Source organism: Dasypus novemcinctus, chromosome 17, assembly GCF_030445035.2.
Source record: "Dasypus novemcinctus isolate mDasNov1 chromosome 17, mDasNov1.1.hap2, whole genome shotgun sequence".
In the NCBI taxonomy this organism is placed as follows: domain Eukaryota; kingdom Metazoa; phylum Chordata; class Mammalia; order Cingulata; family Dasypodidae; genus Dasypus; species Dasypus novemcinctus.
Genome location: NC_080689.1, coordinates 9,441,702 through 9,513,790, shown reverse-complemented (window position 1 = coordinate 9,513,790; position 72,089 = coordinate 9,441,702).

Sequence of the window (72,089 nt, the reverse complement as noted above, 5' to 3'; positions counted from 1 at the left end):
TTTGAAATTATCCTCTGCTTCTGCATTGCCATCCTTTTCATCCTATTTCACCCTTTTAATTTTTTGTATTATCATCCATATAGAAGGGATTTTCTCAAATTTCAAAGAATCATAACTTAAATAAGATGTACTAAAAAAATGATCGGAAGCTTTAGGTATGTGGATGGGATTTTCATAAGATGATTGTGGTCAGCTGAATAATGTTCCCTGCAGCATCCCTGGCATGATAAAGGGGGACATTGCAGATGGGTTTAAGTTAAAGTTCTCTAGATGGGGAGATGATTTTGATTATCAGGATGAGCCCAATTTAATGACAAGGGTACTTGTAAGAGGAAGGCAGGTGGTCAGGGAGAAGATGGAAGAAGAGGCCATGAGTAAAAGAATGGAGGCAGCCTGTAGATGCTGGAAAAAGCAAGAAACAGATTCTGTCCTGGAGTCTCCAGAAAGGTTGCAGCCCTACAGACTCATTTTCAACTTGTAACTAACAGAACTTCAAGATAATCCATCTGCGTTGTTTTAAGTCATCCAATGTAGCAGTTTGATATGGTTATGAATTCCAAAAATAGATACTGAATTATGTTTATAATCCGGTCTGTACCTGGGCATGATTAAGTTATGATTAGGGCTTTGATTGGGCCACGTCATTAGGGCATGGCCCCACCAAGGGGTGGGGACTCACAGATAAAAGGCAAAACAAAAGACAGAGTTGAGAATTTTTAATGTTGGAGTTTTGATGTTGGAGTTTGATGCTGAAGCCTTAAGCTGGCCCCAGGAATTAAGCTCACAGAGGAAAGAGAAGCCAGAACCAGAAAAGGAGGAACACAGGAAGCCTAAACCCTCACAGATGTCAGCAGTCATCTTGCTCCAACACATGAAAATAGACTTCGGTGAGGGAACTAACTTATGTTTTATGGCCTGATATCTCTAAGTTCCTACCCCAAATAATTACCTTTTATAATGGCCAGCAGATTCTGGTATTTTGCATCAACACCCCTTTGGCTGACTAATATAGAATTTGGTACCAAGAGTGGGGTAGTGCTTTTGCAATTATCAAAATGCTGAAAACAGTTTTATGAATGGCTAAGAGGTATTTTTTGGAGGAATTGTGAGATGCTTGGAAAAAAAGACCTACAGTGTTTTGAAGAGGCTGTTGACAACAATATGGATGCTCAAGAGACTTTTTATGATGCCTTAGAAGTAAATGAAACTATTATTGGAAACAGGAGGAAAGGTGATCCGTGTTTTAAAATTGCAGAGAACTTAGCAATATTAACTCCTGGTGTTTTATGGAAGGCAGAATTTGATACAAAGTACCGCAAATCTGTTGACTTTTATAAAGGGTATTTATTTGGGGGTAGAAGTTTACAGTTATCAGGTCCTAAAGAGTCCAACTTAGGGCTGCTTTCTCACCAAAGTCAGCTGCCATGTGTTGAAGCTTCCTATATCAGTCTTTGGCAAAAGGCTCATTTCTTTCTGGGCCTTTTCAGATGCTCAGCTGCTCTGTTCTCTTCAGCTGCAAACTAACAGGTGAATGGCTCATCTCTCCCTGGGGCCCCAGGATCAAACATGACAGAGCTCTCTCCTCTTCTGTGTGTCTTGTTGAGTGAGTATCCATTTGTATCAGCCCATCAAGGGGGCAGGGACTCAATCTGAGCCAAGACCTACTGACAGGGTTAAATCAAAACCCTAATCTTATATAGGTAATTTAATTTCATCTGAATCGAATGCATTCAAAGGGTATCACACCCAGACGAATAGATTAGTTTCCAAACAGAATCTTTCTTTTTGGGGATTCATAAATAATCTCAAACTGCCACTGTGTGATTTATACATGTAGTATATATGAACCTGTTGTGTCTAGACAAATTATTTTCAAGTCTCAGATCTATAAAAGTAGGTATAATCCTGCTTATACTAATGCAAGAGAATGGAAGAAAAAAGAGAAAAAAGAGATTGCTGAATAGAGAAAGGAAAATGTCAAGCTGTGTCAAGTAATCTGAGAAAGTGAGTGTTCAGACTATTTTTGGTAAATTTTTATTTTGATATAAATGGAAATTCACAGAATATTTGTGAGAATAGTACCTATAGCCTTTACTCAATTCACAAATTCATTTTAAGTTTTTCCCATTTGCTTCGTTGATACCTCTCTATTTACCTCATTCTGTGTGTGGCCATGTGTGTGGCACACAGATATATTTAATACATTTATATAGAACAGGTGGAAACATAATGCCTCTTATCTTTAAATGTTTTGCATTATATTTCCATATAATCACAATAAGTGAAATCATGAAATAAATCATTAAAACAATCTTATTTTCTAATCCAGTTGTTTCCAAACTTTTCTTAACAAGAGAATCTCCTGGGGGACTTTAAAAAATCTCTCAATGCCCAGGCCACATATATATCAATTACATCAGAATTAGATTATTCAGTATTTTTTCAAAAGACCATCCAGATGATTCCAATGTACAATAAAGGAACAACTATCATAATTCAGTCCCTAATAAAAATTTGTCACTTATTCTAACAATGTCCTTAATATCTACTAATTTTATCATCCAGGATCCAATCTAAGACCCCACATTTCATTTAAATGTAATGTCTTGTTTGTGTTCTTTAATCTGGAATATTTCCTCAGCCTTTCTTTGTGTTTTCTTTTTTTAAAAGATTTATTTAATTTATTTATTTGCCCCCCATCATTGTTTGTGCTTGCTGTCTTCTCTCTGTGTCCATTCATTGTTTGCTCATCTTTTTAGGAGGCACTGGGAACTGAACCAGGGAACTCACATGTGGTAGGGAGGCACCTATTGGCTTGAGCCACCTCTACTTCCTGCTTGTTGTGTCTCATTGTGTTTCCTTATTGTGTCTCTTCATTGCATCAGCTCTCTCTGCCAACCAGTCATGTCAGCTCTCTGTCTTGCTCATCTTCTTTAGGATGCACTGGGAATCAAACCTGGGACCTCCCATGTGGTAAGCAGGTACCCAACTGCTTGAGCCACATCTGTTTCCCTTTTTGTGTTTTCTATGATTTTTTTGGATGAGTGGGGGTGTTATTTGAAGAATATCTCTCGATTTTTGCATGTTTTCTGTTTCCTCATGGTTGGATTCAGGTTTTACATCTTTGGCAGGAGTATCCCTAAAGTGAAGTGATGTCTTCAACGCACATACTTAGGAGATACATGAGCTTGCTTTGTCCCAATGTTAGGGCTATTAAGTTTGATGACATAGTCTGGTGACTTGACAGTGTAAAAGTTTTATTTTCCCTTTGTAATTATTACCTAATTTGGAGGAAAATACTTTGAGACTATGTCAATACTCTATTCTTCCTCAAACTCTCACCCATTATTTTAGCATCCATTGATAATTTTTAACTCCCTTATAACTTCTATATTTACTAGCTGACAGTCCATTTTATAAAAGAGTTTTCCCTTTGTAGTTCATTTGTTCACATATTTATATCAGTATAGACTTATGGCCTCTTTCTTTTTAAAATGATTATAATGATTTGCCATCATTCTTCATTTTAACACTAAACTTGTGCACAGTTTTTTAGTGGAAGACCCTTCAAACCTTCAAACTAGCTTTGGTTTCCTTTTGATATATCTCCAAGATTCTCTGAGCATTTTCCTTTTTTCAGCCTAAAAAGGATGATCTAGGCTCATCTTACACTATTTCAGCACTCTTCCCTGGAATTAACCATTTCTCCAAGGAGCTCTGGACTCTTGATAGAAAAAATATTATTTCAAAACCAAGACTAGGAACTAGGATGCTCATGCTTATAGGTGATTGTTCCTAAGTCATGCATGTATTTGTGTATAGATATATTTATTTGCATAACTCCATCTATAAGAGGCGAGCAGACAGATAGATAAATAAAGCTATGAGTTCATATTGATAGTTCCAATTCTAATCCATCATGATGGTGCATTCTCACTTTCTTCCTGTCAATATTTGTAACTCTCTCAACCCATGGTGAGTACCAGACTCCTATTATCTTCAATATATTTATTCATTTGTTCAAATCTGCAGTGCACAGAAGTAGTTTAAGAATTGCTAACCCATGTAGCAAGAGTAAACCTATGAATCATAGTTCATATTTATTTACAATTCATGTTTAATTTTAAGGTAAAATTTAGATGCATTGAAATGCACGTCTTACAGGTGTAATTCAATGAGTTCAGCGCCCCCACCACCACCACCACACACTACCCCTGTTATGAATTTTTCACCACAAATTAGATTTTCTTGTTCTGGAGGTGGAATCAAATCTCAACATAAACCCACCTTCTCTTGAATAATTCCTGTTTATCCTTTGGGTCTTACCTTAAGCTTCCCTTCTTCAGAAGAATCTCTCTCTCTCTTTCTCTCTCTCTCTCATATATATATACTTGCATAGTCCACTGTTTTATCATTCTTTGTTCAATGCATTTTTCTCATGATGAGTTTTGAGCTACACGAGAGCCGTCTCTGTGTTTATGTTTTTCAGTCTCACCTCCATTCAAAGTGCTCAGCCTGGCTTGTAATAGAAACTCAACAAATATTTGTTGAATGGATGAAAAGAATATTACAAAATAGCAAGACTATATGCTTGTTTTAAACCTACAGATTTAAGTTATACACCTAACAAAAGTTTAACATTTTTACAATAGGCACCTCATTACCTTGTTCAGATTTAAATGTCTGTGACTTTTCCAAAACTGAAACACTATTTGATGACTATTTGCCAATATTGCTAATATTTAAGAAAATGTTATACATACCTAAAAATTGATGACAAATGAAAAAATTTTTGAAGACACTAAAAATGCCTTATTCATTTTATTAATTTTTGTTATGCTGGATATATACATACATTTATATATATATATATATATATATATATATATATATATCCCTAATTAATGAATGAGTAAAATAAGTAAAAAACTGACTAAATGCATCCAGTACTAACTGAAAAGAATCCACATGCACCTAGTTATAAAAATTAAGGCAATAGATCAGGTATAGGTTATTTAGCAAATTTAATTAAATCAATCACTCCAGAAATTTCCAGAAGAATAAAAATGGCATAAAACAGTAGGAACAGGCACTTGAATTTCACTGCATCATCACATAACATAATACAGGTCTCTTCTTTCTTTTCATTTCAAAACCAAATAATTTTTCCCTAAAAACAGAAAAAATAAAATTTAAGCAATTTTTTAAAATTCCTGTACTGCTTTGAAATACTGAGTCACTTGGACTGTTGCCCACCACACACTGGGTACTTGACCAAAGCAATCCTTGTTCATGGATTTTGTCAGATGTGTTCTACCTTTCGTGTAGAGGCTATGCCTGTGATTGTAGAAAATGAGGCCCGCCAGAGAGGGTTTCTGGGAAAATGGGTGGAGGAGGGTGGGGGCAGGATGCAGGGAGGAGGGCGGAGAGAAGGGAAATGGAAAAACCGATGCACTTCCAGGAAGAAAGTGGTTTGGACACAGCCCACGTAAGTTTTGTCTGACCATGTCACTTGAAAAATATTGAAGCAAAATGTGAACATACAGTTTTTGTCTTTGTTAATGAAAGGGTCACTGCTTTTCAACAATTTATTTGTTTATTCAGTGAAAAAGTCCTCTGATAGTTTTTCTTCTTTGCCTGCATATTAGGTTACTTCGTTTTTATGGTCTGGGTAGAGATCATGATGCTATTTTTGTTTACCAACACAGGACATAGTCAGAAGAGTAACTGAGTGTCTGAGCATTAATAATACACTCTGGATTCAAGTCCTTCCTCGCCCACATCAGTGTTTTCCTTTTCACTTGCTGTACTTTCTGTTTCTAGTAGACACCAATGACATATTGGAGACAATTGGACCGTGGTGTCATTATTTCAAGATCCAATGTCTAGCAATAGTTTTGAGTTTAATTAGGCATTTATGTTTCTTTGCCCTAGCAATCAAAAAGATTCTTCGATTTCTTACATAACATATAAAATGCAATGCCTAGTGTTTCTTCCTATTTTAATGCAACAAGTACAGTAGGACCTCATTTTCTATGACCAATATGATCCAAGACCCTTTCCACAAGGTGAAAATTGTACATAATAGTGAAACCCATTATTCAATAAATATTTCTTATACAAACATACTTATCACATATTTTTTGTAAATAAGGCAAAATACTCTGCTAACAATAAGTAACAATAACTAAACAAAATTATTAGAAATACTTTTTTTAAAGTATGGAAATGGATAGGGTTGACGGTAACACATTATCTCTAGTGGGAAGAGTTAGATCTGTATTCATAGGGGAAATGCATTTATCAGAGGGGCACATGTTTGTCAAACTCCAAATTACCTCTAGAGGAAGTGGCACCACTAGAAGAGGTTATGCAAGTATTGCAGGGTGTTAGTGGCCCTCTCACTGCTGTAGTAAATGACAAGGAGTCTCGTACATCTTGCTCAGGGTGTTGAAAGCACAGCCGATGCTCTCTAGCAAAAAGAAATCCAGTCTCTATGTTTATGATCACCCTGCTCAGCTGCAAAACTCCCTAACTTCTCACTGCACTTTAAGGCTATTCAATGTTGTTTTTAGCTGTTTAATGTTATTTACAGGCTGCTTCCTATATAACAGGAACTTTAATTTGTTCCTTAATGAAGTACTGCAACTTACCAATTTAGGATACAGATGGCAGTTAAGTATCAATATTGAGAGTTTTTCCCTAAGTTGTGTGAAATCCATAATAAAACTTTTAAAAGCAGGTTAAGCACACACCACCACCAAAAGTTGGAAACTAAAACCTTTGTTCTAGGCATATTACTCTAAAAAAGTGTGGCTGTACAGGTGATAAATTAGGGTGTGGTTAAAATATTAAAATATCTATTTATATTTATGTTCACCTCACCCTTTTCTTTATTTTCCCAAACTTTTATTTAAAAATGTTTAAACCTTCAGCAGAAAAGTCATAATAGTAATATGAGCACATATCCCTTTACATAGATTCACTAATAGTTAACATTTTTCTCATCAGGTTGAGTATGTCAACCCACACTTTATGGTATGCATGATTTCTGATGCATAATATACTATTAAACTTACAGAGGATCCCTTGTATGTGATAAGTTGCTTCTCTCTTGCTCCTTTCATTTCACTCCGCATTTATTGGCAATTTGATTATCATACATCTAGGTATTTAACAGTTTTGGAGTTCGTTGAAATTCTTAGATGTATAGACTATTTCTTTTATAAATATTGGAAGATTATGGCAATTATTTCTTCCAATATGTTTATGTCCCCTTCTCTCCTCTCTTTTTCCAATTCCCATTATGTTAATGTCCATAGGTATCTAAGGTTCTATCAGTTTTTCTCCATTTTTCTTTCTACTCTGACTTTCTTCTTTTTTTCAGAATAGAAAAGCTCAGTTGACTTATCTTCAAATTTGTTCATTCTTTCTTAGCCAAGTTAAAGCTGCTGCTGAGTTCCTTTCATGAATTTTTAATTTAGTTATTGAACTTTTATGTTCCTGGATTTCTACTTAATTTTTTAAAATATCTATCTTTTTATGGATAGTCTATTTCGTGTGGCATCACTCTCATACTTTCCTTTAGTATTTTAAACATGGTTTCCTTTTATTCTTTAGACATATGTAAATAATGATAGTCTTTCTCTAATAAGTCAAACATCTGCTCTTCCTCAGAGGTTTGACTGCTTTTCATATATTGTAAGATTTTGTTCTACCTCAAAGTTATAATAATAAAATGTGGCAACTCTGGAAATAATTCCTGACCCCAAGATTTGTTGTTGTTGTATGTGTTGTAGTTCTTGTTGCTTCTGTTTTTCTGTTTGTTCATTTAGTGGCTTTCATGAACTAAATCTATAAAATTTGCATTATTTGTTGAGTTTGACAGCTGAAGTTTCAGTCAGCTTAGTGGTCAGCAAAGAATTGGAGAGAAAAAAATTTCCTTAAATGCCAGGAACTAGTATATTTCCCAGCCTTTGCCAAGGGAGCCTGTGTGCATGTTGGTGAACACCCTCAATACCCAGATAATCAGTTTACAGCTCTGCCTAAGCCTTCACTTCCTGCTTGCACAGGGACGAGATTAGGCAATGGTGAAAGCCCAGGGCCTTCTTAGGTCTCTCTGAGCATTTTCCCAGCCCTGAGCCGTGCACACCTCTGAACACGTGCTTGGCCTACTGGAGTCATAGGAATAGGTTGAAGCTTTTCAAAGATCCCCTTGGGCATGTCATTCCCTAGTTTACTCTTTAACATTTTTGGCTAGCTTCTTGTTTCTCAAATGTTTATTACCTCCTTGGATTGCTGGGTGTTAAACAACAGCCACTGATTGGGGAGGTAAAACTTGCACTGAGCAAGTTCTGAGTCATGTTAAATAAAAACAATCCTGAAGATTGGGGTTTCCAATGAGCTACCAGATAGGTCAAACAATGGCAATTCTTTTATAATGATATTTTAGAATGTTTCAAACCTGCTCTGCTAATATTTGCTAGACTGCAGGTGTTCACCATGATGGCTGTTGGATTTCAAGGCTACCGAGGAGCCAAGGAGCATGGAAAAAGCCTGGATGAGAAAAGGACAAAGTCAAATCGCCACAAGGCTCACTGTTTTTACTGGAGATTCAGCCGTGTTTTTCGACATATTAGTTTTTTATTTATTTTTATTGGAGAAGTTGTGAGCTTACAAAGCAATCATACATCATGTGCAGGATTCCCATAAATCACCCCTCCATCAACAGCTTGCATTATTGTGGAACATTTGTTACAGATTCTGAAAGATCATGATTAGACTATTAACACTATGGTCCATAGCATACAGTTGGTATATTTTTTCATACACCCCCTATTATTAACACTATGTATTAATATTGTTCATTTATTATAATTCCTGAGAGAACACTCTCATATTTGCAGTGTAAACCAAAGTTCACCTTCCATCATCACGGGGTAGACGTGCATTTGTTCTAGTTCATAGCAGTAAACCCTTATATTTGTATTATTAAACACAATCCTCATCCATCTCCAGGTTCACTATGTTATTCAGTCCCAAGTTCATGTTCTAGCTTTATGAAATTGACATTTACATCCTTAGTCTACCTATTTCAGCTACAATCCTTTTATAAACCAGCTGAATTAGTTATACTCACTATAATGTATTATTACCAACTCTATCCTTTCCCGCATATTTACAGTCAAGCTGATTGGAAATATTCTACATACATTTAGCATTAGTAGCCCCTCTTAATCCTTATCCTACCTCCTAGCAACCTATAGTCAAGGTTTTTATTCCCTCTGTTTATTCTTCATATTTAGTTCTTATTAGTGAGATCATAAAATATTGGTCCTCTTGTTAGACTTATTTCACATAACATAATTTCCTTAAGATTCATCTATGTTAATATATGCATTCCAATTTCATTTCTTCTTACAGCAGCATAGTATTCATTGTGAATAATGTTGCTATGAATATCAGTGGGCAAATGTCTGTTAATGTCATTGATTTCAGTTCTTCTGGAGATATTCCTAGTAGAGGGATTGCTGGATCATAGGGCAGTAGTATATTTAGCTTCCTGAGAAACTGCCAAACTGTCTTCCACAGAGGCTGCACCATTGTACATTCCCATCAACAGTAAAGGAATGTTCCTATTTCTCTACATCCTTCCAGCACTTGTTGTTTTCTGTTTTGTTTTTTGTTTTGTTTTGTTTTGTTTATAATGCTGATCTGTGAGGAGTGAGGTGACATCTCACTGTAGTTTTGATTTGCCTTTCCCTAACAGGTAGTGATACTGAATATTTTTTTATGTGCTTTTTGGCTAGTTGTATTTCCTCTTTGGAGAAATGGCTATTTAAGCCTTTCGCCCATATTTAAAGTGAATTGCTTGCTCTTTTATTGTTGAGATGTATGATTGCTTTATATAGCATGGAAAGCAAACCCTTATCAGATATGTGGTTTCCAAATTTTCTTCCATTGAGTGGGTTGCCTTTTTACCTTCTTGACAAAATGCTTTGAAGCACAAAAGTGTTTAAGTTTGATGATGCCCCATTTATCCATTTTTTTCTTTCACTGCTCATGCTTTCAGTGTAAGGTTTAAGAAACCACCACCTATCACCATGTCTTGAAGATGTTTCCCTGTATTCTCTTCTAGGAGTTTTGTGGTTCTTGCTTTTATATTTAGGTCTTTGATCCATTTTGAGTTAATTTTTGTATGAGTTATGAGGTTCCTCAGGAAGCTAAATATAGAACTGCCCTATAATCTAGCAATTTCTCTACCAGGAATATAACCAGAAGAACTGAAAACTGTGACAAGAACAGACATTGGCACACAGTAATTTTGGCTTTATTCACAATTGCCAAAAGATGGAAACAACCTATCATCAGCCAGTGAATTGGATAACCAAAACGTGGTATATATATATGATGAAATACTATGCTACAGTAAGAAGAAATGAAAACGGGACACATATGATAACATGGATGAATTGAAGACATTATGTTAATTTAAGTAAGTCAAACACAAAAGGACAAATATTGCATGGTCTCATTAATATGAACTAAATACAAAGAATAAATGCATGGAATTAAAACCCAGAGTATAGTTTATTAGGAGATCAGAGGGGGGTTGGGAAGGATAGTGCTGCTTAATATATGTAGAAGTTTTAATTAACTTAACTATAAAAGTACGGAAATGGATAGGGTTGATGGTAACACATTATAATGAGTAACAGTTGGTTTATAAATGGGATAGTGACTGAAAAGAGTAGTTTAGGGATGTAAATGTCGATTGAAAGAAAGCTAGAGAATAATCTAGGGACTGAATAACAAGTGAACACAGAGGTAGATGAGAATTGTGGTTGATGGGTTGTAATACAAGAGTGTCCTGTGGCTAGAGAGGGTGTACATCACTATTGTAGGGTGGTAGGAGCATGGAGAAGCATGGAATAAATAAAATTGGTGTGACCTATGGACTGTTGTGAACAGCAATATTGTAATATTCTTGCACCAATGCCAAAGATGCACTGTGTTAATAATAGGGGGATATGGAAAAAGTGTGCCAAATGGGGAAACGGACTTTGGCCCAGTGGTTAGGGCGTCCATCTACCACATGGGAGGTCCGCGGTTCAAACCCCGGGCCTCCTTGACCCGTGTGGAGCTGGCCATGCGCAGCGCTGATGCGCGCAAGGAGTGCCCTGCCACGCAGGGGTGTCCCCCGCGTGGGGGAGCCCCACGCGCAAGGAGTGCGCCCATGAGGAAAGCCGCCCAGCGTGAAAAGAAAGAGCAGCCTGCCCAGGAATGGCGCCGCCCACACTTCCCGTGCTGCTGACGACAACAGAAGCGGACAAAGAAACAAGACGCAGCAAATAGACACCAAGAACAGACAACCAGGGGAGGGGGGAAATTAAATAAATTAATTAATTAAAAAAAAAAAAGTGTGCCAAATGTATGCTATGAACCATGGTTGGTGGTAGGAGTCAGATGATTTTATCTCATAATCTGTAACAAATATTCCAATATGATCAGGTGTGTTGGTGAAGTGATGTTGTATGGGAATTCTACCCATGTGAAAGATTGTTTTGTAAATTCACAACTTCCATAATAAAAATACATTAAAAAATAATAATAGGGTAGGTTGGGGGGAAATACACCAAATGTAAGATATGGATTATAGTTAGTAATATTTTCATGATATTCTTTCAAAATTTGTAGCAAATGTTTCACAACAATGCAAGGTGTTGGTAGTGGGATGATGTATGGGACCCCTGTATGATGTTATGCATGTTTGTTTTGTAAGTTCACAACTTTTGCTATACACTTATTGTATATATATTCATGTATGAATGATATACTTCGATACAATTTTTAAAATAAAAAAAAAGCCTGTTGGAATTTTAATCAGGATTGCATTGAATTTGTACATCAATTTAGGTAGAAATGATATCTTAACAATATTTACTCTTCCCATCCAGGAACGTGAAATGTTTTTCCATTTATTCAGGTCTTCTTTGATTTATTTTAGCAAGGTATTGTAGTCTTCTGAATAAAAGTGCTTTTTTTCTTGGTTAAGTTATTCCTAAATATTTAATTTTTTGCTGCTATTGTAAATGGATTTTTTTCTGACTTCCTCCTCAGATTGCTCATTATTAGTGTATAGAAACATTACTGATGTTTGCATATTAATCTTGTATCCTGCCACTCTGCTCAATTGGTTTAGTAGCTCTGATAGCTTTGTTTTACATTTTGGGGGGTTTTCTATGCATAGGACCATATCATCTATGAATAGTGAAAGTTTTACTTCTTCCTTTTCAATTTGGACACCTTTTATTTCTTTTGCTTGCCTGATTGCTCTAGCTGGAATCTCTAGCATTATATTGAACAACAATAGTGACAATGGACATCCTCTTCTTTTTCTCTGATCTCAATGATAAACCTTCAGTCCTTCACCATTGAGTACAATGTTAGCTGTGGGTTTCTCATACATGCTCTTTTTTGATTTAGAGAAAGTGTCCTTTGATTCCTATCTTTTGGTGTGTTTTTATCAAGAAAAGATGCTGGATTATGTCAAATGCCTTTTCTGCATCAATCAAGATGATATGAAATTTTTCTTCTTTGATTTATTACTGTGGTGCATTACACTGATTGATTTTCTTGTGTTGAACCACCCTTGCATGGGATAAAACCCACTTGATTATGATGAATAATTCTTTTAACGTGTTGTTGGAGTTGATTAGTGAATATTTTGTTAAGGATTTTTGCATCTGTATTCATTAGGGAAATGGGTTTTTATTTCTTTTTATATATATCTTTATCTGGCTTTGGTATTAGGGTGATATTGGCTTCATAGAATGAGCTTGGTAGCATTCCTTCTTGTTCAGTATTTTTGGAAGAGTTTGAGTGAGATTGGTATTAAATCTTCTTTGAATGCTTGGTAGAATTCACCTGTGAAGCCATCTGACCTTGGATTTTTCCTTTTGGGGAGTACTGTTTATTCTCCATGTATTGTGAATTTTCCCTTTTTCTGCCTGGTATTGATTTTCAACTTTATTTCATTACAGTCAGAGAAAGTGCTTATATAATTTTGATCTTTTAAAATTTATTGAGTTCTGCTTTGTGACCCAACATATAACTAGCCTAGAGAAGGACCCATGAGCACTTGAGACGAATGTATATCCTGCTGTTTTGCAGTGCAATGTTCTGTATATATCTATTATGTTTTGTTCATTTATCATATTATTCAAGCTCTCTATTTCTTTATTGATCCTCTGCCCAGATATTCTATCCAATATTGAGAGTGGTGTATGGAAGGCTCAGCTATTATTCTAGAGACATCTGTTTTTCCCTTCAGTTTTGCCAGGGTTTGCCTCATGTAATTTGGAGCATCCTGGTTAAGTGCATATACATTTATGATTGTTATTTCCTACTGGTGAATTGCTTCTTTTATTAGTATATAATGACCTCCTTTATCTCTAGTTAACAGCTTTACTTTTAAAGTCTGTTTTATCTGATATAGGTACAACTACTCCAGGGTGTTTTGTTTTGGTTTGTTTACTCCATGTGTGGATTGTCTTTTTCCACCATTTCACTTTCAGTCTATTGGTCTCCTTGGCAATCGGGTGAGTCTCTTATACAGCATATAGATGGCTTATGTTTTCTTATCTGTTACATCAGTCTGTCTTTTGCTTGGGATGTTTAATATATGTAGAAGTTTTAATTAACTTGACTATTAAAGTTTGGAAATGGATAGAGTTGATGGTAACACATTATAGCAAGTAGAAGCTGGTTTATAAATGTGATTGTGGCAGAAAAGGGTAGTGTAGGGATGTAAATGTCAACAGGAAGAAAGCTGGAGAATAATATAGGGACTGAATAACACTGCCACTGGTTCACTCCGAGTGAACCCAGAGGTGGATGTGTCTTTTGCTTAAGGAGTTTAACTCATTAACATTCAGTATTATTACTGTATAGGCAATTTTTACTTCACTCATTTTAATATTTGGATTTTATCTGCCACGTCTTGTCTTCACCTCTCTTTTTGTACTTTTAATGACAAAATCTTCATTTCTAGACTCTTTTCTAAGCCTCTCTCTCCTGACTTTTCTGGCCATAGCACACCCTTTATTATTTTCTGCAAAGCCAGCGACTTCGTTACAAACTCTCTCAGTTTGTTTATCTGTGAATATTCTTAACTCACCCTCATTTTTGAATGAAAACTTGACAGATAAAAGGCTCTTGGCTGGCAGTTTTTCTCTTTCAGTATTTTAAATATATTATACTCCTGCCTTCTTGCCTCCATGGTTTCTGATGAGAAATTAGCACTTAATCTTATTGGGCATTCCTCATATAGGATGAATATCTTTTCTCTTGCTGCTCTCAGGATTCTCTTTTTTTATCTTTGGTATTTGACATTCTGATTAGTTGTGTCTTGGAGTCCGTCTATTCAGATGTATTCCAATGGGCTTCTTGGACATGGATATCTATGTCCTAAATAGGGTTGGGAAATTTTCTACCATTATTTCCCTCAAATATTCCTTCTGCCCCCTTTCTCTTCTCTTCTGTATCTAGGACATCCATGACACTTATGTTTGCACATCTCTTTCCATTGTTTAGTTCCCTGAGACCCTGTCCAAAATTTTCCATTCTTCTCTTTATCTGTTCTTTTGCATTTCACTTTCAATCTTATTGACCCTTTCTTCTGCCTCTTTAAATCTGCTGTTATATGCCTCTAGTATATTTTTAATTTCATTTATTGTGCCTTTCATTCCCAAAAGAGCTGCTATTTTTCAAAGTATGCCTTCAAATTCTTCCTTGTGCTCACCCAGTTTCTTCTTGGTGCCTTTAATTTCTTCAGTCATCTCATTAAATGTATTAAGGAGATTTGTTTGAACATCTATGATTAGTTGTCCCAAGTCCTTTATGGTCATCTGAAGGCTTAGTTTGTTCCTTTGACTCGGCCATCTCATCCTGTTTCTTGACATGGATTTTAAATTTGTGTTGGTGTCTTGGCATCTTATTTACTGGAAGCATTTAATATTCTTGGTCTCTTTTCACTCTTTAGTCTCAGGCTTTCTATTTGACTGGCTTTGTGCTACAACCCCTCTTTGATACTTGGTTCAACTTAATTTGGAAATTTACAGTGGCTCATGTTTAGCCAATCTGATTTTTTTAGCCCTATTTCATCTGTTTCTTGCCCTTTCTTCCTTGCTGGCTGTAGAATATGAGCCAAGGACGTGGTAGAGGCTGAAGCTGCCAGCCTTGCCCCGGGAACCAATGAAGCTTCTCCCACTTTCCTCCCCTGCCAGTGGTAAAGACTGAGTTGCCACATGTGTAGTAATCCAAGCTGTGTAGGCTAACACTGTCTATAGCTGCCTAGAGAGACTGATGAAGTCCCATGCCCCTTCCTCCCCTGCCAGTGGTAGAAATGGAACCTCCGGTATGCCCAGGAATTTGGCCCATGAAGGCCAAAAGCTACTATACTTGCCAGAGAGTTTGAAGGAGCACTGTCCCTCCTTCTGTTCTGTCATGGGTGGGGAGGAGCCACAGGCATGTCCACTAATGTAGTTTGTGCAGGCAAAAAGTGGCTACAATTGGCTGGAGAGGCTAGTGGAGCATATCCCCCCTGATGCACTATCAAGTGTGGGGATGGAGTCAGAGATGTCTTCAACAATCTAGTCCAGGCAGGCTGAAAGTGTCTGCAATTGCTCTGAGAGGCTGAGGGAACACTGTCCCTTTTTTCCTGTCTGGGATGGGAATGGATCCACAAAAGTGCTCAACATTCTAGTCCAGGCAGGCTGAAAGTGTCTGCAGTCGCCCAGAGAGATTGAGGAAACACTGACGCCTCCTATCTTATTGGGGGCAGAGAGGTTTGCCCACCAAGGTAGTCCAAGCAGACCAACAGCACCTGCAGTTGCCTAGAGTGACTGGTACAGGTTCCTCCACCTTCCGCCCTGCTGGAGGTTGGACAGGAGCCTAAGCTAAGGCTGCAATCCCACCTGGGTGGAAAGATGCTGGCCCCCAACTTCACTGTGATTTTCCATCAGCCCCGCTTCCCCTCACGCTGGGGGTGGAATTAAAATGGAGGCTGCTGGCCTCTTTCTGACTTGTACAGGCTCAAACTTAAGCTGTTCTTAGGATAGACTTTAGCAAGCCAAACTTTTAAATCAGTAGCTGAATAGGTGCCTGACCATCTGTTCCTCCCCCATTTTTGCGAAATGGAGCTTCCAACTCCAGTCAGGGAATAGCCCCTAAGGTGGCTTGCACCGCCAGCACGGGACGGTCACCAGGCTCTGCAGCAAGGACTGTTCTATCAACAAATCTTCACTGCAGATGGGCAATCTCCTCCTTCCTTTCTTCCAGGGATGTTTCATGATGCTATTCTGGTCTCCTGGGTCCCCCAAACAGGTACTTTAGATAGCTCACCGTAGGTTAGTGGGTTGAGCTGACTTCTCAGAGCTACTTACTCTGCCATCATCTTGTACCTCCTCTTTTTACCATTTTTCTGAATAAATTCTTCTGTTGGGTCAAATCTTTTGATTGATTTCCAGAGTTCTGAAAAAAATTGCTTTGGCAATTTTTGCCAGTGTTCTTGTTCCTCTTATAGATGAGTGGTCTTTTGGAGATTATTACTCCTCCAATCCCACTGAAGTCACTTTCCTCAATTTGTGTTTGTTTATTTCCTCATGATTAGAGTTACTGACATGACGTAAAGTGATGCGATGCAGTTCTCCGTGCATCTCAGCAGGAGAAACAATGGTGGTTTGTCCCATTTTTTATGATGTTCAACATTTGGTTGAGTTGTTGTCCAGCAGATTTCTACACTACAAATGTCCCTCTCCCGAATATTCCCTTCCAAATCTAAATAAATTTTTGGGAGAGTCTTGGAGAGAGTGCATGCCATTATTTTAGATATCCAGTTGTGCAAATTTTAAGTGCATACAGTATATAACTAGCTCAAGGATATAATGTAAAAAATATATATGTTTATTTATTTTGGAAGTGCATCTTCCAAATATTTTATTGCTAAAATTGTGCAAGCAAAGATGCTTGGATGCCAGTATTTTACAGATACTACTTTCTCCTTCCCCTTCATTATTTAATTTGTTTTGCTTGAATTTTTCCTCATCCCCTAGGCCATGTGCTCTTGGTTTTGTACTCCAAACTCCCCAGTTCTCCCAGCATCTTTGAGTTTCAGAATGCTGCAGATTCCCCTCCAGGTTTTGTGGAAATCAGTCTCTCTCTTGCAAGGATTTATATGTCCCTGGCCTGGTCATTTTTAACACAGTCCATTGCCTCATGCATATCGCCCCCCTCCATCCCCCGTACATACATACACACAAAGGAGTCCTCCTTTCTCCCATTCCTGGACTTCAGTAAAGAGCAGCTCTAGCACCCAGTTTGCTTCTTTCCTCAAGTAGAACTATATACGTTGATCATATCGGAGCCACAATAGCTTTTGTTAATCTGAACAAGTTTCTCTGGATCAATAATGTGCTTTCATACCATCATATGTAGTACAAATATAAAACAAGTCACACTCTTTTTCATTCACTAATTTTTGAGCAAACTTATTCATATATGTACATATATGTACACATACATACACACACACACATTGTAATTCTCCTCAGGTTAATTTAAGGGATGCTCATGTTTTTCAAGCAAATGTTCGGTAAATTTCTCTCAGTGTGATAATGAAGGCTACAGTTCAGGAAACACAATTTAACACAGAACTAAGGCATAAGCTCTTAGGATACTCTAATGCTGTAATGCTTAGGGGAAATAAAAAGAAAGCAAACCCATCCATTCATTTACTCATTCAAGTTTTACTGAGGCCCCTTTAAATGCCAAACACTAGCAAAGGCAAAATGATAGGAAGTGAAAGATAGCCCCTCCTCTTTCTGTGAAACCAACAGATAGAATGTAAATTGGACTCATAGACTGCATGGCATGTGGCATGTAAGCACAGCCGGTGCCCCATATTCCAACTTAGAGAACAAGGCCATTGTCCAGGACATAATGAACTGTGAACTTGGTCTAAATGATGGGTACTACATGGCAACTGGAAGGGTGTGGGTGAGGAGGAAACAGCCTATACAAAGCTTAAGGTCATGGGGTGGTGAAGGAAGAGAGTAATGAGAATGAATACTAGAGAAATAGGCAAGTAGCAGGACGGCTTTGGGCCAAGCCAAGGAGTTGACATTTTACCCCCCAGGGAGGACGGCCATGGAGGACTGTGCCTTCACTGATTAGCAATGCACTGCTGAGAAATGTGCTGAAGCTGCATTAGAACTAGAATTTATCTTTGCTTTATTGAACACCTGCGATAGACATTCTTAAGTGTTCCAAAGATAGAAAAGACAAAATCCCTAAAATTCTAATATTAAAAATCTGCTTACAGATTTACATTGAGCAAAAAAAAAAGAGAACAGTAGAGCGGTACAGTTTCAAGTGTTAATTTGAACACAGCTGTAGTATTAGAAATATTGGCATTCAAGCCCTCGGAAATGAATGTGGACTGTCATTAACTCTGACAGGTTTGTGGGGGTGAGGACCTGGGTGGAAATCCCTCGTAAGTCAAATCACATTCTTCCACAGGCATTCAGGTTTGGTTTTTTTGAGCAAACAGCTTCAAATTTTTGCACTTATCCTATATTTTCCACCTTTGTGTTTGATATAGCTTTATTGTAATATTAGTCTTTATGCGCAAGTAACACTTTTTCTTTTAAAGTGCCATGTTGACAACAATGATTGTTTACACATTCTGATAAGTTGCCTAAAAAGACATATTTGGTGGTGTGAGTGGAGAGAGGGTGGAGCCCTGCCGAGGTGGTTGACTGTGAGGGCAGGTCTGTGTCTGGGAAGAAAATAATGTTCTTGGCAGAAGCATAGGTTGTGGTACCAAGGTGGAAATAAAATAATATCGTGACCAATTTATATTTTTCCTAGTGCGTAATGGTGTTTAAATTCTGTTCTGAAAATGTTTATTTCAATCCTTTTCTCAGGAAAAACATGTCCAGAAATATATCTTCTTCCAAAAACAGAAATATAAATGCACATATATTTATATATACACGTGTATATTACACATAGGCATATTTATATGCACATACATATTTCTATTTATATGTATACACATATTTATATTGTATATGTATAGATATATATACTTTTAGTACATATGTTACGAAAATTGTGCATCAGTCCTTGGGCAAATAAAGCAGGAGTTCATGAGTAAAGATCATGGTTGCACTTTGCAGCATTAGGAAAGAATTCTGCTGCTTTGTTAGGTAGTCGATTATTGGGGTCAGGTTCAAGGCGAGTGGTCTCTCATGTTCTACTCATAGAACCTTGTCATAGAGCTGCCTTGGGTAATAATTCTTATTAAAATAATTTACTAATGAAGCCATTTCTGAGAATTTTACAAATTATTTTGTTATTTTTAGCTCTAGATGCTATCTTTTTCAAGGAGCTGCTTCATTCATCCTATCCCTTTGTTACAATGAAGAGAATGATAAAAACACTTGCTCTACTGGATGAATGTATATGTATATTATTACATGCATGTATTTTCTGTTCTTCATTGCATCCTGATTGTGATATTGATATCCTGGGTAACTCATTTCCTATGTTTTCATCAATTTAAAGCATCGCAACATTTTTCTTTCATGCAGAATATCACATTTTTTAAAGCTTTGAAATTGTGAAAGTATCACTTGTTTGAATATTTTAATTTCCCTTACCCCAGTGTTACAACTCAGAATTCTATCCTATTTAAAGCTAATCTCAAATTTGCCATTTGTGCTTCTCACTAAACGGCGACCTTAAACCACCTTGTTTATACCTACTACTTCTCAACTTTGGTGTTTGCACTAACTTTTGCATACAGAACACCTTCAGAAGCCCTGAAGCCTACTCTTTCTGGACAGGGAATTACCTCTGAAAGGAAATAAGGTGATATTCCTCCTTTTGGTTCTCACAATCTTTCTGAAGCATTGACGAGGAGACAAATGGTGATTATAAAATATATATTAACACTATTTTATCATTTCTTAACACCATAGTTCACTAATGATTTATAGATCCAAATATAGCCAGCAATGCTTCCCAGTTAGTGCTAGGAGATACAGGGATTTTTTGCTCATTTTAGTTTTGTCATCACTTTACCATGATTTATGGATAGATTGCCAGTTCTGTTCAGTTTATTCTCTGGTGATTTTGGAGTGTTCCAGATTAAGGCTAATTACTTTTTAAATTAATCGCACTTGTTATATGTAAAGTCTAATGACAGTTTGTATCTTCAAACAACTTTACCTATACCTCTATGCTTACAGTAACTCCATGAAAAATATGATTTTGTCCTTTTTTTTTTGCAAATGATAGATTAAATAATTACCCACTAACAGAGTTTGGTAGTGCTAGAGCAGGTATTAGATACCACAACATCTAGAGAATAAACTATTTTAAGGTAATAAATGCAATGGGACTTTTCTTGGTAAAGTCCACTGAGTAAATCCTTGTTCCTGGGACCTAGGAGAAATTCAGTGTGTAATAGTTGAATTTATTTGAATAACAATTTAAGTGTAGAACATTTAAGATTTTGGATGCTGAAATGTCACTTTCTTTCTAACAGCATATCTGACTCTCTATTTTCCCAATTTGAGATTAGTAACATTGTATTACATCTTATGTGGAATTTGTTACATTGCCTATAAGTGTTGGAAATACATGTTTACCCACTAGACTGAAATTCTAGGGAGCTTCAACTGTGTTAATTTTTTTGTGTATTTTTAGCACCAACATTATAGGGAGACCTTTCAGTTTATATTTTCCTGAAGCAAGCTAGATGCTATTTGGTCTATTGATTTCAATATAAATTTGCATTGCCTGGGCCATAGTGGTTAAATCCCTTTGGGAGCAAGAAGAAATCTGGGAATGATTCCCTGAACTATTCCTACTGTTCTGTTTGAGTAGGTTTATTCCCCTGATCATATCAATGGGTGATAAAGGTGATAAAAAAATATGCTAAAAAGATCCTTGCTCCTGATTAGAATAATGGTTTTAGGAAAAGATAAGCTATTATTCTTGACTTTAAGAAACTGCTGTCAAATGGTGGATTTTCTCAATGATATTTTTAGGTATTAAAAGAACATCCTTATAGCTACAGAGATACTTTCATTATTTGAATTTCTTATTAAATATTTTACCAGAAGCCTGAGGGGAGGAAAAAAAAAATGGAAACAGCTCATTGATAATTACCAAATTCTCAGGAATATGACAATCATTTTAGAAGAAAACAGGCCTTATCGCCATTGATATTTGTGACAAATGAGTGAAAAAATGAGTAAATAGTAAATTTTAGGTCTGAGAATTTCCCTGGCCTGCCCAATGATCTTTTGAATGGGAAGGTAAACAGAAAGTGGTATTTTTAAGATCCATTGAATGACTCCTATATATATAGACACCGGTTTTCTGAGTAGTCACTTGAGATTTGCTAGGAACATTTTATATACATAAAGGAAATTTTATTACAAAGCATATGTATTGGCCAATTCTAAAACATAGATTGTGACTAAAAATAGAGAATCTGACTTATTTTATTCTGTAGAATAGCACACGTTCATTCTGCGGGAAAGAGCATGTTCCAGCCACTGTCCAATCTAACATCCCAAAGAGGAGGAGTCTGGGGGCTGGGCTGTGCTTGGGGTGGAATCTCAAATAGTTCAGTTGGGCATAGCAGCAACACAAGCAGTCAAAGGAATTGCCTGAGAGGCAGTGCTTGGAGAGCTACTACCCCAAACATTGGGTGAGCTGGTGGGGGCTGGAGAGAGAGGAAAGAGAGGAGAGCGAGCTTAGATGGATTTCTAGGATGGGATTTCTCACCTTGGCACTAGTGGCATTTGGGCTAGGTAACTTTGTAGTGGAAGGTTGTCCTTGTGTTGCATGTTTAGCAGCATCCCTGGCCATTTATGTACAAGAAATAGCACCTTCCCCCAAGTTGTGACAACCGAAAATGTCTCCAGATATTGTCAAATATCTCCTTGGGGACAAATTACTTTCCCTTGAGAAAGACTGCTCTAGCAGAAAGCGGAAAGCAAACTAAAAAACCAGCTGAGATGATACTCACTCACATAGGATGCGAGATGGAGCCTGGAGCTATTGCTTCACCTAACAGGAGTGAAACCATAGTGGTTTTTTGTGTGCTGTCTGTGGCCCCAGGTGTGAAAGGGAAGACAACTCTCACACAAGGCACTTGCATATATCAGGAACATGTTTATAGTTTCATATGTTAATAATAATTGCTAAATGTTAAAGTACAAAATTTATAGGGTGTATTCTATATTTATCTATGAAATGTTTTTAGGTTGTACCTGATGAAAGTGTTCTGTGCACAAAATGGGTGTGAAAATCCTTGCTTGAGCAGTGTAATTGTTGATGGCTGTAGCAATTTGATACAGTTATGAATTCCAAAAATAGGTATTGGATTATGTGTGTAAACTGGTCTATACCTGGGCATGATTAAATTATGATTAGGGCTTTGATTGGGTCCTGTCAGTAGGGTGAGGACTCACAGATAAAAGACATGCAAAGGACAGAGTTGGAGATTTTGATGTTGGAGTTTTGATGCTGGAGTCTTGAGGTGGAGTCCCAGGAAGTAAGCACACAGGAGAAGAACACAGAGGAGGAGAGACAGCTCCTTAGACACCATGGCAGAAACCCTGGGAAGAGAGACAGAGCCATTTGCCTGATAGTCTACAGCTAACCTTGTGGAGAAAACAGAGGAGCTGAGCCCAGAGAGAAATGAACCCTGGGAAGAAAAGAACCCAGGAAGCCTGAACCCTGGCAGACGTCGGCAGCCATCTTGCTCCAAAACGTGGCAAAAGGTTTTGATGAGGGAAGTAACTTATACTTTATGGCCTGGTAACTGTAAGCTTCTACCCCAAATAATTACTCTTTATAAAAGCCAGCAGGCTTCTGGTATTTTGCATCAGCACCCTTTTGGCTGACTAATACAGTGGACTTCTCAGAGCAATTAATATGCCAGTGAGCACTGTGGGTCTCTAAATATGTAAACTTACTTGACCACACTTTAAGAATAAATACTATATTATTAAGTGTAATGACATCAGTTAACTTTTATTGTTTTTATCCTTTACCTAGTAATGATACTTTACTAAGCAATTCTGCACATACTCTCTTATTTTATACTCCCAGAAGACATGTAATATCATTAAGAAAATATCATCCTTACTAATGTACAGATGAAAATACTCAGATTGAAAAATACAGTGTAATATGGAGATCAAAAATCAAATCTTTCTGATTATATGCCCATAGCTCCTTTAAGGCAACAGACTTCATGCAGAATAATAATCAATATTTAGCTATTTAGTTATACATTTTATTTGTCTTTGTTCCAATGCTGCTTTCACAAGCCATATAAATATTTTAAGTGCCAAATAAGGTCAAGTCAGTGTAGATGAAATATAGGCAGGTTATTGTTGTTGCTATCATTATTGTCAATATCCTTTTGGTAAACTTCTTGTGATGTCCAGGTGGATACACAAACATACTCAGGACGGTTATGAGGAAACAAATTTTAAAAATACCAAATGTTCTCAGAATCGTATGGCATGGGAGTGTACACCTGTATTTTTTAATTGTAACGTAGAAGCTGCTCTGAGGTAAACAGATTTTTCAGCTTCATGGTCTTCTGTATGTTATTTTTCCCCCTGAAAAAGTAAATGTTGCTTCTCACTGAATTAGTTTTAATATATTTGCAGTATATGTGAGTTCTGTGTATTTCAAGAGAAAATGTAAATCCCATCTGAAATCACATTTGGTTATAATTTGAAAGAATATTTTCTACCAAACTAACAAACAAATAAACAAATCAGTTTGATTTGCAGGGCAGATAATATTGAGAGGGAAGGTGTTTTTATGAAACAAAAATTCATTTTTCGGTGTGGAAGCTCTTCTCGCGGAAGGAGTACACGGTGAATTTCTGTGTCCTGAAAGGGCTCTGAGCCTCTTTCATGTAGCACGTTTCCCTGGCTGAGAGCTAAAAGAGGGTAGAGTGAATCTCAGTGGATCAATTAACAGAGGGACCTGTCCTTCAGCAGCAGAAGATCTATTTCAGGATTTGCATATCACTGAAAAAAATTACAAAGCTGAGATAAATACAAGCCCGATAATAACTCACTGCAGACTTGGCTCCAGTCCTAGATTTCCTTGGCTGTTTGTCCTAATAAAGTGTCTCCATGGCACTTAGGGCAGGAAGGTTATTAATAGCTGTCAATCAAGGGAGGGAGGAGGCCCCGGCAGGAGGAGGAAGAGAAGAGAGGTGACATTCATCGTCTCTTCTCACTGATATTGGGGAGAAAAGTCATTCAGAGCAAGTGGTTAAAAAGGGACAGGTCTCTCTTCATCCCCACGGAAAAAAAAGGAAAGCTGCCTTGGTTACCAACAATTTAATAATAAAACGAAATACATCAATCATTTTTTTTCTACCTTATTGAAGCCTGAACGTCCATTAATTCTAAGGAAATGAAGGACATATGAAAGAGATCTTCATGGGGGACTCTTGACTTAATATTGTTTTCTTATGTTTTCACACAACGCATACATATTGAGGCTTAAAATTAAAAAAGAAAGAATTCACCATTATCAGACATCTTTCTTTTTTTTTTTTCAATGTTGAAGTTTTTCTTACAACACATCAAATGGATGCCTTGAGGGGAAAAAAATCATGTAGCAAAACTAGAACATATTTTCTTAGTTCATTAAATCAGGCCGAGTGATTCTGACTTTACCAAGTTGGTACTCAGAACCTACCGATATGGCAATTAATTGATACTTTAAAGGTCTTTAATTTACTGTACCTTTTTTTTTTAATTAAAGTATATCTACTGCTCGAGCACATTGTCTCTCTATATGCCTATTTTCATAAGTAACAGAGTCCATAGAGTGCTAATTGATATCCTGGTCTCCAGACAATACTTTACTAAATGAAATGACAATTATAACCAATTAAAATTCACTTTACATAGTACTTCACCTATTTGGTATGTATTATGCATGAAGACCGAGAGCACATTGCCTCACTGCTCAGGATTTCTGCGTGTCTCAGAAATTGACGGACAGCTCCAAGATCTTCCTTTTAGTGTGTTCTTTTCCCTAAACCAGGGGTCATTTGGGGGCTTATCAGGAACCCTATATTTTGGTGTTACTTCGATTAAAGAGCTAATGAGAACTGTTATTTGTTGCAGATGGAGGCTTTCTCCTATTTACCTAACACACATCTAGAGCATTTCTCTGGTTACTCTTGTGATGAGAGGATATTTTCTATTCAATATGAAACCTTATTATTACATATCCAATCCTCCAGCTCCTAGCTGTGTAATATCTACATAAATACTATTCATGCCTACGGTTCATGATAACAATTATATATTAACCTGTTGCACTTCCCAGGACTGAACTTGGAGTTTTTAGACAAGCCCAGTTGACCTTGACCCAATATCAAACGGCACAATACGTAGCCGAACAAGGAGGAGAACGTTTTGAATATTTGTCTGCTTATTGCATAAAAGGGGTCTCCATTCCTTTCATTTATTTATTTAAAAATTTTTTTGCAAACTAGAAAGAATCTGGAAAAAAAAAAAAAGAACTCATTCAAAAGCAGGAAAACTGAGATATAGGAATTCTGGTAGAACAATATCTTGAAATTAAAAATGGATTTCTCTTTTTTTGAGTAATGTTCATTATAAATAAGCTATCCATTCTCTCTAGAGAACATGCATTTGTCTGTGCTTCTGTGCCCGCCAATTTTTATCTGCCTTATTATGAATAAAGGTTGCTTTCCAATTGGAGGATAAAATCCTTTAAAAAATATTTTTCCACTAGAGAATATTCGGATATGCTGAGGAATGGAAGGTGCTCCTGTGAGTAATGTTGACTCCCATTATTCATTCTCACCATAAGCCCGAATCATGGTCATTTCATGAATTTGCTTTTTATTCATCTATTTGCATGGCTCTTGCCTTGGGCAGACTAATTTCTGAGCAACAAGTGTGCAAGCAATTTTGAGGAAATTTTAGGCTTTTAGGGGTTGGAGCTGTAAACTGTTTATGTATGAACTATTTTGCAAAAGCATAAACAATGGAAAAGTCAATCTAGTTGTAGTTTCCTTATAGATTTTGGAAGTTTAACTGCTTCTGCTATAGTTATATTTTTATTTGCTTGTATATTTGTTTGGTTTTAATGGAAGATCAGACTAATTATCCAAGAAATAAACACTTGAGAATTTGACATCAGTCTATAGAAGATTTGCCTTGGAAAATAGATCTATATAATTAAATAATCTAATTTTAGTCAGCATCTTCTATCAGTATTAAATTTTATTTTGGTAGAATTTAAGAGTAAGACAGCATTCTTAATTACAACTCTTATAACCCAATATGTTAGATTTCAGTAGTATTAACAAGATGTCAATATCAAATATACCATAGAAAAATAACTTCAATTAGCCTTTTCCAAACCTATTTTCTGTAGTTCAAGTACAAAATGATGCCTAATAATTGTATATACACTTATTATTTATAATACATAATACATTATAAATGAGGAGATTTTATATCCATGATTTTCTATTTTTGCAATTGAATTTTTCTTCCATTCTCATTTACTTCCTTTTTCCATCTATTCTTCTGAAATAATCTATACTCTGAAACATGGGATCCTACCTAACTATCTATTAAAACATGCATTGATAAAAGAAAAAAATTTTAAGTAATTTTGTTTTAGTAATTTTGATTACTCTCCTCTATGATATAATATGAACTATATTATTTATTAAACCATTTCATGAACTGCTATGTTGATTTGTGTTAAAAAATAGTTGTCTTTCCCTAAAATGATTAAGTCCTGATATTTTCCCCTTTTTCACTTTTTGATATGTTAAATATTTCTGAACATTCCTCAGGTGCAAACATGATTACACATATGCTTCTTGCAATTATGGAGGTTGATTTTTCATTAAGTTTATTATATTTTTGCTTTGGTTTGTTTTTTTTTTCCTTTAGAAAAGTTGTTTTGCGTGGTAAATGAAGTGCCAATGCAGGCAAATGAACCAACACCAAGCTGGCCAATAGAATTCCACAAACTGCTAAGGTCATTAATATAATTTGTTTTGGCACTGTTACATTTCCTAGTGCTACTCTGAGTAGTTTGCTGGGCACATCAATTTGTTTTCAGCTATTGTGAAATTGGATATCTTGGCTTTCATCCAAAGCACCCTCTCAATTTGCATATCTTTGTTATCATTTCAGGTTCTCAGAACATACTGTGGACTATCACACCATCTGCACCAAGATCCTCACATCCAAACACAAATTAAAAATGAAACTGTAAAATTTGCAAGGAAACAATACAGACCTTTTATCTCATTCTCCCTCTGTTCATTTTCAAAAGAGAAACTTGCTTGTAGCCAAGCATAGCAAAAAAGGCTTTTATTAATTGGACTGGCATCAAGCATGCATACATAAAATTGTTTATTTTTCCCTATAAAGGGGTTGCCTGACATAAAAGGGTCTTTGAAGATGACATTCAGATTTTGACATTTGCATGATATTGTATAAATATCAGAGGTAGGAGACTTTTCTGACAAACCAGATGGGTCAAAAAAAAAAAAAAAGAAAGTAAAGAAAAAAGAAGGCACTACCGTAGAAAGATATTAGTCCTTTACTTAAAGGATATTAACTTCTTCTCTAAGCTGGATCTAAGCTGGAAATTATTAAGCAAAACAAACATATTCTTTTGTTTTTTTTCTCTTTTTTTGTAAGTGGATTCTGATCTTTGACAAATATGAACACAATTTTATATATTCTGTGTTTCAATTAGAAGCCCTTAATTAATTGACTCATGGCCTTCTAGGTGTTACAGAAATTAAACTTTATTGTTGAACTCACTAGTGCTGGGTTATCTCATTGCTCATTGTAGGTAGGGTGTTGGCATGTTTTGAAGGCTGGAAGGGCATTCCAGATCCATGTGTCCATCAACATCTGAGTTACTCAAGCATAACTTTTACTCCCCTTTTTGAATGCAGAGGGAGGCTGGTTATAATTTCTCATAATGATAAGCGTGCTCCTCCCAACTAACATCAGTAGACCTGTACATTTAACAAAACACACACACGTCTAGACGGCATTAGGGACAAAGGCAGGAGAGGAGAGCAGACAGATGCGAGAGGATTTGCTGATGGTGTACTTCCATATGGAATCTCCTCCATCTGAGTATATAATAGAAGAGCACAAATTCTATTAGACTCCTTGACCCTTGGTTATCAACCAGGAATCAGACACAATCAGCAACTTGTGCACAGAAGTCAGTTTATATATTCAGCCTTCAGCATAAACCCCCAGCATAAGTCCATTCTTCAGGTCTCTATAGCCTGCCTCATGGTTGTCTGTCTTCACCCTCACCATCATCTGTTTTTATTATGGGTCTTCTGGGGACGTGTGTGTATTTTGTTCTTTGTAAGGCTTTCCTTGAGTAATGACACTGTTCACCTCCTCTCCAGATGAATCCAAAACTAAGAGAAAAACACTAGTTCCCTGGAGATGATCATCAGTTAATTGGTCTGGATTCCACTCAGATGGAATCTAACTTCAGGTTGGAGTTGAAGGTCAATACACTAAAGGAGAGGAGGTTTCAGGATAACTGTCAGGAGGCTTTTGCATGTGTGAACATCTCCCTTCAGATGTTTGGTAGCCATCATCTCAATCCTTTTAAATGTTTGTTGCATAATCACTAGGTTCTGTCCCTCTGCTCTCATGGCATAAAAGTATGCTGCCCTTCTTCTCCTTTCTTTTTCAGATACCTTATGGTTGCTTCTTTGCTGTTTATCAGATGATCTACATTTCACTTCCACATTCTTCCTTCTGGAACTCTCTTCCCTTCTTTTCTTTACAATTTCACAATTTTCAGTATTTCCTTTCCCTTCATTTCTCCTCCAATTTTCCTCTTTATACTTTTTTTGCCAAAAATAATAATAGAAAATGGGTGTAGTGAGTGAAAATCACCTGTGTAGTTGAGTCAAGTGATATGAAGTCTGCATAGAATAAATCCTATCTCATGCCACCTGGTTAAGTTTCCTTAGTGCTGGTTGGAGTGGGGGTTCAGCTTTCAGCTGTCTTACAAATACTACTAGGCATGGGACCCACTCCGAGTGTGCACATGTGTGTGCAGTTCTTCCATTGGTGTTAGGATGCTCTAGGGCGAGTACTGTTAAAATGGTCTTCCATTGTTAAGCTACACTTTCCCAGCCTTTGGCTTCATTTCTTAGTGCTCTTTTTGTCTATGCCTATTGGTGGTTCCTGGTTGCAGTTTCTACAACACATGCTTAAGACAATTTGAAACTTTTGTGAATCCCAGAAAAGATCATGTCCTAGGAACTAATCCAATCCTTTCTGTGTGGGACCCTTTTGTTTGCATTTGATTTAATTAAGGGAATTTTTTATTAGATTACTTTTGATTAGCTGCCTTTAGGGCCTTTGATTGGAGTATGTTAGTGAGGCTTGACCCAGGCTGGGTCTCAACCCTCTTACATAAAGGAAGAAATGAAGGCAGACACACATAGAGAAAGAGAGCTGCCAGTTTTACCCTGCCATGGGAAAGAGGACTTTAGGATCACCTACTGCCACAGAAAGATAGAGAAACCCTAAGAAGCTGAGAGGCTAGAATCAGCCAGAGAGAGAGCAGCCATATGCCTGATCACCCACAGCTGAGCTTGGAGAGAAAGTGAGCCTGGAGAAGAAGGCAGAATCCCGCCACAATTTTGGCTTGCCATATGGCAGGAGTCCAGGATCTGAAAGCAGCCAACTTTGGTGAGATAGCATCTCTGATGATAATGCCTTGATTTGGAAATTTTCATAGCCTTGGAGATATAAGCTTTTACTGTAATAAATTCCTGTAATAAAAACTCCCAGCAGCCTTAGCAAACTGAAGCAACTGTCCAGGATGTGTATGAGCAGGAAGAAAACCCAGGACTCATCACATGTCATTCCTCAAGTCTGGAAGTCCCACAGCAGTCTACCTTCTTATTTCCAATTTTTAGGGTCTTCTTATGCTGGTTTATTACCTTAGGTCCAAAGTATTTGAGTTGTGAGAAGGAAAAGCTGAGAGGAAAGGGACTTTTTCATCTTGGTGGAATTAGCCACTATTAATTTATTCTGCCTTGGTTATTTCCCCCATTATCTAATATTGTTAGTTGTTACTAAAGATGCACCAAATGCCAAAAATATGGTGGGCAGCATTCATTCATTTCAATCAGATACAACTCTACATTTTATGTTCAGAATTAAACTCTAAAACTTTCCTTACCTTTTTTTTTCTTTTTTACTTCCTTCTTCTTCCCCATTTTTACCTGTCACCCTATTATTTTATCCTTTAGTACCTTTCGGGTCTAATATTACTTCACTATTACTGATTATCACTCCATATTTTCACATGAAATTTCAGCCTCTAACTTTCTTATAAACTTCAACGATTTTATTGATCATGAAAATAAAGCTAATTGACCTCACAGTCACATATTACCTCAAGTTGCAGAAGCAACAAAGATAGTTCTTATCACTCATATTCTAAACATCCAACATCTTAGACAACTGAAGCAAAGAAACCATATTTAAGGACCTTTTACTATGTGACAAGGATGCTATTTAGATTCTAAGTCTTAGAAGAACTTATGGTAGTTTGAAACTGCATGCACTCCAGAAAAGCATGTCCTTAAAGCTGGTCCATTCATGTTGGTGTCAACCTATCATGGGTGGGATCTTTTAATTAGGTTACTTCAGTTAAGGGCCCTTTGATAAGGTTACTTCAATTAAGGCGTGACCCAGGGTGGATCTTAATCCTCTTACAGGAATCCTTTATAAACAGGATGAAGCTAAAGAGAGAGACAGAGAAAGCTACAGAAGCCAAAAGTTGGAAGCAACAAAACCTGGAAGAGAAGGGAGAGACCAGCAGATGCTCTCATGTGGCTTGCCATGTGACGGAGGAGCTCAGGATCAATAGCAGCCTGTCTTTGGGAAAGAGGTATCGTCCTGGTCATGCCTCGATGTACACATTTCATGGCCTCAGAACTGTGAGCTTGTAAACTAATAAATTCTCATTGTTAAATGCCAGCTCATTTCTGGCATATTACATTTCTGCCGTATACCAGACTAAAACACACCCCTTCAATTAACAAGAAATTTTACACCATTGAAAAATTCGGGAAACGGACTTTGGCCCAGTGGTTAGGGCGTCCGTCTACCACATGGGAGGTCCGCGGTTCAAACCCCGGGCCTCCTTGACCCGTGTGGAGCTGGCCCATGCGCAGTGCTGATGGGCGCAAGGAGTGCCCTGTCACACAGGGGTGTCCCCCACATAGGGGAGCCCCACGCGCAAGGAGTGTGCCCCGTAAGGAGAGCCGCCCAGCGCGAAGGAGGGAGCAGCCTGCCCAGGAATGGCGCCGCCCACACTTCCCGTGCCGCTGACGACAACAGAAGCGAACAAAGAAACAAGACGCAGCAAAAAGACACAGAAAACAGACAACCGGGGGAGGGGAGGGGAATTAAATAAATAAAAAATAAATCTTTAAAAAAAAAAAAAAAGAAAAGAAAAATTCTAACATATAGGCATGAAGCTTTTTTTCAACCAAAAAAATTTATGGTTTTAGGCTAATGTAAGCATAGCTCTTTTTCTTTTTCAACTAGTTTTTTTTTCTCTACGGGTATCCATAAATGAATTTGTTTTTATGTATCCAATTTTAGAAACAAAAACTCAAAGTATAAACATTAAGTACAACACCTAAAAGGTCAATGCTATCATCTGGCCAAATTCATAATTAAATAAAGAATATTTTCAATATCTGTAGCAACCATAGCCTGTTCCTTTCTTTCTCTCCTGTTCCCCCTCCTGCACTGACAAGTTTTTTCCTCTCCTTCTCAGTGTTCCATTTCCATCTAGATCGCTCTTTCTTCGTCCATTTAAATGTTTTTGAAAGAAGCTGGTGTTCAGTCGTACAAAAGCAAAATTGCATGATAGGAAAATGGAGTATTTTCATAATAACAAGGAACATCTAAACCTGAAGGACTGGATGTCTTAGGTCTTGATACATTTGTGTGGCAGAGTAACATAGTGGTTGAAAACATCAGCTTTCAAATCAGAAGGCCTGAGTTCAAATTCTGGCCTTGAACCTATGTTTCAGTATCCATCTTATAAAATAGGATCAATACTAGTACTTGCCTCAGAAGATAGTGATAAGGAGTAAATTAATTCATTTAAATAAAGTATTTAAACAAGTGCCTGGCACATAGGCACATGCCCTCTTAAGTACCTACACATGGGAGATATAGTATTTTTTAAGTGGGGATACATTCAAGCACCTGTGAAATAAGTTGATTTTCAGTATGTGAAGGTGCCTGGATAAATAATGCTATATAAACGTAGATATAGATAGATAAAGAAAAACATGTAGGTAATGATATAGATGTTAACATGTAAGATATCATATAACATGTAAGATATTTCTTCACAATGACAAACCCAAATAACAATCTAATTAATTTTTAAAAATTGACAGCTTGGCATTTTTATCTTTTTTTTATTTTTGCTGGAAAAATAGGAATACTTTTCACATTAACTTGGGCAAAACACAAATAAAAGTACTGACAAACAGATCTTTACGTCCTTGCATAGTAAATGACACATGCAGAAGGGATTGTGTCTTAAATATAAGAGATAATTTGCCTCTTTGCCCTCAAATCTGTCCACTCCTGGGCTTTCTTCTCGCCTGCTCTATGCAATAGTTTCCCAGGTTCTGAACCCAGTTCAGATGGCAGCTGATGGGTGGCGTTGACAGAGGGCTGGGGGAGGGGAATGGTAGAGGCCAAGGAAATGAATTTCCCCCATTTTCTCTGCTTTAGGAAGTATGTCAGACAGCTGTGGCATCTGGTCTGCTGCTTCATCTCCTACCAAATATGCTCCCTGAGATCTGGCTTGCTTTGGGTGACCCTGGCTGGCCTTTGCTGCAGTTTCACCATCTCTTTCTTTTCCTAAAACGTATGGGTTAAGGCCATTGCCAGCTGTTATTTTTATCTGGATTACATGCCTTGTTTCACAGGGCTCCTCAGCAGTTCTACCCACTGTGTAATCAATTCTCAGAAACAAATTCCCGGGTAGGTATGTTACAAGGTTTCTATTTTCCTAGTTAGGCCTTGACTCAATTATGACACCCCTTACTATAAACTATAGTTAAGCCAAATCAAAACAAAACAGGATCAATAGATATTGCCTAAATAATACCAGGCTACCCCAGTGAAAACAGAAAGATGTACCTTAGCTGTGTTTTCAAGGTACAGTGTTCCAAATCACTGGTTTCGTTCAGTTACCTACTCCTTCATCCACTGACCACTTTCTGGGCCTCTGCCAGGTGCCAAGCACTTTTGGTAACTCTAATGGCATGTTCATGTCACTTCCATCAGGGTGGGGCAAGGCAGGTAGTAAATAATTAAAAGTCAGTATATTACATGGTGATGCATGTTAAAAATAAAAGCAAAACAAGGTGAGGGGCAGGAAGTGAACAGGGTGACATTATAGATTGGTCGGAGAAGGCTTTACTGATGGGCGACTTTAGCAAAGACGAGATCAAAGCAAAGACAAAAACCCTTGGGTATCTGCATGGAGCATCAGCCAGGCAGAGAGAGCAGCAAGCATTAACTTCCTGATTAAAAACAAACAAAAACAACAAAGCTTTCTATGCATAGAAAATTCCAACTCTATACTGCCTTGAAAAAACAGGAGTTAGGTGTTTTTATATCAGACGAATAAAAATACAGACCCAAACCATTAAACAAGGCTAAAAAGGACTTTTCATAACACTAAAGCTCACAACAATGAAGATACAACAAATTTTATTATCTGTGTCCAATCACACAGCAAAATCAGCAATTTTCATAATGCAGGACAGACAGAACACCTTAATAACAGGAGACCTTGAATTAAGTGGACTAAAAATTTAGTAAGGACATAGAACAGCTCTGTGCAATAGAACTATAATGGAAACCACATATATGAGTCATCAATGTAAATTAAATAATCTAAAAGCCAAATAAAAGAAGTGAAAAGAGACAGGTGAAATTAACTTTAAAAATATATTTTATTTAAGCCAGTGTATCCAAAATATTTTAAGTTTGTAATCAATAAAAAAAATTAGTGCAAGATTTTAATTTGTTATTTCTATCTAAGTCTTCAAAATCTGATTTGTATTTTTACTCTCTTTTTTTAAGATTTACTTATTCCCCCCTCCCAGTTATTTTCCACACCCATTTATAGACCCTACTAGAATATTATCATATGAACCAGAAAGTATTTGAGAATGATAGTTAAATGTTCTAGTGGCATAGAAGTTATAAAATGAAGTATGTTTTTTGTTTGGTTTGGTTTGGTTTTTCTAGTTTGAGATGCATACTGAGACTCTTGGGTGGGGGAGGGGGTGAAATGACATGTCTGCATGTCTGGAATTTTCTTTAGAATACTCCAGTAGAATAAAAGAAAGGAGACAAAGTGAGAGAGAAGAAGGGGGGAGGGGGAGGAGAAGAAAAGGAGGATGAGGAGGGAGAAGGAGGAGGAGGAAGAGTAGGAGAAGAACAAATGGTAGAAAAAAAGAAGCTTCTGGAAAGAAAGCAAAAAAATGCACCATGTCCCCTTGGACCCATCTGAGAATTGGCACCATCACTTCCCCATGTTCTACTGGCTAAAGTAAGGGAAGGAGAGAAAACTTGTTGAACAATAATCTAACCAGGAAATAAGATTAAGAGTTTAATTTTGGACATCACTTTTAGACATCTAAATGGAAGAGGAGATTAAATATTTGTATTCTGGATTTCAAGGACGGCTCTGGGATGAAGATAAAATTTTAATACTAATTTACCATTGCTTTCACTGAGTTGTCTTAATGTATTGGTGTCAAATATTAAGATACCACATTGATAAGACCAGTCATGGGGTTTGGCCACTGTGGCAGTTCAATATAATTTGTGAATTCCAAAAGATAATGATTATGTTTGTAAACTGGTCTGTTACTCTGGACATGACTTAAATGCAAAGGCTTTACATTTGCTTGATTAAATCAAGATTAGGGCTTTGATTCGACCACATCATTAGGGCATGCAGGATTGAGCCCCTGCCCCTTTGGTGGCCTATATAATGGACTCTCAATCAAAAACACAGAAGCAGATACACAGAGAAGATACACAGAGGAAGAGAAAGAGCTCTGTAGACATGGTAGAGGCCCCTGGAAGAGAGATGAGTCATTTGCCTATTAGTTTACAGCTGACCTTGTAAAGAGAACAGAGCAGATGAGCCTGGGAGGAAATGAGCCCCAGAAAGAGAGAGGAGCCCTATGTCAGCCTAAAGCTGAGATCAGAAGAAGCTGGACCCATGCAACCTTAAGAGGAAAGAGGAAGGCTGAACCCTCGCAGATGTTGCATGCCATCTTGCCTGCCCTTTATAAAAGCCAACAGATTTCTGGTACTTTGTATCAGCACCACTTTTGACTGACTAATACAGCCACCTTTTGACCAGATGTTCAATTAGCCATGATAAAAGTGAAACCTCTCACAGAAGATTTTGATTCAAGATGCCTGGTGTGTATCCAGCCTTAAAGATTATTGCTATAAAACAATGGTTCTTAAAGTGTGGTCCCTTGGACCAGTAGCAACAATATGACCTGGGAATTTGAAAGAAATCCAAATTCTCAGGTTGCAGACCAAGACTTCTTGAATCAGAAACTCTGGGATGGGGGATATCAATCTATGTTTTAATAAACCAGTTCTCCAGGTGATGCTGATGTACACTAAAGTTGACAATCCCCGCTCCAGGAAAAGAATCCAGTTGATTAATCAGTGACCTCAAATACCACTTTACCTTGCCTCAAGTAATATATACCAGGCAAGAATTATCAGAATACTTTAAAAATGTGAACTTTTGCTGTTATGTGCACACCTTCAAACTTCCAGCCCTTTCAAGCAATAAGATAGCTGTTTCTAAAACTGATTAAAAAAAACACAACTAAAGTGGATCTATCTTTGTGTCCCCACGCCCTGCATCCCCACATTTCCATACTGTGTCTGGTTGAAACCTTATACAAACCACCTTCCTTGGTTTATAATTGTGGAATCATCAAGGGTTACCTTGGCAATAAAATCCTCCCCCACCTCCATGGCAGTGAACATCTGGTGTGTAATTGTACATAAACAAAGTCCACTTTGATGAAACTTAAACCTATGAAATTTAAACAAAATAGTGTTAGGGCTGATTCCCAAAAGAAAAAGAAAGGAATTTGGGTTCCTGTTTTTTCTTTTCTTTTTTTTTTTTTTTTTGAGACCCAGGTGCACATTCAAGTTAGCGCCAGGCTAACAAGTCATGCACTTGTATAATTTGGCTGAAGTTCAGGTTTTCCTGACTAATGACATTAGCTTGGCTACCTCAAAATAACCACAGGCCTCCAGCTGCGTTAAGTAAGCCCCATCCTTCCAACCGCGGAAGAGGAAGGGCCTTGCTGAGGGGCCAGCAATGTGTTCCGCTGCACCACAGCTGTCAACTTGGTGTCAGGAACACCTTCACGAAAACAACGTTTTCTTCTTTGCATTGAATTTACTCGTCCAGTCAGTTCAGGACTCTGGTGCAGACCTATGGCTACATGAGATGCTGTAGCAAACCAGAAGCCAAAATATTGCCTCTCATGCTATCCTTATAAAATAAGTTAAGTAAAGGTTGATATGGCCCCCTTCGTTACACCTCTTGCAGAATATGAGGTGTAATGCTGAAATGGGATTAGTAGGTCTTTAATGTGCATTTTTAAAGATGTTATCAACCATAAAATCTTCACTTTGTAATGAACCATAACTCTTCCAGATTTATAATTCAAACTAATATACTCAGAGAACTTGAGCATGGCAACTAACAATAGTCACTGTACTTTCACCTTTAGTTGGTGTCCTGGCTCAACCCCTGAGAATTCAGTAAGCAAGCTCTGTTCTTTCCCCCATTTCCCAAATAAAATAAATAAATAAATAAATAAAAATTCCATTTAATTTCTTTAAAGTATTCCTTCTTCTCTAGCCTACCATTTGAGTGTGGTGTTCTCCAGAGTTGTAACGCTCCTCTTCCTGAATGGGTTGACCCAGAGGCTCCATTCCTAACATTGTCCCTTAGTTTCAGATTATCTGTAATTTGTTCAAATATGCTTCACTTTTTCATTTGAGTTTTCCAGAGACACATCAAACTTAATATATTCAAAAAGGACCTCAGTGATTTTTTCCCCTCTCGCCACAAACATGATAGACATCCTCTATTCTCAAATTGCATCATAAGCAGTAAATCCAAAGATTATTCCTGGCTCTTTTCTCTTACTTGTATTCCACATCTCCTGTATATATAGCATTCAATTCTTATCAATTCTATTTTAAAATTACCTTTTAAAATATGCCCTTGTATTCATTCTGTAACATAGTTTACCTAAACTGTTGTAATGTCATCATATTTTTCTACCATCTAGTTCTCTTTTTTTCCAACCTGTTTTGTACTTGCACAGTTTTCTTCTTGAAAATGTACTATGTCCTGATTATTTTTCTTTCTAAAAACTTTCATGGGAATCCCTATTGTTCATAGAATGGAACCTAGTAGCATAATATTTGAGGCCTTTCAAAATATGACACAAACTTGCTTTTTTACCTAGATTTCTATGTATTCAATTTAGACTCCAACCACCTGGACTTCCTTCTGTTATCAGAGGATGCCATTGTCTCTTTTGTCTATATGCTGTTGAATGTGCTGCTGCCTTTGACTGGAAGGTCCCTTATCTTCCTCTGTCGGCCCACTCCTTTTTGTCCTTTCATGCGAAGATGAATTGTTACCTCAAGAAAGGACTCCAAGCCTTCCTTGACTTACCCCAAGTAGGACAAAATTTTCTCTTTTGTAGTATTTTGCACAGTATATTGTGAGGTTTCTTGTCATAGATAATTCTAGCACTCACCCATCTCCAGTTTTCCTCTTGTCTCAGGACATATGGGAGGATTACACAGTTCTTCCCTTTTGTTATTAGGAACCACAGTCTCAGCTTTAGCCAAGGGACAGTGAGCAGAAGTGATAGGGATTGCTGCTAGCACATAGACATATGTAATTGTTCTCTTTTCCCGCTGCAGTCACCAAAGAAGTCTACCAAGTGTTGCAGAAGGGTTTGCCACAGCATGGTGGGACCTCTCAGACTGGATTCCTGTGTGACTCTGTGGGGCAGATCTTCCCTGCCAACCCATGGGGAACAAGGAGCATGAGTGAGACTGAACCTTTACAATATGCTTGTTACCTTTCCTGGATAACAAGAAAATAGGCCAAAATGTAGAAGTTTGAAATAACAATTTATAATTTGTCATGATTCTGTGGGTTGGTTGGGAAGTCTTTCTGTTGGCTTGGGGTCTGCTGATCTGCTGGTCTGGTTTGGGGTTCCATCACATGACAGTGAACATGACAGTGTCTTCTCCATTTTCCTCTGGGTTCTGTTGACTTCCAGCTTTTGGCTGCTCCCATGGCTTCTCTCTCTCACTCTCACTCTGCTTATAAAGGGCTCCAGTAATCTGGATTAAAGTTCAACCTGATTCAGTTGGGCCACACCTTAACTGAGGAACCACCTTAAAGAGATCTTATTTACAATGGGTCCATAACTATGAGAATGTGGACCAAGACCAAGAACGTATTCAAACTGGGGTACACAATTCAATCCACCACAATCACTTAACTTGTAACTATAGTTCCAAGAATAATGACTGAATCATAGTCGGCAATTCAATAAAAGCTTATTGAGTAAATGAACAAATAACTGAATAAATGGAGGTTTTAATTATGGTAACAATAGAGTTTGAAAACAATAAATGATAGTATAGAAGTCACAATATAATATTTGAGTCATGCAGTAAAATGAAAATAAAACGCTTGGTGCCTAACACCCGGTATATTTCTCATATCTAAAATATGTTCACATACACTATCTAATCTTTTATCCTCCCATGCTTTCTGTGAGCTATGATTAACTTGGATATTATTACAATAATTTTGCAAACCAAATGCTTAAATCTCAGACAGTTAGAGAGAATATTCAAGATCAAATAACTGGAGAGTTGCAGATATTAGTCTTGTGACTTAGAATTCAGTCCCCTATTCATATGTAACTACATTATTACATTGGAATTTGGGAAATTTTTTGAAAGTGAAAAGAAAAGAAATGAGATAAATGTGTAGAGAGTGAAGGTCAAGGCAAAGATTTAAAGGATGATAAATACATTCAGAGAAAGACAGCTTTATGCTGGAACAAAAATATGGGTAGATAATAGCTACAATGGATAATTTAATTAGTTGAAATGGATAAGAGTATTCAAGAAGAGTGTACAAAAATGAAAAACACTCAAAGAAGCAGTCCAGATATGTATCTGCCTATGTACAAAAGGCAAGTGACATAGATCATGAATCTTCTCTGCTAATTTAAGCATTTACAAAAGAGCAGTATACATGATTTCATAGAAATCATCCATGGCAAACAAAAAAAAAATAGGCCATTGGTTAGAAAGCTTTTTTTCAAGTTCCACTTGGAGCTTTATTCTCATCTGTAGAAGAAACTTCCCTTAGATATTTCCCTCTCACTCCCTTTTATTTGTATCTTAAAGACAGGCACTCTCTGGAGCATGTATTCCTACTCCAGAGACACTTCAGTCAGTTGATGGATGCCCATTAGAAGATCCTGAAACATTGCATGGGCCTTCCTTTGCCTTCCAAGGTCACCCCACCTTTGTGCTCTTGCTGGGATTTTGTGGATGTGTGGAAGTACTGGGGGTGGATATATGGAGGGCCCAGGGCCCAGAGGATACAGTGTTGTACTCTCCTTGTTACTTCATTCAGCTCATCATTATATAACAACTCTCCCACTCCACATACACACATGAATCTTATGACAGTGGGAATATAAGTCCTTTTCATCAAAAGATTTGGGGCTCAAAATCCTCACTTTTTTAGACTATACTCAATTGTGGTCATGAACCTGTATTCCTTGTACATTATGTTTTTTTGCAAAGCTATCCCATTCTTAAAAATATTTGCAATATACTAGAGTAGAAGTTCTCGAACAGTCTGGTCTCAGGATCCCCTTAAATTCTTAAAAAATCATTGTGGAAAACAAAGAGCTTTTGTGTATGTGGGTTATATCTATTAATATTTAGCGTATTGGAAATTTAAACCAAAATTTTAAATATCTACTTATCAATTCATTTAAAATACCAATAATGAATCCATTACATCTTCACATAAATAACATATTTTAGTAAAAACAGTTATCTCTTTCAAAGCAAAAATAATTAGTGAATTGAATAACATTTACATTTTTGTGAATATCTTTAAAGTCTTGCTTAATGAAAGGCAGCTGTATTCTCATATCTGCTTCTTGCACTCAACTATGTTGTGATATGATGTTTGGGTTGAAGTAAATGAAGAAAATCCAGCCTCATGCAGATATTAGAATGTGGCATTTTGTGAAGTCTCAGGACTGGTCTGGGAGACCCTCAGAGGTTCTCAGATTACACTTTGAAAACTGGTGTTTGAATGTGTGAGTGTGCGTGCGTGCGTGACATAAGTATTTTATAGGCTATTTCAAGAATATAGTTAAAACCCACGAAGCAGTGAATAAACAATACTTGATAACATATCTTAAAGTTTTAAGTTTTGGGACACAGTCAGCAATTCCTCCAAAAAAGAGATCACTGAGAACTGAAGAAATCAATTGAGGTTTCTTGGAAGTGGAAAGAATTTAGCTGGACATGGGAGATTAGGTAGGATTTGGATAGTCAAAGGAGGAACTTGGGACTTCCAGACAGGGGAAAAACATGGCAAAGGTATAGAGAAAGATTTTATCAGGTTGAGAGGCAGGAAAAACCCCTGAGAGCTCTCTGATATCTAGAAATCCTCCTATGTGATCCAGGCTCAAACTTGCTATTCAGGTATCCAGCTCGTTCTACACTGTAATGTATTTGCATCATTAAATATCACTTGTATTGTGTTGTAAGGGAGCACAGGTAGTCCTTCCTGTCTGAAACAGAGGCGCTGGCTCCCTGCCTCCATCCCAGTGTGAAAAAAGAACTCCACAATGAGTGGTTCCTCCTCCTCAGGCTGGACTGCTCTGGCAACTTGGGAAATAGTGTATGGTAATTAAGTACTACTAGTTGAAATCCCAGCATCTTAACTCAACATTCAAGTTCAACCTGGTCACCAATGCCCCCTCAAGTTTCCAAACCAAGCCACAGTTCTCTAAGAGCTTTCTGTTAATGATCATTTCTATAACAGGTAAGTTACAAGTAATTCCTTAAATTCAAGTTGACACCTTGAATTGACAAGAGCACGAAAAAGGCATCAGGGGAATATTAAAGGCAATTTGTATAATTTAATAGTTTATTCTCTTGGTGATTTAATAATAGTGTGTATACAACTTCTTCATCCTTGTATTAGAGGCTCTCCTTGGTTGAGAGAGTGCTTGTTTTTGCCATCTTTGGAATAGAAGCTGAGTCTTCTGTGGCCTGGAGTTGGGAAGACTGGCTCCCATGGTTCCATGCTATAGAGGGAACATGATGTGCTCCAGAGAGCATGCTGGGAATGGAGCTGAGGGCACTTGAAAGAGGGTAAGGGAAATGGAGGATTTCCAGCAGCAGAAGGTAAACTTGGAGAAGATAAAACAAGTATGATTTCTTTTCTTAATACAGAGCAAAGAAAAGTCCAGAGATAATTAAGCCTTATCGAAAGTACCACTCTAAAGAGAAGTTAATTCATTACAAATGATGGAAATCTTAAGGCATCAGGACTTCATTTTCTTGCTGTAAATGTTTGAGCAAGGTTGGATTAGAGAAATTAACTGCACAAGGTAAGGGGTGTTTGAAGCTGCTGTCTTCACATGAAGACACATTAGTAGTTGTGATACTGAGTGTAGCAGTTTGATATTGTTTATGAATTCCAAAAATAGATATTGGATTATGTTTGTGAACTAATCTGTTCCTTTGGGCATATTAGATTGGTTTGGATTCAGAGGTTTAACTTTTACTTGATTATATAATGATTAAGGCTTTGATTGGGCCACATCAATAGGACATTGAGTTCTCACCCCCTTGGTGGGCAGGGACTCACAGAGAAAACAACATGGCAGAGTAGAAAGTAGGAGTTTTAATGCTGGAGAACAGGAAAGTAAATACACAGAGAAGCAGATACATGAGGAAAGAGAGAAGGCTCCGTTAGATGTGGCAGAGGCCACGGGAAGAGAGATGAGCTGTTTGCCTGATAGTTTACAGCTGGCCTTGTGGAGAGAGCAGAACAGCTGAGCCTAGAGAGAAATAAGCCCTGGGTTCAGGATAAGAGACAAGACTTATCCCAGCCTACAGCTGATATCTGAAAAAGTTGGGACCACGGAGTCTTAAGAAGAAGCGGAAGCCTGAACCCTCACAGACATCGGCAGCCATCTTGCTCCAATACATGTCAACAGACTTTGGTGAGGCAAGTCACTTATGCTTTATGGCCTGGTATCTGTAAGCTTCTGCCCCAAATAAATACCTTTATAAAAGCCAACAGATTTCTGGTATTTTGCATCAGCACTCTTTTGGCTGACTAATACACTGAGCAAGGATAGAAGAGCAACACGAGATACTCTGTTGTAAGCATCATGATCCCACTATTAAAAGAATTTCAATGCTCCTGTCAAGTAAGGCTTGGTTTCTTGTGGTCTGTCTTTATTTCTGGCCAAGGTCCTAGGATGCTCATTCCATGTATTTTTTTCCTACCTTTTCAAAACTCTATGCTATTCTCACTGAGTTGAACATCGTCGGTCCAGCAAAACACACTCCATGTTGTGCACCTGAAGCATTAGAAGGAACTGATAAAGGCTAACAAAAATTAATGGGAAATCACAAGGAGTGGAGAGATCTAAAAATTCTTACTACAGTGAGAACAAGTGGTCATTGAGTGCAAAGCTTAATATCAGGCTCTGAGTTGAGGTTAATGATACCAAAGAGAAGAGAACAAAATTTCCAGTCTTTGAAAGGTTTCAAATCACATTGTAAAAAATGAGTGGAAAAGTATGTGTATGTAGTGAGGGGTGGAAATGATGCAGGCGACCTTTTAGGTATTTTAAAATAAGTAAAGAACAATGGGATCTATCATAGACTGAAAGAATGATGGGGTTATGAAACAATGGAATATTTCCCACTTTTCTGGTAGCACAGAAGAAATACCTAAGTATTTGTGTGGGGACAGAGTTTTGTGTTGATAGAGGAGATGGCATTTGCATGATTTCCTTTAATGATGAATAATAGTTTTCCATGATGAACTTGAGTGAATTGCTGTCTTAGTTTGCTATGGCTGCAGTAACAAATTCCAAGGACCGACTGGTTTAAAACAGCAAGGAATGACCTCACAGTTTTGGAAAAGTCCAAAATCAAGGTGTGGGCAGAATGATGCTTTCTCTGAAGTCTGTGGTGTTCTGGTGTAGCACTCCATAACTCAGTCTCTACATGGTCATCTGTCTCTCTGTCTGCCTCCTCCTGCTTCCAAATTTCCTTGGCTTATAAAGACCCCAGTCATACTGGATTCAGGCACCTCCAGATTCAGTTTGATCTCACCTTAACTTAGTGGTTCTTAACCTTTTTTTCCACGGACCCTTTTGCCAGTCAAGTAAAATGAATACTACTATAATTTATTTAGCGCATACATTCAGAAGTGAGAGAAATGCTAGATTTCAGTTAGAGGTCAGAGAAAATAAAGATGATAAGTTGATTTTTTTTTCAATTCAATCTCATGGACCTCTTGGGCATTCACAGACCCCTGGTTAAGAACACCTGCCTTTAAAAAAAAGAACACCTGCCTTAACTAATAATAACATCTTTAAAGAACTTTTATACAAATGGGTTCACATTCACAGGGTGAGGGATGAAGACAGATACAAGATGCAAGCAGCTTGGGTTTTTTGAGTCACTGCTTAGAAAGAAATTGCCCTAGAAGGCCAGTGAAACAAGAGAAGACTTTAACAAGAAACATATCTTCATGAGTTAAGTCACTGAAAATGTAGGATTTATGCGCTATCACATTAGGAATACAATGGATAAGGTTGAGATTGTTCCAGGAGATCATTTATCACAGGAAGATAAGAGTTCATCATACAGAAATTGTGAGAACAATTTAAAGTTGCGGTTTTAAACTCTGGGTGCTCCTCAAAATGAACTGGGAGACTTTTAATTTTTAAAAGATCTAGATTCTACCTCAATTTCTGGCTTAATTGGTCTGAGGTGAGTCCAGGCATTATTAGGCTGCCGAGAGTCCCCATGGTGGTGGTTTTGATGTGCAGCCAGGGTTGCAGACCACTGGTTAAGGAGGACGCCAAGGCAAGGAAGACCACAAGGAAGTTTTGAGGATGAAATGACATAAAAGTTGTCAAAGAAAGGCTACCATGAAAACCAAAGGAAACCCCAGATTCAATAAGGAAAAAAGTCATCATTACCAAAGTAAGGGAAGAATGGAAAGCAATCCATTATATTGGACCATCAGCAGATGAGCTTAATAAGAACTGTTTGGGTGTAAAGATGACAGAAGGTTGACTCCATGAGAAATAAGTGACAACTGAAATTAAATATTTAAGTTTGACTGTGATTTCAAGAGAAATAAAATGAAAATCAGGGATGAGTGGGTTTTTCTTTTTTTTCTTGTTTGTTACTTATCATTTGGTTTAATTTGTTACTTATCATTTGGTTTATTTGAGGTTCAAGTAGATATATCATCCTGTGTATACCATTCAATAATTATTTTGCGTTTGCATACATCCATATTAACACAACACAGGCAAAAATCAAGAAAACTTCCTTCATGCCAGCAGGATCGATACCCCTTCAAATAAATATACCTAAAAGGTAATGACATGCATCTATCATAAAAGAGTAGTTTTACCTATTCTTCATATAAATAGAATCATAAGATATGTGATGTATTTTTGTGTGTTCTTTTATTCAACATTATGTATTTGAGAGTCATCCATTTTGTAGTGTGTATCATTCCACACTATTATTACTGTTCTTCTGTGTAAAATTGCACACGTTGTTTTCTCCCACATCAAGACTGCCATTCTCTGCTTGGGCTCTGTTTTCCCATGTAATGATTTAATTAAAAAACTCCACAGAGGGGGTACCATGGGGTCCATTTCATCCATTTCCCTTCACTTAAGGACCATAGCTCTCTGTTCCTTGCTGTCCAGGCCTGTAAGATATTAATTTATGTATTATTTTTATAGTTTTGTACAGTGAGAGAGTAAGAACCCAAGGACTCTGCTATGGGCAGGACTGCAAGCCCTCGGTTATCTGTTTCTGTTTTTAAATCATGGGAAAAAATGGAACTTTGTTATGTAATGAAAGACAACCAAGCTGGGGAGGTTGAGAGGTTTCAGAAGAAGAGAGAGGGGATGGTTAATAGAATGAACTGTAGACGAACTTGTGGAATGGCATGTAACTAGAGAAAAGGGAGCTGGGTTTGACCTTTTACTGTCAGCACAGCTTCTCCTCTGTACATAGAAGAAGGGACATATGGATATATTGAAAAATGGGGGTGACCCTGGTATTCCCAAACAACCTCTTTTCTAGGTTTCCTTCCCTCCATTCCACTCCCCTCCCCTCCCTTCCCTTCTCTTCCCCTTCCTATTCTTCTCCTCCTGCCACCCCCCTTTCCTTTTTAAAAATAGTGTCTGTGACCAGATCAAGTGCTGAGAGTCAGAGAGACTTGGAGTCAGTGCTCCGACAGATGACGATTGTGTGTAAGAGCCACACTGGTGATAGAAAAGGAGGTCAGGGGCTCCGATTCAATGGAAACCACAAGGAAAGTCCACCACAGTTGGAAATCAGACAGTTGTGCTACTAATATGATTGGCTTCTTTTCTTTTTTTAAATTTAATTTAATTTTTAAATTATCTTTTTTTAAAGTTAATAGATCACACAAAATGTTACATTAAGAACATAAGAGGTTCCCATATACCCTACTCCCTACCTCCCCACCCAATCGCTTTTTTAGCTGTATTTTTCTGAAGATACATAGATCACAAAAAATGTTACATTAGAAATTATAAGAAATTCCCATATACCCCACCCAACTCATCCCACATCAACAACCTCTTTTGTCATTGAGGCACATTCATTGCATTTGGTGAATACATTTTGAAGCCCTGCTGTACCACCTGGATAATAGTTTACATTGTAGTTTATACTCTCCTGCAGTACATTCAGTGGGTTATGGCAGGATATATAATGTCCAGCTTCTGTCCCTGCAATATGGCTTCTTTTCTGTTTGTCCAGATTCACTTTTAGTAAAACGAACTGTAAGCAACTTTTATATAGTACCACAGTGCAAGTAATTATGAAAGCGTAATGGAAAACATGAGTAAAAAATCCATATAGAGTTTGGGTAAATTAAGTGCATGTAATATATATTCTGTGGTCAATGGGACATGAAGAAGGAGGTTGGGTAGAAGTGGTAGCCACGGGCCCAAGATGCAGATGTAAGGGGTTGAGTTTTTTCATAGAAAATTTAAAATCTACAATAAAATAAACTGTAAATCATTTCAGGGTCTAGTGTCTCACAATTGCTGAAGTTATTTTTAATAACATATATAAGCTCCAAATTTGAATATGCTTATTACATATCTCTAATAAATATTTTATTACACATGGCTGTTAAGTTGGGGAATCCCAGTTACCCAGTCCCAATTATACTCTGTTCATTTGCTTTGGAAATAAGCAAATGAACATTCATTTTGGAAATAAGTTGTAATGGTTTGGAATGACTCAGATTGTCTTTAGACACCATCTTTGTCTTCTCTCCCTTTGGCCTTACAAAGTCCTGCATTTAACAGTAGGTTTTAAATAAACAAAAGTATAATGGCATGATAATTATAGAACATAAATTAATTCAATTCTGAAATTCCTTTGGAGCCTTTATTTGCGCTTAAAATCTCAAACAGTGAAACACAGTGAGAACTGCAAGGTGTCATATTTTTGTTTGCTAATTGCTGACTTGAGTGTGTACACAGTTACTGAATGTGAATATCTTTAAAATTGAAATTTCCTGTTGTGTAGTTGTTAATTGTTTCTTTTAAAGCTAAAGAAAGCATCAAGAAAAAATTGTTGCTCATCAATACTGATACATTTTCTTTATTTGGAGGAGATGGTCTTAAAAAATTATCCACTCAAGGGAACAAATATCCTAGGTATACCACTGGTTGAAATCCTGAAATGCTCCTAGAGCTGGCCAAAATTTGTATCTGAACTTCATAGCAGCCACCACAAAAGAAAATAGAATTAGCAAGTATTTTAGCATGCTTTGGAGGAAGAGATAATCAAGTTGCTAAAGAGTATTGTTTCTCATAGTAATGAAGCTAATGGAAGGTTCTCCCATGAGTGACTGTCAAAACTTTATTACATGAGGTAGTGGGCAGAGTGGAAAAAAAAAATCTCTCATAACGAATTGGAGAAAAAGTGTCATGGGCCTGATTTTGCTAATACCTTCCAGTGAGCGCTGTGGTCATAAAAACTTAGAAAAGGCAATTTTTTGAATCACCAAAATGAAATCATCTTGCCACAGAGCTTTCTTATGCTTTTGCCCGAACCAAAGGAAAATTTTGGTGTAGAGAATTACTTCCCAAAATTCTTAAGAGGAACACGGTTCCACAAAAATGACCCTTAGAGTAAACCTTCTGCAATTAAGTAAGGTTGAGAAATAAGGTATTCTCTAACACTTCTTCTACTCCTTAGATACTTCTAGAGCACATTAGCACGTTAAAAGCTCAGCGAAGTCACTGGGTTAAAGCTTATAGAATTTTAACCTGGTGTTTCTCATGTTTATTTTGAAATAACCCCCCCTTTTTATTCCCTTCCCCCAAGTAGTATCCCTTAGAATTTGTGTTTGAGGAAAACACTTGAGAAATAAAAGTGTTTCATATCCTTTAAACACTGTTGCCTGATGCTTTGTCCATTCTTTTTAAAGAATGACAGACAGGCTTTGCTAACAACGGCACTAAGAAAAAGTCAAGCGGTACAAGCCCGCACTATTGGAAGTGCCAGCAATAATGTTGGCTTGGAAAACTTTCAAAGTTGTGTTATTTTGCCACCAGTTTTGTAGCAATGCCAATATGATCCAAGGAAGACCCGTTAGTCCTTTCAAAGATATAATCAGAATATACCTTCTTCTGTAATCAGAAGGCAAGGCTCAGAAAGGCCTTTTTCCCCCTGTGTTCACAAGAATAGCTTCATTTCTGCTTCTGATGCATTATTTAGATCAAGAAGATTTCTGAAGGAAGCTAGCCAAAACATAGAAAGATTGTACCAAGTTACAAAGAAAAAAGTGAAACTGAGCGGCTTATCAATATTTTTTTCGTGATAAGAAAACAGAACAATATCCATCAGCTGTGCAGCTATGGGGAGGGTTTAGAGAGAGAAGAGCCTATTTTAGCAGAGCAGAAGTGTTCCTAAAATTACCAAAAGTATGATTCAGAGACACAGTTCCTTTTCTTCTGCCTCATGGGAAAGCTCACCATTGCATACTCATTTGCTGAATTCCAAGACAGAAACTTGACAGAAAAAGAAGTCACAGAGAAAAGAAAAAGGGATCAAAAGTAGTCAAAATATTCTTTAGAGCAAGGTCATAAATTGAGGGAAATAGTTAACTTACAGGATGTTTGGGAGTCTGGCAGAACTACTAAAATTTCAGGAAGTTTGATGGAAACTGCAAATTTAGGGCAAGAAAGTCCTGTCAGGATTAATACTAATGTGTAACTAACTAAACACTACTGCTTGCAAGGTGGGAGGAGTAGCCCTGGCCGGGTTGGCACAGATGCCCAGGGTTGAGGTTGGATGAGAAAGGGCTAACTATGACTAAGTGCAAGGAAACCTGAGGCATTGGAGGGAGGAGGCACCTGGGAGAGGAGGTGCTTTTGGGAAGACCTAGAGGATTGGAATAAGCAAAAAGGGGCAGCTTGGGCAGATAGTGCCACCCAAGCTGTTGCCAAGTAGCCCGTTTTCCAAACTCTACAAGGTCCTGGCTAATTTTAAATAGCCTGAGAGAGTTGAAAATGCAACACATAATAGGACTGGAGGTCAAAATGGTTAGGGGGAAAAATCAAGTCAATGGCTAGAGTCAGAAAGAAAATATTATTGGGCAGCGGTTAAGAGCAGCACAGACTTTATAGTCAGATGCCAGTATGACACAGTACCAGTTATATCACATCGGGCAGGTTACTGAATCTTTGACTTAGTGTTTTTTACCCATAAAATGGAAATAATAATATCATCTGTCTCCTAGGATTACTAATCTAGATTCGTAGGGCTCAAGGCAATGTCTGATACTTAGCTTCCAGTTTTTGAGTAATTCCTAAATGCAAAAATGTGAAAATCTGTTCAAAGAGTGAAGCCAGCTATAACTTTTGGGGTAATCTGGAACCAAATGCAAATGCATCTTTTAGGGGTCTTTTCAATAAATGCAAAGTATATTTATTTCAGTATTTTCTTGTTTGGAGTGATAAAGAAATTTAAAATACATTTTAAGAACTAAAAGAAAAGTCAATTCCTCAATCATTTCAACCTGAAAAAACCGAAGTATGAAAGAAATCTTACGGAAACTCATCTTGCTTTGAAATTTGGGGTCTTTTCTTTTTCTGAAGAGTAGTTGAAGTAAACACTTGGATATTTGAATGCCAATATGAACTTAGTCATTGAGCAGTAAAGTTAATTTTCTAGTAAGTGCTGTTATTGCTCATCATATCATCCACACAGAAGGGGAGGTATATTCAAGCTGATACCCACTGAATCCAAACATCCGAGTTACACTTTTCCCTAACATAACATAGATTGCCTTTCTGTGGCCCAGATGTTACATGAGTCTACCCAGAAAGAGAAAAGAAAAGAAAAAGAAAAAGAAAAAATATATATCATGTTCAGTGAACACTGTAAACTCTTGGGAATTGGAACAGCTTGTCTCCACCATGAGGGCGGGGCATGCCGGGTTTTCCTAATAGAATCTTGAATTGTGAACTTGGAGTCCATGTTCACATACCTCCCTCCTATGGGGGTGGTGGACAAAGGGAGCATCCCTCCAGCAACAGCTGCTATTATTATTGATTAAGCATGCTACGGACAGTATTTCCACCCAAGGTTTAATCTTCATGTGAAGAGACAGATAATGCACAGGTGAGCAAATAAGGTAATTCCAGAGGTAAGGGAGCTTAGAGGCTGCTGTCAGGAAATTCTTGTAGAATGGAAGAAGGAAAACGACTTTCTTCACAAATGTTAACTGGCAGTCACTCCAGGTAAACACATATGGCTCCTCCTGAGGTCATGATAGTGAAGTTTCTTCCCCGCCTGTTACGAAATAAATAAAGACCCATATAGAGAGAGTCCCCTGACTCCATCATGCCCCTCCCCTGACACACATTTCCTCTTTATAAAAGCAGGGCTGGCTCTCATTGGAATGATTCTCAGTCAAGAGGTCTGTTAGAGAGATACATTCTTCCAGTGCTTCCTATAAGCCAGGTCCTATTTTTAAAACTTTACATGTTTTACAGTCAATAGATACAAAAACCCTATAATAATGCAGGTGTTCTTTCTATCCCCTTTTTACAAGTGAGATAAGGCACACAGAAATTTAGTAATTGGACCACACATCTGCTAAGTGGCAGAGTGGAGATTTAAACAAGGCAGTTTGACCTCAGGTTCTGAGCTCTTTCCTTGCTGGCATGGTCCACGGAGAAGCTTCTATTAGGAAGGATAAGGTATTTTCCTCCCTGTGCTCTCCTCTTTATTTATGTACACTTTCTAATCAAGTCTCTGCATGCACAGGTCTTGTTTGCTTAGAAGGAGTGTGAGAGAGCCACCATTGGAAGATATGTGCATCATCCCTAAAGAGAGACACACCTTGCTGTCCCCTTCTGCAATCTCCTCAACAAAGTTCTTTTAGATCATCAAGCTGTCTCAGCATTTCCTAATCTCTAGCACCCACCCTGGACTCCAGAAAATGAGATTTTGTCCTATGAAATTGTTTTTGTTGGTCATTCCCCCCACTAAACTATATACTGCTAGAGGACATAGGCTTCATCTTGGTTAGTGATTTATCTCAAGCATTTAGCAAAGTTCCAGATATGTAAAATTATTCATTAATCACTTTTCAATGAATGAATGAAAGCATGATGAAAGACAGCTCCCAACCTATATGTAATCATGACTTCATTATTCATTCTAAGCTTTCCCTGTAGGATAGTAATTTTTGCAGAAAGCACTGTGCCATCAAGCAATAAAATGCTGCTGCTCTCAACTGGACCACCCAACAATGTCAGTAATAGAAAATGAAGAAAATAAAAATAATTGTTGCTTCAAACTCTTCACAGCTGAGGAACCTTTATTTAGACCTTCCTCTAAAATAATTATCTTTTTATAAACATGCATTTGATCTCATCCACTCTTTCACGAGTTATTCCTGTGTTCGGTGCTCTGTTTTGACTCCAAGCTACCTTCTGGGTCCCCATCTGCCAATAGCAAAGTGTTACAATTACGACTTCCCCTCAGTCAAATCTGCTAGTTTTGTCATACTCAGTTGCTATAGCACTTCAGCCTCCCTCTAAAGAGCCTTGTTTTTAATACTGCACATCTTTCCATACTATTCATTTACTTACACCCTTTCACAGATTTTTGTCGACACGCTACTGACTTTGACACTTGACAGTTTTCTGAAGCTTTTGCTAAGTAAATTGAAAATTGGGATAGTACAACAGGACTCCAGCCTGGATTCATGCTCACTGAGCCTGTCGCTCAATCCCATCAGAAGTCCTACTGTATCACCTCTTTGTTGCGCCAAGTATGAGTTTGCCATCCTTGTTTATTACTGTCAATGGTACATCTTTCGACCGTAAAGAACGGAAAGCTTGGCTGAATGAAAAATCAAAGAACAATACTGTGAGAGAACATGTTTGCAAATTATACATCTGATAAGGGACTTGCATCCAGAATACATAAAGGATACATACAACTCAACAATATAAAAGACAAATAAGGGAAACGGACTTTGGCCCAGTGGTTAGGGCGTCCGTCTACCATATGGGAGGTCCGCGGTTCAAACCCCGGGCCTCCTTGACCCGTGTGGAGCTGGCCATGCGCAGTGCTGATGCGCGCAAGGAGTGCTGTGCCACGCAAAGGGTGTCCCCCGCGTGGGGGAGCCCCACGCGCAAGGAGTGCGCCCGTGAGGAGAGCCGCCCAGCGTGAAAAGAAAGAGCAGCCTGTCCAGGAATGGCGCCGCCCACACTTCCCGTGCCGCTGACGACAACAGAAGCGGACAAAGAAACAAGACGCAGCAAATAGACACCAAGAACAGACAACCAGGGGAGGGGGGGAATTAAATAAATAAATACATCTTTAAAAAAAAAAAAAAAAAAAAAAATAAAAGACAAATAAACCAATTTAGCATGGCAAAGGATTTGAACAGGAATTTCTCCAATAAAGATACACAAATGGCCAATAAACACATGAAAAGATGCTTAACATCATTAGTCATTAAGGAAATACAACTGGAAAACCACAATAACCGCTTCACTTCCACTATGATGACTATAATAAAAAAAAACACTAAAAATGTTGGCAAAAATGGGGAGAAATTGGAATTGCTGGTAGAAATGTAAAATGGTGCAGGCCACTTTGGAAAAGGTCTGGTAGGTTCACAAGAGGTTATCCTATGACCCAGCAATTCCACACCTTGCAATATGCTGTCCAAAAAGAACTGTTTTGCCAATAATAATCAACATGCAATGGTTTAATTGACAGAGAAATTTTTCAAGCAGGCAGAGCTCAAACTGAAATAAGAGTCTCAAAATAGCATGTTACATTGGCTTATAAAGGCAACTAGGGGATTTCCAAAGGTCAAGTTACAATAATTGGTTGATATTTAGATTCCATATTATAAAGGAGGGTCTTACAAAGCACAGCATGATTAAAGATTGGTTATTACACTATATTTGTCTATTTCTGATATGCTGTTTCTCTTAGACCAAAACCAGTTTATATCCGATTTTTACTTAAATTGCAACTTTTGTAAGTTCTATTTTTACCAGAAAGCCCCCACTTTTATTTTTAACTCTTTACAAAGTCCCTGTCTTCCCTCAGAAAAGGGGTTCACTGACAGCAAAGCCAATATGGGAAATCAATATATTTTCTTAACAATATTGAAGATTAGTGAAAACACAGAACTACCCAAAATTTATACACTAATGTTTAGAGTAGCAATATTTATAATAGTCAAAATATAGAAATAACCCAAACATACATCAACTGGTGAATGAATAAACAAAATGTGGTCTATCAGTGCAATATAATCTTATTCTGCCATAAAAAGGGATGGAATATACTGATACCTGATACATTGTGGATGAACTTTGAAAACATTATGCTAAGTAGAACAGTCCAGATGCAAAAGGCCTCATATTTTATGATTCCATTTATATGAAATATCCAAAGTTTGCAAATCCATAAAGACATAAAGCAGGTTAAAGTTTGCTATGGCTGGGGAGGGAGGAGGTGAGGAGTGAGAGTGACTGCTAATGAGTAAAGAATTTCTTTTGGAGGTGATGGCAATGTTCCGAAATCAAATTGTGATGATGGTTATATAACTCTGTAAATATACTAAAAACCACTGAACTTTAACATCTAAATGGGTGTATTTTATATGTGAACACTATCTCAATAAATCTGTGAAAAAAATGTTATATTTCCCCCCCAAATTCCTCTCCCAAAAAGCTATCATTGATTCACAGATGTTGTAAACTCTTGGGCAAGGTTGAAAGAAGCAAAATTATTTCCTCAAATGGAATTATCAGTGAGTGTGAGTGAGGCCAATGACCATGTTTTGAGGGTACAACACTAACTATTGCACAGAACTATTGGTACAGCACTAACTATTGCTAGAAAAGTGTTCATCCAGAGTAATATGTAGATGTAAACATTATATTTGATTTTTTGAGATGAAGACATTCGATTATTAATATATATGTATTTTACATATCTTAGAAAAATATCTGAAAGCACTTTGATTATTTCCATATAAAATAATATGAAAAGGACAAATTAAAATAAAAAATGATTTTTTTCTCATCTTTTGTATCCTTTGTTCCCAAAAGGCTGTTATCTACTAAATGTGGAAAGTTTGTAGATTTTGTCTAGATTCGGAGATTTCCAACCTAATTCATTCTGTGTCTGTGATATATAATTTGGGGATCACCACTGATGAGTAGAGATGATGCCCTCTTACATTTTGTCAGACCTTATAGCTGTGGAATTTCCTAGCAGACTATTTCTCTAAAATAATAGTGTTTCATATAAGAAAGAATAGGTGCCTCATTTTTAGTGCTGTATGGCCTAACAAGTGAGTGCATGGATTTCTGGGTGCATATTTTTCAGTGTGTAAGTGTATGTTCATGTATTTGTGTATATTGATATCCCCAGAAGATATAAGGCCTCATTTCAAATTGTGAAATTGCTTAGGAAGTTGATACCATATAGTGAGATATTTGTTCTCTTTATAATGAAGTAACAAAACTGGTATGAAACTACTGTATTTAATTTTGGAATTATATTTTAGCAAGAGAAACCTAGTTTCTATTGACTCAGTGGATTCTTGTCATATCTAATTTATTGTGGTAGAGTTTTGTGAGAGCAAATATTTATAAATGTGTAAGTTTCAAGTATAATTGGGAAGCATAGATAAAAATAATTTGACATTGAAATTTATACTTAAGAAATAGTGCACTTCACTGCAATCAATTTTTCATTATGCTGTTGAGATCAATAGCTACAAATAAGATATAAAAACTCTGTTATTGATGGGGCACATGTAAGTGTAAAATATGGAGTTTTCTATAGCATTTCAGGGGTAGAAAATTGTATTATACAGCTTCCAATGATATTCATATTGCTCTATAGAGAAGGCCTATTAAAATCAATGTACAGTAAGTCAACATGGGGATATTTTATAACATTGAGAAAGGGCCAAACACATTTAAAAAAAAAGACACTACCTTTAAAAATATTACCCTAAATTATTTTGTCAGGGGATTGCTTGCGTTGTTGAAATAATGAGGACACATGAGGTTTTTATCATTTGGAATCCAATCCAGGCTTCTCATTACAAAATGTGATTTCCAAACAGAAAGTGGTTTAGTCTTGAGACATTTATTAAAAAAGTGTTCCCCATCAATATTTCACATCATTGATGGTCATTGGGATAGCCACAGAGTATTCATTTAAGATGGAGGAGAGAGTAAAACATATGGAATATCTTTGGACATCAAAGAAATGGTATACATGGTATAGGGTTTAGTACCACAAAGCCTAAAGCTGTGGATTACAAACTCTGTAATCCGTTCATTTAGAAAATAATTTTCTGAGTGATGAAGGTAATAGGGAATATTCTGTGTTTGATATCTTAAAGAGCAGTGGACTTAGATGAGGACATTTATTTCCTTTAAAAAAATCTTGATTTTTTTTTGTTAAATTCATATGTGAATTTTTCTGAAAAATAGAGTGATAAGTGCTAATTCCCATATATTTTTTAAAGATGTATTTTTTTTATTTTATTTCCTTTTTATTTATTTATTTACTTTCCCTCCACTTGTGGATTCCTTGCTGTCTGCTCTCTGTGTCCATTCGCTGCACTTTCTTCTGTGTCTGCTTGTCTCCCTTTGTTGCATCATCTTGCTGCACCAGCTCTCTGTGGGCATGGGCAGTCAGCTCTCCATGGGTGTGTGCCAGCTTGCCTTCACAAGGAGGTCCCAGAACACAAGCCCAGGGCCTCCCATATAGTAGATGGGAGCTGAATTGATTGAACCACAGCCACTTCCTCCCATATTTTTATTAAATCACCAGACTTCTAAATTACTTCAATCACTTCTGCCTCAATGATAAGCCATTTAACCATAATATAAATGCATTTTAATCCACACACACAAAAATTGCCAGTCTCTGACCCATTTGAAACAGTAGCAATTTTACTTTTCTCATCATTGGAATAAGACTTGTTTAAAACAAATAATGCCACAACGCAACCTGTTTCCAAAAGGTTCATGTTATAGTCAAATGATATTTATTCATTATCTGGGCAGATTTGGCACTCTGTGTGGGCACCTACACCTACTTGTAAAGCATAAAGAGAGGTGAAATTCACCTACAGGGATTGATATTCAGATTTTGAAAGGCACGTATTTCTAATTTAGAGGATGATTCATTTCCTAGTAAAGCAAATATTAGTAGCAGTACTTTGAAAGAAAAGAGGGAGTAAAATATGACTCCATGTATGGCCTAAAGGTGCATGTGTGTGTGTGCATGCGCGTGTGAAGAAGTCGTCATGGAAAAAATTCTATCATTCTACAAATATTTATAGAACCATGCTCCAGCACCCTGGAACAGTCAAAGACTGTTACCAACATGCTTTTCATCTCAAAGGAGAGTCGAAAAATGTTCACAGGTATCTTCACTACATTTAATCTTCACTACTTCCAAAAAATGCCGAGGGATTCAAGAGAAGGGGAAATCCTTTTAGAACCTGAACATGGGCTATTTCATCCCTAAGATGAAGTCTCTATAATATGGACTTTCCACCTCAAAACGACAGAAAGCTCTGTAATTGGGATCAAAGCAGACTTCATCAACCAGGTAAGCAGGTGGGCCTGAAGAGCAGGTAGCTCTCCCAAAGGTGGAGGTGGGGTGGGGTGGGCAACACCAGCAGTGAGGAAGGCCGGAGCTAACAGGTGCAGTCATGGGTAGCCTTGTTCAGAGGATGGTGGGCAGTACGATTTGGTAAGACCTTGGAAGACCCACAGGGGAACTGTGGAAATGACACTCAAGTTGGTGAGCATTAAAGGGACTCGATAGCAAATCTGATGATTTTATACTTTGATTGGATGCCAGTGGCAGTATTTGTAATTTTTCAGCATGGAGGAAATACACGTAAGTTGATCCTCTAAGAATCTTTGTCTTATAGAGCAAAGGAGACTGGATTGCCAGGTCAGATAGAGGCAAGAAGGCTGCCTTCAGAACCCCTAACGTTTGCTCTTAGCTTTTGAGGTCCACTGAAGCAGCTACATGCAGCCTCAGACTCGTGGCCACTTCTAAGCCGTAAACTCAACTTACTTCTATTTCCAAGAGATTTTGCTCTTGATTTACGAAAACAACAAACAGACAGCAAACATTGTTTCCTGAAAGGGCAGGAGGGAGCTAGTGATTACGGTGTGCGCTTCCAGCTGCTTCGCATTTGTTAGGTCATTTAACCCTCAAGGTGGACCCGCGAGGTGGGTGCAGCATCCTGTTCCGTGGGGTTATTGGCAAGGCGGGGGGGACCCAAGGTCACCACACTGCTTATGAAGAATTCATCAAGGGAGCTGATCGCTGTTGGCTCCAAGAGCGAGCTTATTGCAAGGCATCGTGTACTCTCCAGCGTGCTGACACGACGGGGCAGGGCACGGAGTGCTGAATAATGGAAGTAGGTGAGGGGGTGGCAAGATGGCATCCTGGCGCGCGGGGCTTCGTGTCAGGAAGGGGAGGCGTGGCAGTCAGGGGACCCCAGGAATCGTGAGGGTCACTGCAGAAAGGCGGAGGTCCAGAGGAAAGCTGACAGCACCGCATCCTACCCCCTTGCCTCTCACCGCCCTGACTTCCCTTCTTTCCTGTGTGGCACTAGAGTAAGAGATGATATTAAACAGGTCAAGTTCTGCAGTTCACTACCATAGGAGCTTACGGTAGCGAGCGAAATAGAATAGGGAAATGAAAGCAAGCTGACTTAAACTTGGGTTTACGTCAAATAATAATATACTAAATAATACAGTGAACGAACAAATGAGCATGTACTTGCACCTGGAAGACAGTCCCTCAGGCCTGTGCTTGTGACTTGGGGGGATCTTACAGCCACAGTGACTGTCCTAGTAGAATTTAATTGTGGGTACTCATTTCGAACAGAATGCTACCTCCTCTCTGAGATGGACCCTGTTTCCCTTGAACTCTTCCCTTTCTCTCTGGGAACTTCTTAGTCCAATGAAGTTATTCTCTACTGAATATATTTAAGGTATGCTTCTCAGCAATGTGGTAAATACTATTGAGCGGTTTATTACACATACACACAAATGAATACACGTTTCTGTCTCTGGATATGAGTTCTGGTGTAAATATACATGGTCCTATGGAATTCTCAAGATATTTGTAAGATATCAGAAATGAAATAGGGTTTAGAAATAGCAATGCTTATTCTTGTTTACTTGAATATTCTAATTTTGAAATTTGGGGAAATTTAGTATAAATTATAACAAATGTACTGACAGAACATAAAGCAGACAGCTTAGAATGTAAAATATTGGATCATTTAAAATTTTTTATTTTTAAAGAAGCTTTAGATTACATAAATGTTACATAAAAAATATAGGGGGCAGAGAGTGGATGTAGTTCAAGTAGTTGAATGCCTGCTTCCTGTGTATGAGGTCCCAGGTTCAATCTCCAGTGCCTCCTAAAAAGAAAGAAAAAAAAAATATATAAAACCTACTCTCTCCCCCTCCCCCAATTTCCTCCATGAACAATATCTTTCATTACTGTGATACATTTGTTACAACTAATGAACACATATTGAAGTATTGCTACTAACCATGGACTATAGTTTACATTATAGTTTACACTTTGATGCACAAAATTTTATAGGTTTTTGACAAAATGTATAATGGCCTGTATTCATCATTGCAGTGTCATGCAGGAAAATTCTAATGTCCCAAAATGTCCCATGTTACACCTATTCTTCCCGCTCCCTCCCCTCACAACCTCTGGTGGACACTGACTTTTTATCAGTGTTACAAGTTCCTCCATTGTTAGAATAATAATGTCTACTTTATTCTGCAGTTGCATCCCGCCATTATGTTTGTTCATTCTTCAATCTTGAGGATTTGGGGATGGTGATGCCCACTCTGTTTCTGATTGTGGGGGACTTGGATCTCATGAGGCAGATGGGTGGGACTGTCTTATCTGCAGTTGTAGATACTTTCTGTTTTTTTTTTGGTATGGGTTTTGTCCTTCATCATCGTTTTGTTAGTTGTCCTGGGCAAGTCCAATGCACTGGAGAGTAGGTATTGGCTGCAACTCTGTTGAGATTCAGGACTCAACTGGCATATGAACACACTGAATATTTGGGACATACATTTAACTACTATGGTGCTAATTATAGGTTCAAATAAGAGGGGCAAAAGAGCCACGTGTAGGGAATTATAAATGAGTCTAATTCTGTTACTTTGGGGAGCATATATTTCAAAGTAAGGCCCACTGACAGGGTGCTGAGTTCCTGAGATTTCTGCCCTGCCTATAGCGTCTAGAGGTCTCTAGAGCCCTCTCTTTGTGAAAGTGGAGTAAATATTCATCTCAAATATATAGTACACATTTTCCAGGAATAAACTTCAAAATATGAAAAAAAAGGTACTTCTTATGTTCCTTTAATTTAGCTTATTTAGAAGTCTTTATCTATGGGAACTGGATCTCTTTAAAATTGTGGGGAAGAAAGATTTTTGACCACTTATGTTTTGGGGGTCGAAAGTATTCACTGTTCACTGTATAAAGTTAGGCTTCCTAGAGAAAAGAACAAGTAGAGTGATTTTATTTTCTCATGAAGAGTGATGTTATTCAAGGTTAAAAAAAAATCTAACAAAAGTAGTAAAGGAAGTCCAACTGGGAGGTATAACAGAGAATAAAGATTAGATATTAAGTAATAAGTTGATTTGGTAATAAATTACTGAGAAGGCTTTGATAGATAACATGAAATAGAAGTAATGCCATTGTATAGATATCTTTGGGAGGGGAATATGATGTCATTTAGTTAATAAGACAACAAATCCAAATATAAATCTAGCTGAAATGCCATTCCGAGTCAGTTGTGTAAATGCAGAGGAAACAACACAGGTCCTAGAGTCAGGCAACCTTGGCTCATATCCCAATCTGCCATTCTCTGTGAATTACCTTCTGTTCAAGTTACTTACACAATTTATGCCTCCATTTCCTTATCTATAAAGTGGGGGTAATAATAGTATGATTATGAGAATTATATTAATATATATATGATGTACAATTAAAACATTGCTATAACCTCGCTAGACATTTTGATATTAATTCAAACTGTAGCACTGATATAATGCTTTTGAAATTACATATATAATTCTTAATGTGAAAAAGAAATAATTCCTGCTATCTGGTTTCAGAAACATATACTTGAACTATTTTAATTAAAATTCATTCAAATCATGAATAAGTTTTTACTTATTTCTTGGAAAATATCATTTCATTTAATGTTAATCGATTTATTTTAATTACTTATTAAAATTATTGATCACTTGTGTGTCTTGTGCTATGGCTGGGAATGCAAATTCAATGACTATTGTAACACAGTTCAATATATAAAGAAGGAGGTTTTTGCGAATCAATATTAACTCTTTGAGATCACTAGGTACCATTCTGAACATAACCTATGACTGAAATACAGTCGAAATGATACTCTGTTAGCCTTCTCTAAGGAAATAATTTAGCGTAAGAAGAAATTGTTTTAACTAGCCTTTTGTAGATAACTGTTAATTGGTTATTTGAGGCTTAGACAGAAGTGGGCTTTTTTTAAGGAAATAAATTAATAATTTAAGAGTTGTCCATTTAAATGTTTTGGCCAAATCTAGTACATCCTTCAGCATATTAATCACTGATACTTTGAGATTGAGGGATAAATATACATTCAAATGATTACATGACAATCCAAAAATAATTTAGTACAATAATGGATTAAAAAGTTCAAGAATATTTGTAGCTCAGAGAATTGTAATGAATTAGAATGAATATTTCATTATGTGCCCTTTTTCTTTTACAATATATTACTCCCGATTAAGGAAGCAAATAAATAAGAGACAATAATTGCTACTATTGTCTTATCATGTAGTTGAAGGACGTCTACAAATTCACTCTGACTGCTCTTCAGTTTTCTAATCTGCTGTATGCTGACTCACCAGCCACAGGGCCATGGACTTTTTTAGACCAAAGAGAACAGATAAACTGTCTCATAATTTTTTAAAACCTCCTCCTACAATCTGTGAAGACATGAGTTTATTGACATTTGCACTCATGCTCTAAAAGAGATGCTTGTGGACTGAACAAATCCTGTGGTATTTGTATTACTATAAGTAAATTATAAACTGATAACTCACTGCGGTGTTAGTGCTGAAATTTTCTAGCTTTATGAAATGCTACAAGTTTACCTGGACCGTATTTTTAACACTTAGGTGAGTTTAGTATATTTCATTACGTTTATGTATTGACAATTTTATTTGATAAATTCATTAATCAAGCTTTATTGATTGCCTACTATGTGCTAGACACAAGGGATTGAAACCAATGAGTAATGTTTAGCTTTAATTTTCAAGCGGAATACAACTCGATGGTGAATACAGATGCAGAAAAAAGTGGACAATGATAAAGACGCGCAGCACACCCTAGCACGCTGTGCCCATCTCTAAGCTGCTCATTTATATTATTTAAATCAATCCTCTCCTTGAGGTAGGGGCTATTTTTCCTCTCCCTTTCTAGAGGACCATGTTGAGAGACAAAGATGGTAAGTAGCTTGCCCAAGGTCACACAGCCAGAATTCAAACCAGAACACCTGGGGAAGAGGCCCAGGCAGATAACTGAAACAGCAGGGAGACATTTAGGCAGGAGACTCCGCACAGGGCCCGGGCGAAGCTTCCCTGGCAGAGCAGGCAGCTTGGGTGACTACTGTAGGCAGGACCCAGCTGCTTATGAGGTCTGCGCATGCGCAGCCCAGGGTTGGCAAGTGCGTGGGGGCGTGGAAGACTAGCTAGCGGGAGGCACGGGGTAAAGCACTGGCGTTAACCCACAGGGGGGTTTCTGAAATTGTGCTCCCTCTTACTCTGTTCCCAAGGAATGTTATTAGATGTTGCTTGAGAAAAAGACTCCATAATAAAAAAAACCGTAAGTAGAGTATCAGTGTTCTACTATGGAACTATTGTGACTAGAAATGGAAGAAATTGTAGCACTGATGTGGAGAAAATGGCCATGGTAGTTGCTGAGGGCAGGGAGAGGGAAGAAGAGATGTGACGTGGGGCGTTTTGGGGACTTGAAGTTGTCCTAAATGATATTGCAGGGACAGATGCTGGACATTATATATCCTGCCACAACCCACTGACTGGACGGGGGGAGAGTGTCAACTACATTGTAAACTATTATCCATGTGGTGCAGCAGTGCTGCAAAATGTGTTCACCAAGTGCAATGAATGTGCCACGCTGATGAAAGAGGTTGTTGATGTGGGAGGAGTGGGGTGAGGAGGGGTGGGGGACATATGGGAACTTCTTATAGTTTTTTAATGTAACATTAAAAATAAATAAAGAAATCATAGGGAAAAAAATCAAACCTTAAGAACTTGGGTTAAGCATATTTCAATAGGGTTCTTTTCAGCAAGCTTTGGCAGAGTCCTGAACACCTTACTCTGTATTGTAACTCTCTTAAGATCCAGCTTTCAATATTCCCCAAAGCTTTTGGTCCCCTGAACTATATATATCATCTCATGAGACATTTTGGGAAAGGTGCTGAGTGCAATAGGGACTTGCTTAGTGAACTAAGTGGAGAAGAGCCCTGCACTTCATGTTGGTCCTTTGGAACCTGTGGGGAATCTGGGTTTGAAAAGGTTAAATAGGATGTATAGTGACCACCGGGAAACTACGTCTATGGTAAGTGAAATTGTCTTTACCACATTTGTACCTTCTTTTTCAAAAACCATTTCTTACTGCTTGTAGCTGCTTCCATCCTTCTCCCAAATTCAGGACAACTTCCATTTGTCCTTATTATCTCCAGCTAAGTCATGAAAAATAGCACTGAGTTGAGAATATAGGGAGGTAAAGAGTATTAATATACAAATACTGTGGGGTGTCCAGGACTTAAGGTTATTTGTTCTATTAGAGACTCTTGAAGACCAAAATATACTCACGATTCAAAACCATGAACAATAATAGTAGAAAAGAAGACAAGGTAGTTGCATCTATTAACACAAGATACACTGCCTCCTGCCCAGCCTGCTGACGGGCTCGCCTGGCTTGGGATTAACCTCATTTTGGATGCGATTCATAAAGACTCTTTTTCTTTACCTTTGTAAAATATGGAATATCTGAGTTATAGCGAAGGCTGTAGGGCCAGCAACTTGACAGCCGTATTCTAGAGGATATGGGAGAAAGTAAAAAGCAGTGGCTAAATATTAGGATTAGGGTTAGGAAAAATAGGTCCCCAAAGACTGTGGATGTTAGTATTAATTATGTAATATGGTAGCCATTCACATTTTCATTCAGTTCCTATGAGTAAGAACAAGAGTCCCCAGAGGAAATTTCCATATCACTGAGTGAAATGGAGGTTTATCTGCAAATATATATTAGGACAAGAAACTAAAACCACTTCTAATATTAATAAGGCTCCTAGGGCCATCATTTATGTTAGCATAATTGTTGTGTGCACTCAGAGCACAAGCAAAGGATATGCAGAGCACACATCTAAAATTTTTTGAGAGATTGGCTTTTCTTCATTTTATTCTGAAGTTTTTCTCTTCTTTTTAAGGGAGGTCTAATATTTCTTGAAAGAAAAGTAACGTGGCTGTGCACTTTTTCTGAAACCAGAAAGTTAGTCCAGCAATTTGGAGCTACTACCCAGAAAGATTTTCTTCCACTGTCAGTTTTGGCTTTAGGCATCTCAAAATTAATAGACTGGGTCGAGTAGAGGGTGTATTTTCAGCCCACATTGTATAAAAGTGAACATAAATATGCTTCTACCAAATGACTATGAGGAAACATTTAAAAGGAGATGAAAAAAAAAAATCCTGTGAAAATAAAGCAGTTGGATTGAATCCGAGAAAACATATACCGGCTCTTACTTGTAGTCTATAATCGGTTTTATATTATTTTATTTTTATTTTATGTTATGTTGTATTCTCGGGCTGACTATGAGCAGTGTTGGCTTTGCTTCGTGGCTCTCAGCAATACCATTCAGGCAATGACACTTCAGCTATTAGAGGTCTCCGCATTGGCTTATATTAATTTGTGTATGAGAGCAAAATGCTTCTGGTAGATACTATCATGGAACAATTATTTTGACAACTTTTTTTTCAATTGCTGGGAAATTGATCTGAACTATAAAAAAGGGATAAGAAGCAATGCCTGGCAACATGAATGCTAGCTGGTAATATCAAGTAAAGCTCTAACTGGATTTAAAATATTTTGTAATTTAAATCATTTAAAGAAATAAGTGTTATAAACATTGTACCTCCATCATAGCATCAATTGTAAATATGCAATTTATAGCTTTAAATATATTTCTGGGTATATTAGCAGAGGAATAAATTGGGAAAATTGAAACAGCCAAAATATACCAAACCCATTTTAATAAGTAATATTGAACTTACCTGTTCTTGTCTTTTCTAAAAACATAAAGAGAGTGGTTTGAATCCTGAAAAGTAGTCTAAAACTACACAGGACTGTTTGCTTTACAGGTGGGGCCAGCTTCATCGGCCCTTGGGACCAGTCTGCTTTGGGGATGGAGACCATTCCAGAGCTTTGTTTAATGCTTGGTGGGCACCCTTTTGAATGTTTCCTAGTATTATTTTTGGATTTGTGTTTTCATAAATGAAGTCTGATGGAGTGATGGAGAACTCCCTGGGAACTCGAAGTCTGTAGTTACCTGCTGCTTTGCCTCCCACCACTTGCCCACCTCTCCAGGGTGGGTTCTTGGCTGCCCACTCCCCAGCCACTGCTGTTGCCCTCTTCCCCAGCAGGGATCTGGGAACTCAGAGGGTTGGAGTCAGACGCATGTGGCTCTGTGTCCAGAAGGGCAGGGTGGGACTGAGCACCCTTGAGTATCTGCACTAGCCTTACCCTGCAAGCATCTCAGTGTTCAAAGGAGTGTGGCATGAAATACCAAAGAAAGTCACCCAAAGACAAGGGAGCCAGAGAGCCAGAGCCAGAAAGACAAAGACAGAGAGAGATTATAAAAATAAATTTTATTTTCCTCTTTATTTATTTTTATTTTTTGCACAAAGATCCCTCCAGCATTTTCATTTTGTACTGGAACCACAAATTACATAGCTAGCCCCGATTTAGAATACTGTTTCTATGAAAAAAATCCCAACCAATATTACGTATGCATCTAATAGTGCCTGATACCAATTATCGGCGTACTTGTAGTAAGGGACACCGTCAACTGTGGTCTGGCTTGGGCGATGGCTTGCTCTCCAGGGAATGTGGAGGGTGAAAGAGAAGGGCACAGGAAGGCGGCAATGACCCTTGTCAAGTGTTTGTGATTTTCACTTGGCCACGGGGACCTGAGCCACCTCAGTCCTGGATGGCAGAGCAAGCCAGAGAGTGTTTCTCTCCAACCATCCTGGGGCTTAGACCGCGTGGGCTGCCCCGGGGTGACTGTGCATGGTAGACCAGGAGTGCTTTCACCCCTACCTGTAGAATGAGCTTTCTGTAGTCCAAGAATATAGGGAAAGAGGGTGGAGGAAAAACAAAAACAAAAGCAAAGGCCATTCCTCACTTTTCAGTCTCTAGAAAGAGCTTTTTTGCCCCCTTCTTAGTCCTGTGGTGCTGAGTTCAGGAGTCACTCCACAGGAACATACTGGCAGGGCTAAGGGGATTCCCCTCACTTCTCTTTCATTATCCTTTGGACTCCTGTGCCTGTGATTTTAGCAGGGAAGGCTTTCTTTGTCTTTTTTCCTTCTAGTACTCTCTTTGTACTGGGTTCTCCAACTAATTCTTGTCAACTTAGTAGCTGATTAAACCTTTCAAAGCTTTTTGGCTCTTCCTTCTCTAGATTGTTTACTTTTTGTTCTTTTTCTTCATTTTGAGCTATCTCCCTATATGTCAGTGACCTCAGTGTTACTTAATTAGAGGATAGAGGGAAAAGGAACATCTGGTACAAGCCTTTATCTTACTCTTCATCACATCATCTAATTTGATAATGTAGTAATGTTCCAAAATTTAAAGTAGCATTTTACGTGTGAGAGACTACATTAGCTATGGGTTTCTCTGTCCAAAGCAGAGTAATCAAGTATCCCTGGACTTATAGGGTTATGTTTCCTCCTGCTAAATTTTCTAGGGGAAAAAATTCTGTCAAGTCATGTTTAATAGTCTGTGTTTTTGTTGATGTTTGTTCATGTTAATGTTATAGGCTTATTCTCCCACTGAGTAATTCAGTGTCATTTCTCTGAAACACAAGCGATCATAGCCATAATAGAATGATTCGATTGTCTTGTTATTTCAATTTATATCCCTTTTTGGTCCACATGGCCCAAGCAGACAGAGAACAAAGTCATCTCCTATCATTCTTAAACCCAAGATAAATAGGGCTACTTCCCCAAAGGCTTGCTCTCTAATTAACCTCAATTCAGGGAACTGCAGGAAAACATTGTTGTTCAAACCTTGTATTCTTACCAAAGTTGGCAGTGTCGTGTCCTTTCACTGGTGTACCAAGAGAGAAACAGAAGGAAGTCCCTTCACTTCCCCACCTTGCCTCTTACATACAGAAAGTAAGGGACAGGAATATTGTCCTAATTCAGAAAGTCTTGGTTTTGATTTCCAGCTTCATCCTCGAAGTCTCTGTACACAGAAGCAAATTCCCCTGCAATTTCCCATGCAACCTGGTGAGTTTAACCTCAAGATGCCCGTTTTCTGCACCCAGCTTAAAAGACAATCTGAGGAAATATGGAGCTGTATTGTTGTTGTAATTAACCATGTACCTTCTATTGGACAATAGATAGATAAACATTTACAGAAGTGTGTTTTAACTTGCCTAATATACTATAACATGTTATGCTTCATGAAAATGATGAAGTAATTCTACATAAGCTTATTTCCAACTGCCAAAAATACTTTTCTGAAAATCCATCTCATCTTGTTCTTTATCATTTCTATTATACAAATTAGGTCATCTTGCATAATACCTGTGACTTGTTCAAACATTTTAGATCTTGAAACCCTCATAATTATATGTTTGGTTTGAAATCTGAATTTACCTATAGTGTAGAATACCCGCTCTCTTTACAGATTGCTGGCGGGATTTGTTTTTCACTTTGGGGAGAAATCTATTCTTTTTAGAATATTCCCACACATGTCTGTGTCTATTTCTCAGAGCCATGCCACAAAGGATATGACCTCTTTGCTCCCAGTAACCTTTCATGGTGCTGAATCGCCTGGGACATTGGTGCCAGTCAGCCCGATTTGATTTGCTATGGTAAGAATAAGATTATATCTAACAGACTATGTCATTTCCAGGTTCAATAGGCACAGATTTAAAAGTAGTCCTCTCTTTGACCCTCTGGATTCTCTTGAACTCTTGCACCTTCTTTGACAGTGTTTGTGAATGAATGAATTAATGAAAATTCAAGGTTATTTTAATGATAATGGCACCACAGTGACAAAGGAAGAAGGCAGGGCTGCAAGGCTCCTTCAGCACAGCCAACTTCCTTCCTGACAGACTGACTGTGGAGTGAATTCCTGTTGATGGTCAAAGGCTGAGAGCGGTTGGTTGTGTGTCTGCAGCAGAGCTGCTGCTACTGATCTGTGAACATGACATGCCTGAGAATATCGCATCGCCATGGCAACAACAAACATGGGGCAAAATTCCATTAGCTGTAGTGACTCAGTGAGTCAAACGGACAATGTGCTGGGCCGGGCCAACTGCCCACAAAGGCTTGTGTGAAAGTTGTGCTGAATTAACTTCAGCTTGTTAGGCCTCCTTTGGTATAAATTCGTTTTGTTGCTTAAGTCCTTATATTTATGGTATTTGTTAAATAAATACTTAAAAACCCATTAGATAGTCCACTCCCGGGAATGCACATTTTGTGCTACTTTCAACGTATTCAAAATTCCCATATTTCTCACTGCTACATGTTTTTATTTCTTTCATTGACTCTAGATCATTTTTCTTCTTCTTTTTATTCCCTACAAATTGGTGACAGGGAGTTGAAAAGTTTAAATTGCACTTATGTTCAAATGATCTTCTTTGAAACATATAGAATGAATGGGAACCAGACAACATGCTTCCTCAAGGTCAATGATAATCAAGATTTTTAAAAAGAGGGGCCCTGATTTTAAAAAAAGAAGAAGGAAAAGTTATTTGAGATATTCACTGCAATTGGGGGGGACACACAATTCCAGATAAAAATTAAGAGAATAGGCATTTTTGGAATTACCTTGAATATGTGCATATAATAGCCTTAAACAATTTCACATAATGTACCTATCTCCTAATATTATAAATTCAAAAGGGTTATGATCCTTCTTCAAAGAAAAATGTGATTAACTAATTTGCCTTCTTTCACACAACTAGTTAATGGCACAGATAAGAAAAATAGAATGCTGATCTCCTAAGAGCATGCTAGCCTGCCTTCTTTTTTTTTTTTTTTTAAGGAACTGAATTTGAACTCTGCACCTCATATGTGGGAAGCCAACCACTGAGCCACATGGGCTCCCTGCGTCCTTTCGCATACCAGGACCAGGTGCTCTTTATCAGCACCTTGGTTTACATCTGTGAAACATACACCTTCCTGCTAGCTTCTTCTATTACATGATGGATTTGTGGACTCTTACTAATCAAATGAGAAATCAAAATATCCAGCTCCTGCCACAAAAGAAAGAATGACGCAGCCGATGACCCACAGAGTATCTCATTTAATAATTTCCACTCAAAGAACCAGCTCAGTCTGGCAAACTTTTCTTGATTTTGTCCATAATCCTCTTGGAAGAATGAATAAGAAAAGAGTATTAAAGATGGAAAATTTTAATAATTATCAATATATATCATTGCTTTTCTTCAGAAAAATCTAAATGAACAAAATGAAATCACATACATACATAAATGTATGTTTTGCCTTATTTATAGCCAAAGATGTCTTTCTCAGTTTTGCCTCTTCTTTTTCCCAACAAAACAATAGATATCATCTGAGATCCTGTGGGATCTCATGTTTTAAACAGTGATTGAAGTTAAGAAGCAGCCAATCAATTTCAGACCTGAAAGACAGAGCCTGTGCTCTGAAAACCTACAGTTTAAAATTCCAGTTTAATGTATGGAAGAGTCTAGAACATAAAGAAGTCAGGTGTTTATTTCTGACCACACACAGGAGGATTTAGAAGACAATTTAATGATAGAGAGAGGACTTCACCCCTGGGTGAAAGAACCAGGGAATTCCCCACTATGTAAAGACTGTAAACATTATTCAGGGGAAATTTGATAGTGGGAGGAAGAAAGAGAGAAACAATTAGTAAAAAGACAAATAGAATTCAAAGAAACATGCCCATTTAGTAATAGTAAATGCAGTTCAATAACAGTGACCAAAAAAAAAAACAAAAAACACAACAGATTACCTTTTATTTATTTCTCTAAATAACCACAGAACACTTTCTAAATCCTGGCCATGCCACATACTACCTTTACTTTTTATTCTTACTTAAGAATGATCTTTAAATTAAGTCACTTTCATTTAAATAAATATTTTTAAAAGAAAACTTAGTATCATTCCTGAAGTACTCAGGATGGAATAGTGGCTGAGAATGCGGACTCTAGATCCATTCTGACTCTGCCCTTTCCTAGCTGTGGCTCTCTAGGTAGGGACTAAATTTCTCTGAACCTCAGTTTCCAGATCTGTAAAATGGGGATATCAGAACCTCTCTAATGGATTTATTGTGAGGACAAAATGAGTTTATCAGAAAGCATTTACAGCATTTCCTGGAAATGGTAAGTGTGAGACGCTACCATAAGTATAAGATAACTATAAAAATAAACACAGTGGAAATCAAACCATTTATGAAATTTTATCTGGAGAATTCTTGCCTGAAACTGAGTTTTTCTGTGGGTGTTAAAAAGAGACATTAATAAAAGTTCGAGAAATGTTAAAAGAAAAAAACCTATAAACAAACTACAAGGAGATACAACTCCATACCCACTAGGATGGCTGTTATTAAAAGAATCAGGAAAATAACAAGTGTTGGTGAGGATATTGGGAAATAGAAATCCTCACACACTGTTAGTGGGTAAGTGAAATAGTGGGAGACACTGTGGAAAATAGTTTGGCAGTTCCTCAGAAAGTTAAGTATTAGACCCAGCAAATCCACTTCTAGAATTGTGTACACCTCAAAGAATTGAAAGAAGGGACACAAAAAGATCTTTGCACACCAATGCTTACAGCATCATTATTCACAGTAGCTGAAAGGTGGAAGCAACCCATGTCCTTCAACAGATGAATGGATAAAGATGATGTGTATATTCCAATACAGTAGAATGTTATTCTCCCACAAAAAGGAATGGAGTTCTGATACATGCTACAAAATGGATGAAAATTGAAGACATCATGTTGAGTGGAACAAGCCAGAAACAAAAGGACAGATATTATATAATTTCACCTATGTGAAATAACTATGATATGCAAATTCATAGAGATAGAAAATAGATTACTGGTTACCAGTGGTTGGGGGGGAGGGGGAATGGGGAGTTAATGCTTAATTGGTACAGTCATTTTATTTGTGGTGGTGGAAAAGTTTTGGTATTGGATGGTGGTGATGGTTGCATGATATCATGAATTAACACCACTGAATTGTATACTTGAAAGTGGTTTAAATGAGAAATTTTAGGCAGTATATGTGTTACTACAATATTTTTTCTTAAGAGGAAGGCCAGAGAGAGCAAGAGACGAGAGAGAGATAGAGAGAGAGAGAGAGAGAGAGAGAGAGAGAATCAGAAGAAATTAGACTCTTATTTGGAACCTAAATATTAATGAAATTTCTTTAAGTTTTTTAAAAAAAGTACATCTGAAAGTTTCAATATTAGGGGTAGAGTTGAGCTGGTTAATCTTCTCATTGGGTAATTATTGCCTTTAGGTCATGATCACTTGGGAATTGTCCAGAATAATAGTACTTCATGGAATATGTATTTAAATTTGTGCTGAAAGGATTTGAGCAAAGTATATAAATTGCCCTATTCTAGGACAAATACATTCATACATATTTAGAAACTGGAGGTAAAAGAGTAGAATTAAATATCTCATTTGCCAAGGATGACTTGTTATAAAAGACTACTATAGTGTTCTATTGAATAAGAGCTCTTCTTTCAAAATGTACATCCAAGATTCTAAAAGTCTGCTTTTACACTGTGGATTGAGTTCCCATTTGTCTAATTTCATAAATTTCAATATATCTTCAGGGTCCACCAGAGAGTATAAGAACAAAAATAGAAAGATCATGAAAGTGGCATATCTAATAAAATTCCAAATTTCCAGAAAAGTCTGTGGAGTTACAGGTCTGAAATAATTTATGGTCAAGGCATTTCTGAATACGATGGTAAAAGGCAGCATGGATTTTTTTTAGCTTTGCTCTTCTTCCCTATCTCTCAACTTAATAGAGTTTAGTTCACGTAACAACAAAAGCTATAAATCAGAATCTGTGAGAGACGTTGTGGCTACAGTGAAAAATAAGGCCTGGTTCCCTCCTCCTAGCAGCTTACAATCTAGGAGAAGAGAAAGACTTATAAGCTGCCAAGTGCAGCACTATGTATCAAAAATAATAATTCCTTTCCTCCTTTTACACAAAACCACTGAGTAACCTGTACAATGGCTCCAACAATGATAATAATATTATCAACCTGATTCTTACTCTGTGCTAGGCACTCTAACCACTTTAAAACATAACGACTTTAAAACCACTTTAAAAGCTATAAACTTATTTTATCCTTACAATGACCTAATGAAATAGGTATTAATACAGTTGCTGTCTTCATTTTTAAAAATGAGGAAATTGAGGCAGGTAGAGCAATTTGTAATCTTACTGGGGAGAGAAACTACAATGGCACATTTAAAATGACAGAAGATGATTAAACGCTGGTGC